General features: G+C 42.7%; 1 protein-coding gene across 1 annotated transcript; it reads right to left on the reverse strand.

Annotated features, from left to right (window-relative positions):
- Positions 1-17,871: 17,871 nt before the first annotated feature.
- DAPL1 (death associated protein like 1) lies at positions 17,872-38,953 on the reverse strand. Its single transcript, XM_079783271.1, has 4 exons — positions 38,852-38,953; positions 29,007-29,094; positions 26,691-26,751; positions 17,872-18,018 (listed from the first exon to the last, which is right to left on the reverse strand). The coding sequence occupies exons 1-4, from the start codon at positions 38,907-38,909 to the stop codon at positions 17,902-17,904; spliced, it is 324 nt and encodes a 107-aa protein (XP_079639397.1). The 5' UTR covers positions 38,910-38,953; the 3' UTR covers positions 17,872-17,901.
- Between the last annotated feature and the right edge of the window lie 33,136 nt (positions 38,954-72,089).

Raw genomic sequence — 72,089 nt, forward strand, 5'->3', positions numbered from 1 at the left:
TTTGCTGAAGCCCCCTCCTCCCCTTCCCACATTCGCCACATGGCCCAGCTCCTGAGGGCATGTGTAACCCCCATCCCTGACAGCACTCTTCAGTGAACCTCGGGGTCCTTCCTCATCATACCTCTTAGAAGTTATTCCAGACTTCTGCCCCTTCCTAAACTCCCGCCTCCCCAACACCCATTCCCCTGCACTCTCACCAGATGACCTATTTTATTGAGAAAATTGAGGCCCCAGCTACTGACTCTTTTATCTACTGTCCAACCACAAAGTTTCCTGGATCTGTACAGACCTTGCCTCCACTCTCAGAGGATCAACAGTCCTTCTTTTGGTCAACCTCTTTCAGTTATGCAATTTAAACAAACAATGCTTTTTATAATTATAGAAATGATACATCCTCAAAGCTACTCAACCAAAGTTAAAAACAGAAGTAATCCCCTCTACAAACCCACAATGATACCACTTCCCCAAAGTAAATGCTATTAAATTACTGCTAAGTATTTGGCAGATACCCTTCTAGTTTGCACACACGCACACACGCACACACACTCATAGACAGAGACACTCACATATACAGGGTGTCCCCAAAAAGGTATACACACTTTGGCTGCCATTATTAATTCCAAAGGGTTAAATCTGAAAAGAAAGAAACATCAGTTGTGCTATCAGCTGTTAAAGTGCGTATACATTTTTGGGGACACTCAGCATACATATGAATACACATAATTTTATTGTATTTTTTCAAAACCTCGGTTGTATATTGTTGTACAATTTGTTTTTTTCTACTTAATAGAGATTGTGAATGCCTTTATGTGTTAGTAGACGCAAACCTACCTCTAATGACTCTATCATGTTCCATTGTTTGAGCATGTCATACTTATTAAACCTTGTTAAAAATTACAAAAGTAGTATATGCTGACTAAAAAGAACCCAAATTATATAGAAGTATAAAAAGTAAAACATTCTTCCCTTTCCATACTCCCTCACTCCCATTCTCCAAGGGTAACTATTATTAACAGTTAACTAGGAATCTTTATGAATTTTTCAAATAATAGGGTAAATTTGATATATTGAAGTAAAATTCACATACAATTCACAAACTTACCCTTTGTAATGTACAAATGCATATAGTGTGGAACCAATATCACAATTGAGATTTGTAACATTTCTATTGTCACGAAACACCTCATTTGCGCTTTTTTTATGGTGACCTTTTTCTGACCCCAGCCCTGGCCACCTGTTTTCTGTTCCTATAGCTTCGATTTTTCCAGGGGCTCAGATAAATGGAACCACACAGTATGCAGCCTATTGAGTGTGGCTCCTTTCACTTAATACAATGCCTCTGAGATTCATCCACGTTGATGTGTGTTTTACTGAATCCCTCTTTTGTCTAGTTCGTAGAAATAGTGTTTGTTTCCCAAAATGGGATTATGCTATACCTGGAATTTAAATGTATGTGTTTTTTGTTTACTTAAATATTATAAACCTACATTATATAATTTATTATATTTAGATCTAATTCTTTTTAATAGCTCCCCAGCATTCCATTATATACTTGCTACATAAGGTATCTAACTGCTCTTCTCTTAATGGACATTCAGCTCATGTCCAGGCAAGTATAACAGTACAATCTGGTAAAAGTAAACATTTATTCCTATTTTTTGTATATGTACAGAAAGATTCTTAGAAGTGGAATTGCCGAGTCAAAAGACAGGTACATTTAAAATGTTGATAGATACTTCCAAATTGCTCTCTAAAACTGTTATATATATTTAAATTCCACCAACCATGTTTGAGAGTATCTTTTTCTTCATAATCTTACCAACAGATATTAATCTTTCTAATTTTTGTTGATCTTATAGGTAAGATAATGGTATCTTATTGCATATCTCTCATCCCTAATGAGATTGATCATTAAAAATATTTTTATTAGCTATGGCATATGATTTTTTGTCTCCTACGAATGGCTCAGTTTTATAGATTTTGTCCATTTTTTTCTGCTTGGTTGTCATTTAAAAATAAATTTGAAGTAATTCTTTATATATTAGACCCGAAATGTATTTTTTTTAGTCTTTACTTGTTTATGGGGTCTTAAGAAGCTGTCTGCTTTGTTATCAATTCTGTAACACCTTCTTTTATGATGTCTGGAAATCATATATATATAGGGAAACCTTTCCACTCCAAGATTTAAAAGCTTTCTCAACTCCAAAGTTTAATTAATCCTTTGCTGATAAACATGTCAGCTGTTTCAAATTTACCCTATTATAAGCAACACTGCCTTGAACATTCTTGTACACATCTCTTTGCCTTTCAAGAATCTTGTACATTTTTTCTCTTATGTGAGCATTTTTAAGGATTTTTTTTGGGGGGGTGGTAAGATTTTTTTTTTTACAAGATAAGTTCCTAGAAGCTGGATCAAAGGATAGGCCTATTTCAATTTTTGTTTATCTTTGCTCCTGAAATTCACATCCATCAGCCTATTTGGGGACCTGATTCTATTAGGTATTCCCTCTCCTCCACAAATTTTTAGCTTCTCCCCTCTGTGGGCTCTTTCTTTCTTTCAGCAGTCTATTTATTTTATTTTATTTATTTTTTATTTAGAGAGAGAGGAAGATAGAGGAAGAGAGAGCAACACATTGATGTGAGAGTAAAACATTGATTAGCTGCCTCTTACACACTCCCTATCAGGGATCAAGCCCACAACTCGGGCACATGCTCTAACTGGGAACCAAACTGGCAACTTTTCAGTACACGGGACGACGCCCAACCAAATGAGCTGCACGGGCTAGGGCTGTGGGCTCTTTCTTGACTGCCTACAAGTATGCCAAAGACTCACACCTTCTTAGAAACCAAGCAGAATAAAACTAACTTCCCATCTGTCTGCATTTTTTTCTAGTTGCCAGCACATCTCTTTTCTTCTCTTCTTAGCCAACTTGTTGAAAGGGGGTCCACCCTTCCTCATGGCCCAGTACTGCTACTCACTGCCATGTGGGTTCTACCTCTGGTACTTCACTGATGCTGCCATGGAAACGATGACCAGGACCTCTGGATGGTGTACCCGACTTCATCTGTTGACCAGTTCCTCCTCTCTGTTACTCTCTGCTCCCCACCTCTGTGACACCAGCTCTTTCCTGACACGCCCCTTCCTGTCAGACTTCCTTCTCCATCTCCTTTGGGTTCCTTCTTCCATTGCTCACTCCCTTCACTCCCTTAACGTTGGTGTTCCCGGCCCTCTGTTCTTCATCTAATGCTCTCCTCACCATAGACGTGCACCCCTTTGATTGCATTTACTCTAACATTATGCAAACAACAAATGTAGTGGGCTGAATAACGGCCCCCATATGTATTCAGGTCCTAATCTTTGGAACCTGTGAGTGCTACCTTATTTGACTTGGCAGATGTGTTTAAGTTAAGCCTCTTGAGATGGGGAGATTATTCTGGGTTACCCATGTGAATCCCGTGTAATCACGTGTCCTTATAAAAGGGAGGAAGGAGTCGACAATGCTGGCTTTGAAGATGGAGGAAGAGCCAAGGAATAGAGGTGGGCTCCAGAAGCAGGAAAAGGTAAGGAAAGGGTTCTTCCCGGAAGCCTCTAGAAGGAACAGCCCTGCTGTCACCTTGATTTTTAGCTCTGTGAGATGGATTTCAGACCTGTGACCTCAAGAACTGGAAGAGAATAAATTTGTGTGTTTTTAAGCTACTTTTGGGCAGCGGGGGTGCGGGGTGGTGGTGGTGGTAATTTATTATAGTAGCCTCAGGAAACAAATACAACGTCCAAATCTACATCTCTAATACCAGGACTCTCCTCTGGTCATCAGAGTCCTAGCTGCCTCTGCCTGCTAGCCTCAAGCTCCACATGACCCAGCCAGAACTCATCACTGCCTCCCATCTTCTCCGTTTCCCTGTTTCATTTAGTGGAGCCACATTCCAGAGTCACACCAGTTAGAAACTCAGGGTCTTCCTGATCTTCTCCCACCCACAGCCCATCATCATCAAACCCTGTACTCTAAAAACTTTTAAAAATGTGCCTCCTCCTCTCCATTCCTATGGCTCTCTGCTTATGATCTCTTTCTCAAATCCATCCATCACATCTAAACCTAGATAAGCCTTCTCACACGCAAACCTGCCCAAGCTCCTTCCTTTAACAACTGCCCAGGGTCAAGTCCCAGCTCCTTGGCAGGCCATGCAAAGGCTACCCTTTTCCAGTCACAACTTCTGCTGTTTACCGCCTGGAACTCTAATGACACTGAGCTATTTGCCATCCCCCCTGCTACACTGGGTACTTCACGTCTTCATGAAACGTCATGGCCTTCCCCTCTGCTGCCCCATCCTCCCATTTCTCATCAGCTTTTACTCATGTCTACAGTTTAGATCATTTTCTCTCATGAGGCAGGGCTCGGTGTCCTTTTGAGCTCTGCAGTGTGTACAGTGCCTGTCTATACAGTGTAGCAATCTGCACATGAAAGAGACATTAGAGTCGTACACGGCATAATGATGTTCCAGTCAATCACGGACCACACAGATGACGGTGGTCCCATAGGTTATAATGGAGCTAAAAATGTTCTATGGCCTAGTGACATTGTGGCCATCCTAACCTCGCAGCACAACGCATTGCTCCCGCGTTTGTGGTGATGCTGGTGTGAACAAACCTGCGTTGCCCATTGTATAAAAGTATAGCACACACAACTATGTTCAATACGTAATGCTTGATAGTGATAATAAACAACTATGTTACTGGTTTATGTATTTACTACATTATACTTTTTATCGTTATTTTAGAGTATGCTCTTTTTACTTATTAAAAAAAGTTTGCTGTAAAAGAGTATCCCATGTTATGCTGGCAGCAGCCTTGTGCATCTCTTCTTTACCGTGTCTCCTGATTGCATGGTCTTCTCTTGTGCTTGACTTTATTGTTTATAAGTTTATTGTAGCCTAAGTGTGCATTGTTTATAAAGTCTATAGTTGTGTACAGTAATTCCACAGGCCGTATTCAAGCTTTTTCATCTCATGGCACATATATACTAATTCTGGGGCACACCAAAAAGTATGTATTTTTCCCATCTGACAAAAAACGGGTATAATTTTGATTCATTCACACTGGATGGCTATTGTTGTGTTCAGCTGTTGTCATTTTTTTATTTGATAATCTAAGGAAAAAGGGTTCAGTGCCCTTGACTAAACAGTCATGAATTGCATGTTTTAACAATGCTTGCAGCACACTAGTTGAAAATTGCTGCCCTAGGCCTTCACATTCACTCACCACACACTGACTCACTCAGAGCAATTTCTAGTCCTGTAGGTTCCATTCATGGCAAGTGCCCTATACAGGTGTACCAATTTTTTAAAAAAATATTTTTTTACTGATTTCAGAGAAGAAGGAAAGGAAAGGAGAGAGAGAGGAGAGAGAGAGAGAGAGAGAGAGAGAGAGAGAGAGAGAGAGAGAGAGAGAGAGAGAGAGAGAGATTGAAACATCATTGATGAGAGAGAATCATTGATTTGGCTGCCTCCTGCATGCCCCCTACTGGGGAACCAGCCCATTGCACAGCCTGCAACCCAGGCATGTGCCCTGATCAGGAATTGAATCATGACCTCCTGGTTCATAGGTTGATGCTCAACCACTGAGCCACACCTGCTGGGCCCATTTTTATCTTTTACTAGTATACCATATTTTTATTGTACCTTTTCAATGATTAGATATGTTTAAATATACGGATACTTACATTGTGTTAAAATTACCTATAGTATTTAATACAGTAACATGTTGTACAGCTTGTAGCCCAGGAGCAACAGGCTACCCCATACAGCCTAGGTGTGTAGTAGGCTATACCATCTAGGTTTGTGTAGGTACACTCTCTGATGTTCACACAACAGAATTGCCTAAGGACACATTTCTGAGAACACGTTCCTGTTGTTAAGTGGCCCCTGGCTGTACTTGTAAGCATCTTGAGGCCAGGACCAATTTTTTAAAAAATTTAATTTAATTAAAAAATTTTTTCAGGACCAATTTCTTATCCATCTTTAAAAGTTCAGTGGTTTGTCCAAGGCCAAGTGTCTATTGAACTGAATTGAATTGCATTGCAGATAGAAAAGAAGTACTTCATTTGGTCATAATATTTCAAATATTTCAGAGCTTTTTTTTTTTACAAACATAATTCCCCCTCACAGTTCTGTGCTGCAGCCATGTAGAGTACAGAACAGAAAACAAATATAGTCCGAAAACTCCCAGAATGAGGCATTTAAAAGGAAACCATGAAAATGTCAGTAACTCTGTGGTCAACCCATCTATCCTCTCAGTGTCCTTTCAAGAAAATATTTGAGGTTTTATTGTTCCTTCATATTCAAAACTGGTCAGAATATGGAAGAAAGTGTCTAAGCATTTTGAATTTGACCTATGACATCCTTAAAAGTTGACTTTTCTAGTTATTTGTAAAGCGTAAATTCAAAGTACATTTAATTTAACCCCTGGCCAAGCAGTATGTTGGGCGCACATTCTGTATAACTAAAGGAAGTGGTTATTATATCCATTTCTTTACAAATAGAGAGAGCATCCTACAGTGATATCAGAATGGAGAGATTTACATGACACACTGCTGTGTGAGCAAAGCAAATCACAGGTTGGTGTGCACAGCATACCCCATTTAGTGTGAGAAAGAGGGGATAATATAGACTCCTATTTGCATGCACAATCACTGGAAAGGTAAATCAGAAACTAATAAATGTGGTTACCTGCAGGGAGTGAGAGATAACTGAATTGGTGGGAGTGGGGCAGAGTGACAATTCTCAGTATCTGCCTTTTTATAGTGCTCAGATTTTTCAATCATATTAATATATAATCAATTTAAAGCAATTATGGAAAAATAAAGTAATATCAGATGTGGGCCCGTTATATTCTGGGTGTGTTAACATTTGAGAAGCAACAGTGTATTCTTAGTCTCTGGCCTAGAGTCTTTTTTATTTTTAATCCTTGATTTAGAAATGATTTAAAACTTTTAAAAAATTATAAAAATAAAAATAGCACAAAGAAGATATTTGTGCCCTTTATCAGATTGATCTATTGTTAATCTTTTATTCTATATGAACTCGCCATCTCTATCATCCATCTATATCTATCTATCTATCTATCTATCTATCTATCTATCTATCTATCTAACATTTTGTTTCTGAACCATCTGAGGTTCATGACCCTCTACCTCTAAATATTTCAGTATATATTTCCTAAGAATATAACCATAGTACAGTTTCAAGTTCATTGTGATTTTATGGTGATATGATATGAACTAGAAAGTCTTCTTATGGAAACAAATGTTTCCTAAACATAAGACTCATCTTAACTTTTATATTGTGCAAAATGGTCATTGGACAATCTACTGTTACAGGTGAGGAAGGCAAATCAATGTGTCACTGTGGAGCTCATCAAACACTCCAAATAGTGCTCATCAGTCAGTGTCAGAAGATTTTTTTTTTCTTCTTCCCTTTGGTAGAAATCAAGCCATTCATTTCTAAACGCCTGCCACTTCCCCAAAGTCCTAAATAAAACAGTTGTACTTGCTCCCATTATAGTTCAGTAATGGACTTGGAAAAAGGAAGATTCCTCAATGACATTTTGTCTAAAGTAATTTAAAAAATATAAATGGTACCTTGTTTCAAATCTATTTGTTTGTTTCCATCTGCATCAGTGGTAAAGGTGGTCAGGTTACAGACCTTTCTCTTTTGTTCCTGACTCCAAGCTGGGCCTGCTCCTGTTGGAGAAAGAGAAATATGGATGCGGGGTAAGCCTGAGAGGTCTAAGGAAAGAAAGGGGGCTGGCCTAGCACCCCACACTCCTCAGCATGGCTTTGTCAAAGACCTAGAGTCTCACACAGCTACCTCAACCTACTTGGATATATCAATTTAAAGCCCAAGATCTAGGTAATTAAAATAAAATATTTCAAAAGCATTCCAGAAACACCTTAATTACTCTGAAAAGAAACCCATATACTTTAGCTGCCACCCCCAAGTCTCTCCTTCCCACCCAGCCCTGGGCAACCTCTAATCTATCTTCTGTGTCCAGATTTGCCTCTTTTGGACATTTCATATGAATGGTCCTTTGTGACTGGCTTCTTTCACTTAATGTTTTCAAGATTCATCCATGCAGTCAAGCAGTCACCCTTTATCCATGGGAGTTATGTTCCTAGACCCTCTAGATAATGTTTTCTCCTATAATACATAGCTCTGATCAAATTTAACTTAAAAGTTAGGCACAGTAAGAGATTAAGAACAATAGCTTACAATAAAATGGAACAATTATAACAATATACTGTGATAAAACTTATGTGAAAATGGCATTATTAAATAAAATAAGGATTACTTGAACAATACGATTACAGTGGATCTGATAACTGAGAGGCCTACTATATGGCTAACAGGAGGGGACTGCATACAGTGTGGATACACTGGATAAAGAGATGATTCACGTCCTAGGTTGGATGAAGTGAGATAGAAAGGTTTTATCATGTTGCTCAGAACAGCAATGTAAAACTTACGATATATTTCTGAAGTTTTCCATTTAATATTTTTGGACTGTGGTTGACTGTAGGTAACTGAAACTGTGAAAAGTGGGACTGCAGATAATGGGGGCTACTGTACTTCATTTGCTGAATAATATCTAGGCATTCAAGATATTCATGACTGGGGAAAGATTGCCATGTCAAATGAAAAACATAAAGGCAGGCCCTGGGACAGGGGTGCTTTGGGTTTAACCCCTTTGGACAACCCATTCAGCATCTGTAAAATGGGTTGTTATAGATATTAGAGATGTCATATAATGGAAGGCCCCTGATACACAGTATATTCTCAATAAACGGTAGCTACTATTCTATCCTCTCCGAACCTTGAAGAAAAAAAATCCTACAGGCCTACCTTCTTTATTTGTCTACTAGAGGCCCGGTGCATGAAATTCGTGCATAGCTAGGGTCCCTAGGCCTGGCTGGCAATCAGGGCCGATTGGGGCCTTCCAGCTGCCGGCCGGGGCCTTCCTTCCTTCCTTGCCACACCCCTGGTGGTCAGCGCATGTCATAGTGAGCGATTGAACTCCCACTCTCCCGGTTGAACTCCCGAGAGGACACTTTGCATATTAGCCTTTTATATATAGATAGATACATCGATATTATTGGATTTTCCTGTGTTGTTTTGAATAACCTTATATTTTACTAGAGGCCTGGTGCATGAAATTCGTGCATTGGGGGGGGGGGGGTCCCTCAGCCCAGCCTGCATCCTCTCCAATCTGGGACTCCTCAAGGGATGTCCGACTGCTCGTTTAGGCCCGATCCCGGTAGGATTGGGCCTAAACGGGCAGTCGGACATCCCTCTCACAATCCAGGACTGCTGGCTTCCAACTGCTCGCCTGCCTGCCTTCCTGATTGCCCCTAACCGCTTCTGCCTGCCAGCCTGATCACCCCTAACCACTCCCCTGCCAGCCTGATTGAGGCCTAACTGCTCCCCTTACAGCCTGTTTGGCCCTAACTGCCCTCCCCTGCAGGCCTGGTCACCCCTAACTGCCCTCCCCTGCAGGCCTGGTCACCCCTAACTGCCCCCCCCCCTGCAGGCCTGGGTCACCCCCAACTGCCCTTCCCGCAGGCCCGGTAGCCTCCAAATTCCCTCCTCTGCCAGCCTGGTCACACCTAACTGCCCTCCCCTGCAGGCTTGATCACCCCCAACTGCCCTCCCTTACAGGCCTGGTCCTTCCCAACTGCCCTCCCCTGCTGGCCTGATTGCCCACAACTGCCCTCCCCTGCAGGCCTGATCCCTCCCAACTGCTCTCCCATTGCTGGCCATCTTGTGGTGGCCATCTTGTGTCCACATGGAGGCAGCCATCTTTGACCACATGGGAGAAGCCATCTTGTGTGTTGGAGTGATGGTCAATTTGCATATTACTCTTTTATTAGATAGGATAGAGACCTGGTGCATGGGTGGGGGCCAGCTGGTTTGCCCTGAAGGGTGTCCCAGATCAGGGTGGGGTTCCCTTGGGGCATGGGGCAGCCTGGGCAAGGGGTCTGTGGTGGTTTGCAGGCCAGCCATGCCCCCTGGTGACCCAAGCGGAGGTCCTGGTATCTGGGATTTATTTATCTTCTATAATTGAAACTTTGTAGCCTTGAGCCGAGGCCAAGGCAGGCCAGGGTGTGCGGAAAGCTTGGCTTCCTCCATCACCAGGGGCAACTCAAGCCTCCTGCTCTCTCTAACTCCATGGCTGCCGCCATTTTTGTTGGGATTTATTTATCTTCTATAATTAAAACTTTGTAGCCTGGAGTGGAGGCCTGGGCTGGCCAGGGTGTGTGGAAAGCTTGGCTTCCTCCATCGCCGGGGAAACCCAAGCCTCCCTCCTGCTCTCTCCGTGGCCTCAGCCATCTTGGTTGGGTTAATTTGCATACTCGCTCCTGATTGGCTGGTGGGTGTGGCTTGTGGGTGTAGCAGAGTGATGGTTAATTTGCATATTACTCTTTTGTTAGATAGGATTTCATCAGTGACTGCCAGAATGCTACCACCTGCAGAAACCAAAGCTGAGCTCCACCTGAAGTAAGCCATTCCCTTTTCTTCTCTGTCTCCCACTTCCAGCTGGATTCTCCTTGTTGTTAACTTCTTCCCCCCATCCCCACACCCCCCCCCCACACACACATGCTGCAAGCCCTACTCTTATACCCCTCAGGTCATCAGGATCTTCACATCCTTGTGCAGACCCAAGGTGAAAACTCACCTTATATAAAATGGTGGTCATGGTCAAACCCAACCCATAGCCTGAAATTGTTTGGTCTACACAGCACACAGTAAAAAAAAAAAAAAAAAATTGAACCAATATATAAAACCAAGGAGATTTCACAGAAAACTACATTCAGATTGCTTTGGAAAAAAAATCAGATGTTGTGCCAATACTGGGCCTTTATTTGGGCATGATAAAAATAGACTGATATCTCCTACCCCAGGGTCTCTCTTTGGTGTGTTTCAGGGCTACAGTGGAGGGAGCTCCCATTGTCATTTATCCCTGCTAAGCCCCTGGTAGGTCTTGTGATTTCATAACATTCCAACTTTTTTTTTCTTTGTTGAGTATTCTGTTGTCTCCTACTCCATGCTTATATAGTTCTCGACATCTACCCTCTTTCCTTTAAAAAATGTTATCACAAGCTCCTTTCTCATTGCACAGGTCTCTTCACCTTCTTCTGAAGTGCCTGCCGTTGAAAACAGCGGTTTGCTCAGTTCTTAAAAGCCTGATAGAACTAAGCGGCACGTCTGTCAGACCTGCAGTGCCTCCTCGCTTCAAAGCCCGGCTCGCTTTGAACCCCTTGACCCAGGATGTCTGCTGTCAGATCGCTTGTTTCTTCGTCAGCCCACAGCCACGCTCATTGCTTCATCTTTCCTTGCACTTGATACATTTGGTTAAACCCTGCCATTGTCTCTAGGCTCTTTTTTTCCTGCCCTGTTCTGCCCATTTTAATCTTGCAACAATCCTCTCTCTTCTCACAGACCTTAGATTTCTGACGGCAGTGTTTTTATTCTTGCGTGACCTTTTTCTGCTCTCACTGCCTCTCTTTCTATTTCATCTGTTCTTGATTTTGCTATTTCTGCCCCGGTGTGTTCACCTTGGTTTTCTCTCTCTGTGCTCTCCCTTAAATGCTTCTGTGGCAATATCTATGTTATTTTTGAAAGTCTTTGGCTGTATTTCTTTGGAAAGCTGTCTTCGTGTCATTTTAAAACATGTTTTATTATGCTAAAATCTTTTCTTCTTCTTCTTTTTAAATATATTTTATTGATTTTCCACAGAGAGGAAGGGAGAGGGACAGAGAGTTAGAAACATCGATGAGAGAGAAACATCGACCAGCTGCCTCCCCTTTCAGTCCGCAGACCGACGCTCTATCCACTGAGCCAAACCGGTTTCGGCAATTATTATGCTAAAATCTTTAGGGAGCACAACTTCGGTTCTTCACTTCTTTACCCACTTCCCTATGTCTTAAGAAATTAATTTCAATCTCTACCATTGCATAAATAGAAATGATAAAACCTTTTTACTTTACATTTTATGACCTCTAGCATTTTTGCTAATGATATTCTTAATCCTACTATATTCAAATGGCTAGCATCGGCAGCTGAATAAATCCCTATCTTCAGTCTAATGATACTTAAACTAATAATTGATAGACAGCAGAAACAAAAATAAAAAGACTCTTCTGCACCCAAACTGTTGACCTAAATTACTTTACTCATAATAAGTTGTTGTTTTAATATAGATATGGCTTTGTATAATTTGGGCAATTTCTTGACTTTAGCAAGCCTATGATGACTCGATTATCTCACATTGTGTATTCCTTTGAAACTATCCTGCAACTTTTTTTTTTTCATGAAGAACATTTGTGTGTTGAGTCTTCCTATTCTCTTTTCTCACAGATATTTGATAATTTTATGATTGACACCAGTGGGGTTAGAAACACCAGTGCAAAGTTGGGCCTGAGGTCCTGTGGCATGCCTGCTCATAAGATAGGCATACAAGTCACTCAAAATATGCCTTTGCATTTATTTAGGCTGGTCTGGAAAGCCCGTGTAGAAAAATCCACACCTCTGTTACCACATCTTACATCTGATAATACTTCACGGTAGAGGCCACCTTTTGTTTTTCTACTGCTCTCGCTGCTTTCCCAAGGTGCACTTGACATCTTCCCTAGCCTCATGCCTTCGGCTGTACACAGGAAGACATCCTTTGAGCATTTTCCTTTTTTTAGCTTTCATTTTTCTTTTGAGAATTTATATATATAAATTGTACCTTTGCCCCCAACCTGGCTCACTGTCATGATTTTTCAAACTTCCATATTGTCTCTTTTAAACAAAAATCTGAAAATCTGAACTTAAATGATTCTTCCTGTATTGAGGAATTGGATTAATCCCAAACCAGTCCTTTCACACACAGGTTTCTCTCTTCAAATTTAGCCCTATCTCTTAAGTGAAAATTACACCCAGGTCCTCTCATTTTGGAGATTTCCAAGATCTAGCTTTAGCCTGTGTTCTCATGGGGTAATAGAGACAGCTCTGGATTTGGGATTAAAAGATTACTAGGGGTGTCCAGCCGGTGGTGCTCAGTGGTTGGGCATCGACCCAAGAACCAGGAGGTTACAGTTTGATTCCCCATGTCAGGGTACATGTCCAAGTTACTTCTGGGCTTGATCCCAGTAAGGGATGTGCAGGAGACAGCCTATCGATGATTTTCTCTCATCATATCTCTCTCTCCCTCTCTGAAATCAATAAAAAACAAACAAAAAACATTTTTTAAAATTCCCATAGAAGTTTCTCCTTTTAATAAGCTGTAAAACCTTGGGAACCTCTTAACTTCTCTGAGGTTCATTTTTCTCATCTGTAAAATGGCATAATGATAGCTACCACCTTGCATGATTCATGTGAAGATTTCATGAAATACTGTATGCAAAATCATGTTCACAATTCTATATGTTTATGTATTTTTAGTTGAAGCCCTGTTCACCCTAATTTTGTGTCTGTGTTTTTCTTTCAGTCCTTCAACATTTCCTATGAAAGCTCTCTTTTTTAAAGATATTTTTATTGATTTCAGAGAGGAAGAGGGAGAGAGATATAGACACATCAATGATGAGAGAGAATCATTGATTGGCTGCCTTCTGCAAGCCCCACTCTGGAGATCGAGCTGGCACCCCGGTTATGTGCCCTGACCAGGAATGAACCGTGACTTCCTGGTTCATAGGTCAACGCTCAATCACTGAGCCATGCTGGCTAAGCTAAAGTTCTCTCTTTTCCTTTGTCTCCTCGTTTTTCTTGGTTTGGGTTCTCTGTCACTTTTCTCCTTTTAATTAATCAATCAACTAATCATTCATCCATTCTATCCTATTTGGATGAAAATGTTGACATCCTGACAGCTGAAGTTTGACTTGCTAGATTCAGGGATACTATTTTGGGATAAGGTGACTCCCTGAGGATGTGGTTTTCTGGGAGTCAAGACAACCCAAGAAATACTAATTGTTAATTTGGAATTGAACAGGTATTAGGAGGAAGAGGAGTGGAGAAAAGTGAGGAAAGGGTAAGTAGTAGGAGGAAAGCATCCAACAAGATGATGTGAGGAATAGGGGAGTGATGGCCAGGGATGCTCATAATCCTGGTTTGGGGGGGAATGGGAAGTAATGGAATAAGGACATACATATAAAATCAAGGATATTTAATATCCTATTATAAGTTGTCTGGTTACTATGATGTAAACACTCTACTAAAATCTGTGGAGTAGACATTTGGGGAAATCATGTAAAAGGGCTAAATCCTAACTCCAGATCAGGATGGTGGGACACAGGGACAACAATTAATGAATGAATTTGTTGGAAATCAGAGGTGACCATAACAATGTAACCCTCTTGGAGATTCACAGACATTGGAGGAGGCCTTTGAACATCCACTAGGGAAGGATGGTAGTTTGAGCTTATCTTACCTATTTGAAAGGGATGGTAACTCCAGCTGACATCTAGACATTCAGATTAAAACATAATATGTAACAAATGCCAGCCTTATCTTCCTTGGTTTTGGGTTTCTAAAGAAAACCCATCACACAAGAGGAACCTGATAAATGTTTGTTGAATAAATCAATTTTAGTTTTTCCTGCCATTAATTTATCTCTTTTTGTTCCTATCTTACCCCATGTTTTGTCTGAGTGGTTTCATAAATAACTATTTTTAAATATTCTCTATATCAGTTTTCTCAGTAAAAGCTGGTTTTCCCTAGTGTATTCTTCCTGTACCTCTTGTTTACTTCCAATAGCTTTGTTTACCTTTTTCTTTCATTCAACTTGAAAGCATCTTCATTTTCTAACTCCCCTGCTTTCTCAAATTTCCCGGCAGTCATTTCTGTGGGTGTTACTGGCTCAGCTGTGTGTGTGTTATGTTGTTTTGTTTTGTGTTTTTTTTTTTTTTTTTGGTTTTGTTTTGTTTTTGGCTCTTGTGGCTAGCATAGCAATGCCCATCTCCCTTTTATGGTGAAAGATTCTTGGATGGTTTACATAAATACTCCCTTTTTCTCCACAATATTTATAAAATTCAGTTTAGAGAGAGAGAGAGAAAGAGATAGAATGTGCACTCACAAGTGCTTACCTCTTGGAGCTCACATACTGAAGTGTTTCTATGATGTTTGGGATTTGCTCTCAAGTAATCCAGAGGGGAGAGGAACAAGGAAGAGGAAGTGGGAGGCTGGACACCATAGATATAACAAGATTGTCCACATTTTTGAAGCTCTGTGATGGGCACCTGAAGGTTCAGTATAATTTTCAGTCAACTTTTGTGTATGTTTTAAAATTTCCATTAAAAGCTTAATTAAAATATGTTTATTAAGAGCTGCATGTGGGTTATTGATTGCTATAGCCACTTTTTTTTGGACTCTACATGAACCTTGGTTGGTTTCATGACCCTCTTCCCCAGCATGTTCCCCACCCACCCAACCACCAACTCATTCCTAAACTTCCTCCTGTATTGATTTGTTGGCATGCCTACTTCCCTTTGGTCTAAGAGCTCCTGGTGGGCAGGAACAGTGTCTTCCTCCTCTTTGTGTCCCAGTGCCTAGCACAGTCTCTCGAACCGAAATGAAATGAGCTAAAGAAGAGGATCTGCCAGCGAATCTGTAGCCATGCCCCTCCTGACATCCCCTCTCCCAATGCCATGGCTTTTCTGGGCCTGTGAACACATCGCAGGGGGCTTCTCATTGAGTGGAACCATGGCACATGCAGGGCTTATTCCTCAGGAGAGAGAGGGAATGGCCCCTTTGGCTTTCTACATATGCAGTCATGTTACCAGAAAGTTCTCTTATCAGCCTATTCCTTTTTCTCCTGATAAATTCTCCAAGATAATTCCAGTTTCCATTCATATATGTTCACACTCAACTTCTTACTTTCCATGATTTGGTGACTTAAATGACTAAAATTGTAGACCTCAATTAATGCTGGGGTCCTCACGGCACAGGCTCCCTTCAAGCAGCCTCTCTTCCCCTACAATGCATCTTCCATCTCTGACAGAGAGAATGGTGCTTTCTTCTCTTTTTCACTTCCTTTGGGTGGTTGGACGAATCTTACCCTCAGGAAAGTGGAATGAAGCAGTGCTGCCACCTTTGCTTCCCATTTCCCCTACCTTCCTCCCCAGTTTCCTTCCTGCTTCTGTCTAGCCAAATCTTTAGCTTTCCCTTGAATTTCCTATTCTAGGCTCAGCCACCCTATACTATCTCTTCTAGTTCTACTACTATAATCCTGTCCGCTTGTAGAGCAGCCATCCTGGTACCACCTTGCTCTCACTACTCTTTAAATGACTTATTGCAAATCTCAATAAGCTTATTGCAAATCCCAATAAGCCATTTAAAGAGTAGTCTTCTTCTTGTCTTCTCAGTATGCCACTGGAAGGTTAAACTGGAGGTCAGATGTTGTTATCCTTGTTTGACCAGGATGAGAAAGGTTGAGTGGCTTAAGGTTGACAACCTAGGAAGGGTCAGAAGCTGAACCCCCGTCTCCTAATCTCAGTTCAGTGGTCCAGCTAGCATCCACCGTCAGGCGTATACTTTGCTACTGTGGGGAAGTGGTGGCTGACTTTGAACTTCTGTGCATTTATTTGCCTTGCAACACTTACCATTCTAGAATATTCCTAACCACAGTCCCAGAAGACTGAGAACTAAGATAAGCAAAAGTGGGAGGTGGTTAGGACTGTCTTATTGATTAATGCTGGCACTGACTGAGGCTTGATATTGTCTCAAACAACTCTTTTACTCCTGAAAAAGATCCAAACAACACAGGGGAGGAGGTGGGATACATCATTATGACAATTGGGCCTTAGCCAGGTGCCTTTGGATTTCCAGGAATCAGAAACAGGCTTGGCACCAGGTCATACTCTAAGGGTTGTCAACCTGTAAAATAATGGACTAGAGTGCTGACCCTGTCCTTGGGTAAAGAGAAGTGCTGAATCATGGATAGCGTTATTAATTAGAGGTTTAGAATGGTGGGATTGTGAGTGGCAGCTAACCTCTGTAGAAACCCTTGAGGATGCCCTTGGCTATTTGATGTGAGTATATGAAGTTCTCTCTCTCTCTCTCTCTCTCTCTCTCTCTCTCTCTCTCTCTGTGTGTGTGTGTGTGTGTGTGTGTGTTGTGGAAGATAGGAGAGCTAGAGCAGGTTTAGGTGTGGCAACACTTCCCCTCTTAGCCCCACCTCCAATTAAAATCAACTTCTATACCCCAACCACAATACCCTGCAGTATCATAATCCATTTCTTTTTAGAGCATGAACCTTCTGAGAGACCCTGATCAAATCTCCTATTGAAACTATAGTTCAACTTCCCATCCTTGATTGCTTCACAGAAGAGAATGTTTGTAATGAATCTAATTTTTTCATCCCCCCCCCCCCCGGCACTAAGCCATGTATTTATGTGTGAAATGGAAAGACATTTCTTCTCAAGTGAAAACTTGAACATCTGGAGACAAACCCACGGAGAAGAATAACTCCTGATGTTTGCACAGAATATTGGTCTTCGCCAAGCTCAGTGTACACTTCTTTAACCTTTGCCTTAGGGAACTCACTGTGGGTGGAACAACTCAGAGTCAGCATCAAGGATAAGAGAGCTTGTCCAAGGAGGTAGAGTGGAGGAGTCAAGTCTTCCGGATTCTCCACTTATTCTTCAGAATTCTTCTGTAACTATCAATGGGATCTTGTCCTGGACCAAAATGAGGCCCCAGAATGCATTGCATTCACAATTTGGGATGCTTTATTATCTAACATCCAAAGAGAAGATACAAAGGCTATTTTATTTACCAAGCAAGTGCACTAAGCCTAAGGAAAGTTTTAGTCCTTTAGCTAAGCTGTCAGATGTTGAAGGCAGTTGGGCAGACGGCTGTGTTTTACGTCCCAGGTTAACATTTTCGAGGCTGTTGAATAATGTAGATCCTTCTCATTGGAGTGACCTTCTCCAGAGCAGGTCTGGGTTTTTGATGTGCCATGTGCACTATTGCTGGAAATTTATGGCTGAGCTAAATGTGAGAAGGAAAGAAAAAAATAAGCATATTGGATCTTTTTGACCATGAAGTATTAAAGTAGTAGAAAGCAATACAGTTGGTCATGGAAATTTCACAATTTTGTTTACTTCTTTGATAGTATTGCTTTTTTTTCCATACCACTTCCAGCTCTGGGTCCATAGTATGTTAACTTGGGGTTTCACTCATTGGTTTATCTCTAATTTGTAAAACTATAACATGTGTTATATTAAAATAATATACATAATACATATGTTATGTCTGTGTTTTGAAGTGACATTTTTACAGGTAGAAATGGTTCATTATTTCTGCATCAGTCTTCTAATATTAGCGATTATTTTGGCACCAGTATGCATATATGAATCACTATATTCTAAGAAGGCTACGGGAACATTTGAGAAAGTCCTGAAGGGAAAGAACCGCTCAGTTGTCAAAAGATCAAAAGTAGAGAACCTCTGTAAGAAGTTAGAAAGAGTTAGGGTTATTTATTAGATTGAAACATGTAAAACTTCTATTTTAAGAGGTCAAAAATGGTGTAATATTGGCTGTTTCATATGGTTCAATCTAAACAGTCTGATGAAAAGAAAGCTGAGGAATGACTTACTAGCTTCAGGTACCAAAAGTTCTCATTAGTCATCTCCACAGAAGACATATATGAGGAAACAGTCTTAAGTAGATTTAAGTTAACACAGACTGAGACTATTTGACAATAAGATAAATTTCATATGGAACCGAAAGACCTTATGAAATTTACATTAAGGATGGCTTAAACTCAAAAGGATGCCCAATGCTGCAAGGACTTCAGATATAATTTTCCTAGGAGGAGAGTTTGGACCCAGTGACCTTTTGGGTCTACGCTGGTTCCTACTTTTCAAGCCATTGATACAAACGTAAAGGCACCTACAGATACCTTCCTTAGCAAGCAAAAAAGGAATGCCTCAGCTCACTAGGAATTTAACTTAATCACCATTGGACGTAGATGCCCTTGCCTTGACACTCAAATTAACTAAAAGGGGAGATAAACTGATCATGACCCCAAGCATCACATTGTTTATGGTTTGTTTGGACTCTCCTAAGCCAGGAAAACATAGGTGCCTTATATCTCTTCTCAAATGTCCCTGAGCTCTAGGCACACAGCATTCCCTTTCATGTGAAACTTGACACTAGAAAGTCCTTTATTCTTAGTCTTAAAAAATTAAACACACTGGAGGAATATAACCTGAAGTGTTAACAATGGTTATCTCTGAGGGATAGAATTATGGGCAATTCCTAGTCTTTTTTCCTTATGTTGCCTATCAGTTTTTTTCTAAAATTTTTCTTTTACAATAATTAAACCCGAGGGTGGTTGATGCTAGCATTCCGGCAGAAAGGAAGAAAAATCCTTTTTCAAAAGCACTGAAGCCTTTATTTTGGTCAGACCAGTTATCATCAGGCCACATGACATGCATTTTATAGTGTGGTAAAGGCAGAGTGCTTTGGTTTGTTTTTCTTTAAACATTAGAACCAGAAGGAAACTTAAGAGGTCACTGACTTCAGTGATTTTCTTCCAGACTGGGTATCTTTAGCATCAATTAAAACAGATGGATTATTTCAGGTTAGCTCTAAATCACATTCAAGAGATTATAGGTAGGAAGAACAACCTGGCAAGTTACTTCAAGTCAAATGTAAATGTACGGTAAAGGGGTGGGGGGTGGTGAGAAAGGAAATGAACAAGTAATTATGATATAACAGAAACCTGGGCAATTAGCCAAGGTGAGATGGCCCATGATGACAAGTTGAGACTGAGGAGAGGAAGCCACAATGTTGATTGTTGTTTTTAAGGTGCGAGGGTGATGATGGGTGGAGATGGGAAAGCAAAGCGGAAAGAAGAGAGTTTGCCGGAACACACGTATTGCTTAATGTGGCATTAATTCATCTCCAGGGTTATTTCCACAATTTAGGGCTTACATTTTTCTCTGTAAAATACACCCAACATAAAATTCTGACCATTTTTAAGTGTATAGTTTAGTAGCATTAAATACATTTACCTTGTTGTGCAACCGTCACTACATCCATCTCTAGAAATTTTCATTATACCACATTGAAACCGAGTACCCCTTGAACAATAAATCCTCATTCCTTCCTTCCCTAGCCGCTGGCAACCACTATTGTCCATAGTGGATGGCACCATTTTCCATTCTTATCAGTAATGCACAGGGTTGGGGGTCACATTTAACCAAGGCGTTTAACTGAGGTTCTAAAAGCTCTGCTCAGCTGCTTCTCTGGAGGGGATTTCCCCAGGTCAGAAGGAGGGAGAGACTGCCTCTGGGGCTCATTGGCTATCTATATCTGGTTTGGGAAAGTTTAGGAGAAAAAAAATCAACAATAGGATTGAGAAGGAAGTGGAAATTAATTCAAGCAAAGATAATCGTCTTAGAGAAACTGCCCATAATTATTAAATTACAAATGTACAGGGTTTGGGGGTGGGGGTGGGGCAGTACAGGCTTCTCTAGCACCACTTATACAGGGTGGGGCAAAAGTAGGTTCACAGTTGTGAGTACATGAAACAGTTTATGTATTGTTATTTATTAATTATTGTATTATTTTCCATACGAACAACTGTAAACCTCCTTTTGCCACACCCTGTAAATACAGCAAGAGTCAAGTTCGCCGTCTCTGATACCCACCGCTCCAGCAGGAACATCCTAATGTAGAAGGACTTGGGGGGTCTACAAAGAGTCCTCCACTAGAATGGAAACTGTAAATAAAATAGTCTGCCCTTCAATGTCCTAATTCTGAGGTTTAGGTTCTATATCAGTGGAGAGAGATTTTATTTTCAAGTCTGAACTAGAAATAAGTAGGGATAGCTCCACAGAGTGCAGCCTCCAGCCCGCTGTGACTTCAGTCTGGCATCTTCACTGAGGGAAGCCTGGGATTCTTCATCGTTCGTCTCTGTAAACCGACCGGGTTTGTAGAATGAAAGGTGTTTCCTGTCTGATTCATGAGGGTAAGGGAATCGAGGGTAACTGCACAAGAGAGAGAATTCAAGGCTGGCATAGGTGTGAGGACTCTGTCCTGCCGTGGCTCCATCACATAAGGGCCAACACATGGAACTTAAAAAGCAGATCCGTAGAAACACCCACATTGAGAATTTACCTTCATCTTGGGTAGCGGTGACCTCAGAACCTATATTTTTTGGTTTCAGAGAAAAAGCAAAAGAAGTCTGTTACAAGTCTTTAGGATTGGAGCTGTGAGAGAAATCCCAGCTGCAGGAAAGCAGCGGCAGGTTTCGTGTTAGAGCCTGAAGTTAGGTAGTATTGCAGACGGGCGGCTCCTCCATTCATCTTTCCCGGCTGTTAACTTCCAGCGTGGCACTTAGATTTCCACACCCCGTTAGGTAAAGTGCTTAAAACAAGACATTCAGTTTGAGTCGATGAAATTCAAGGCTACTCCTACGGCGACGTTCATCCACGGAACAGAGAAGCCTTTCTAGATCTGCAGGTGCCTTTGATCGTCTCCTCTCCCCCAGGACCCCACTGCACATCCATCTCACTCACTTGGGCATGGGTGACGCATCTGGCAACTTGAAAAGTGGCCCCAACTTTAACTGGGCTTCAACATTCCACCCCCCTCCACACCATAGCGCAACCCTGTTCTGATGTTTCAACTGGATACTTTCATGTTGAGAGGCTTCACAACGAATGCCAAATTTAACTTCCATAACCATCCGGAGAAGCATTATACTTGGCAGTACCATTCTCTCTCAATCCCTGCCCTTAAAAAATTAAGTAAATGAGCAAACGTAAGTCTCAGAGCAGCTATGGGACTTCTAAGGGGTTAAACAATCTCTAAGGAGTAGGTGGAATTTGGTCTCAGACCAGGTCTCCCTGCTTTTTAGCCTAGAGTTTTCAAGCTTACATAACTCCTTCTTCTGCCAGGAATACCATGTTATGTGGTCTGTCACTGGGCAACAGGAATCCTGTTATTATCTAGGGCTGGAGAGGTGGGGAGGGAAGGGGAGAGGTAGTGGGGACAGAGGTCTGTGTGCAGGGAGGAGTGGGGAAGATAGTGGGAGGGGAAATTCCACTGAGATTTGTAGTTTTTTCAATCTCCCAAATCTTAAACCCTCGGTTGGTTTTGAAGTAGGGTATCCTGAGATAAACAGCATATGGAAAGGAATGTCCTACCATGATTGAATGGTTGATGAGATCCTATGAGTCGGGCTGTACTTTTACAGTCTTAGACTCTAAGTTCTTAAGTTGATCTGAGAATTAACATGGGTTCTTGGAACTAGACAGAATTGTAGCAGAGGGCATGAATGAATGTTAATAAATGCAGGTGTTTCTTCTAACCAATTGCATATTGTTAGGTCTTTGTGACAATATATTTTGCGGAAGGGATCATTATAATACAGGTGAAAATTTATCAGCCGATGCCAATATCTTTATCGTGATTTTTATGCCTTTTAATTTTTTGGTATAAGGCATATAGTTTATACATATTTATTTTATTTAATATATTTTTGTTATTGATTTTCAGAGAGGAAGGGAGAGGGAGGGAGAGATAGAAACATCAATGATAAGAGAGAATCATTGATTGGCTGCCTTCTGCATGCCCCACACTGGGGGTCGAGACTACAACCCAGGCATGTGCCCTTGACCGGAATCGAACCGGGAACCCTTCAGTCCTCAGGCTGATGCTCCAACCATGGAGCAAAACCAGCCAGGGCATACATATTTATTATTAAAAAATTAAGGTGTAGCCCTGGCCGGTATAACTCAGTGGTTGGAATGTTGGCCCATGCACTGAAGGGTCATAGGTTTGATTTCCGGTCAAGGGCACTTACCTGGGTTGCATGTTCGATCCACAGCCCTGGTCAGGGCATGTGTGGGATGCAAGCAATTGATGTGTCTCTTTCACATCGACGTTTCTCTCTCTCTTTCTCTCTCTCTCCTCCCTCATTCCCTCTCTCCTTTCCACTCTCTCTAAAAATCAATGGAAAAATATCCTCATGTGAGGACTAACAACAAAAAGAAAAAATCAAGGTAGAATTTTTCTATAGTAAAATATACCCCTTTTCAGTGCACAGTTTTATAAGTACATACAGGTGTGTGGGGGGCAATGGTAAGATATGTACACATATAATACCTTAATAAAAATGAAAAAATAAAATATTCACTCACCCCCCTAAAAAAAAAAAAAGTACATACAGTCTGTGACTATCATCACACTCAAAATATAGAACCATTCCATCACTCCCCCACCTCAAAAAAACTCCCTATCTCTTTGTGGTCAACCACTCCTCTCACTGAAGCTCCTGACAACCACTGATTGCAGCAGATCTATCTTTTAAAAGGCATTGGTCTTTTTACCCCAGTTGACCTTTATTATGAAATCCTATTACACGTCAGGTTGAATTATGGGTTCAGGGAGGATTTTTCTTAGCTGTAAGGAAATACGTGGATCCAATTAACTCCCATATTCAAGGTAGTCACTATGGCAATCTTGGGACTTGATTTTCTAGCCTCTTATCCTTTGCCCAGGAATCCAAATGGCGCCCTGTAGGATATCTGCCTGGGACTAGGAGCTCACACTTACTGAGGGCTAGTTGTGTCTGGCTCTGTGCTAAGTACTTTGCAGGGGTTATATAACTTCCTTTTATTCTCACAATATCACTTTGACGTGGATACTATTAATCACAATCCCATTTACAGGTGAGGAAACAGAGGCATAGAAAGTGAAGAAACTTGCCCGAGGACACACAGCTAGCGAGTGATAGAGCCGGCATAAGACACGGGCATCTGATGTCTGATGCCAGAGCCTGTTTTAGCCAGTAATCTATACGGTGTTGGCCACATTCCCACCCCAGTAAACACTGAGCAACATGTTAAAGTTTTTCTTTTTACATGTATAGTTGCTGTTAAACATATTTCTAACAGTACACCATCTCACTATTGTCTTATTTTTCCAAACACAATTATTATTGTTGTTGTTACTTGACTCTCCTTTTTATCTTTGAAATAGAGAATTGGTATTTTAACTGAAAGTGGAAGAACCCTTTTATGTCACAGACATATGCATATCCTATCTAATAAAAGAGTAATATGCAAATTAACCATCACTCCACCACATCCATAAGCCATGCCCACCAGCCAATCAGGAGTGAGTATGCAAATTAACCCCAACCAAGATGGCTGCAGCCACGAAGCAAGCAGGAGGCTTGGGTTTCCCCGGCAATGGAGGAAGCCAAGCTTTCCACACACCCTGGCGGGCCCAGGCCTCCACTCAAGATTACAAAGTTTCAATTATAGAAGATAAATAAATCCCAACAAAAATGGCTGCGGCCATGGAGCGAGCAGAAGGCTTGGCTCCACTCCAGGCTACAAAGTTTCAATTATAGAAGATAAATAAATCCCAGATACCAGGGCCTCCGCTTGGGTCACCAGAGGGCGTGGCCAGCCTGCAAACCACCACAGGCCCCTCACCCAGGCTGCCCCACGCCCCAAGGGAACCCCCACCCTGATCTGGGACACCCTTCAGGGCAAACCAGCTGGCCCCCACCTGTGCACCAGGCCTCTATCCTATCTAATAAAAGAGTAATATGCAAATTGACTGTCACTCCAACACACAAGATGGCTGCCCCTATGTGGTCAAAGATCCTGCCCCCATGTGGACACAAGATGGCCACCACAAGATGGCCAGCAGGGGAGGGCAGTTGGGAGGGACCAGGCCTGCAAGGGAGGGCAGTTGGGGGCAATCAAGCCTGCAGGGGAGGGCAGTTAGGGGTGACCAGGCTGGCAGAGGAGGGAAGTTGGGGGCGACTGGGCCTGCAGGGAAGGGCAGTTGGGAGGGGGGACCCAGGCCTGCAGGGGAGGGCAATTAGGGGCAAATAGGCTGGCAGGGGAGCAGTTAGGCATCAATCAGGCTGGCAGGGGAGTGGTTAGGGGGTGATCAGGCTGGCAGGCAGAAGCGGTTAGGGGCAATTAGGAAGGCAGGCAGGCGAGGAGTTGGGAGCCAGCAGTCCTGGATTGTGAGAGGGATGTCCGACTGCCTGTTTAGGCCCGATCCTAGTAGGATCGGGCCTAAACAGGCAGTCGGACATCCCTCAAGGGGTCCCAGATTGGAGAGGGTGCAGGCTGGGCTGAGGGACACACCACACACCCTCCCCCCTCCCCCCCCCCCCCCCGGTGCACGAATTTCATGCACCGGGCCTCTAGTAGGTCTATAAAAAAACAATATGAACCCTGGCATCATACCTACACACAGTGTAAACCTTTATTGACCACTGTCCTTAAACATTTCATTTTGGGTTAACATATATTCTTGAGGAACGTGCCATCCGGTTTCACCAACAACTGTGGCATCCTCTTGCCCCCGAGGAAGAGGCGTTTAGTGGGCAGGTGCAAGAGAAGGTGGGACGCAGGAGCGGGCAGCTGGTGTTGCCCTGGCAGGGCATCCTCCACCCCTGCCCTTGCTGTAAAGCCAGCAAGGCAAAGAGGTACTTACGACCTCACCTCAAATCTATTTGATGGGAGAAGCAGGCCCCCCACATGAGAAGGCTCTGTAGCTATCGTCTATAATCAAGATCTTGTCTTGTATTCTCTGCTTTGTAACATCCCAGGGACTTCAGATGTACCTTTTTTATCTCTGCCATGAAACCATGCTACTCCCCGGAGCACAGTGCAATCTGGTGACTGTGCCAGGCACCGTTCTGAGAGCTAACCTGTGTGAACTCATTTATTCCACACAATGAAACGGTGAAGTGTATTTTCTTTCTTATCTCCATTTTACAAACAAGAAATCTGAGGCACAGAATAAGTAACCTGCTCAAGGTCATACAGCTGGTAAGTGGAAGAGCTAGTGCCAGATGGGGACTCAGAGGCCTATCACAGTTTCTTCTCTCATCTCTTTCAGATCCCTAATGTTGGCAGTAATGACAAGTCTCCCTTCTATAAAGGATGCTCAGTCCTGTCCCTTCAGCAAACGTGGGAGCAGCTGAAAGAGTGGCTCTTCCTTGCCTTACATGCAATGTATCTGTCCTCCAGAAATAAAAATAAGGCTCTCACTCAGCTCACCTACATAGATGAAAAAACTCTTGAATACAAAACCAAACCACCGTCTTTCTGGTAAGTTTTCTTAGTTTGTTGAGCTACTTAGAAGAAATTCGTGATATAGAAATAACAATAGCAGTACTCAACCACTTATTTAAACAGACTTTTCTGGACAAAGCCAGCCAGCGCCCAGCCTTCTTCCAGCCCAAAACTGTGCAACCCTCCACCACCCACATTCGCCTCCAGTCAAATACTGCCTCACCGGAATGCAGTGCTGGGGAGGAAGGGCAAAACTGTAGAATTCCCAATACATGGGCTGCCTTTTTATAAAACCATGCCAATGTGTCTGAGAAATATTTGGGATGGCAAGGTAAAGTCCTGCCAATTTGGTGTCACGATTCTTGCTTTATTTTCTATCTTATTTTGGAGATGATTTACTGAATGGACACTAGGAATTTGGGAGAAACAATTTTTCTCGCCAAGACCTCTTTGTGTTCTTGGGACTGAGAGCAGATTCTTTCAAAAGGACATTGATCCTCTGAGCTGGAAAACACCTCAGTGGTCATTCACCCACGCAGGCTGATGGTTGGGGGAGTACTGTCTGGGAGTACCCCATGATGCATCTCACCCACAGCTCACCTTCTCCAGTGTGTCATTCAGGGCATCCATCGTCTGTATTTTGGCAACATTCACAATAGCACTGAAAAGATGAAAAGAAACTTCATATAGGACCTGAAAACTTAACCACTGAAGAGGTTAAATGATTTATACAGAAGCAGGTTTACTTGGCCTTTAAGCGTCATTCTGCTTGGCTACATCTGAAAGACAAACAATCCTGCCTCCTTGTGCCCACATGCCACAACAAGCCTTCTAGGCCAACTTATTATTACTTTTGCTTTTGAACTTTTCATTGAAGTATATTACATACGCAGGAAAGTGCACCTATTACCAGTTCACGGCTTAGCACATATTCAGATACTTAAAACACTAGTCTAACCAGCTGCCCCTAAGGATAACCACTACCCTGACTTATAGCCCCATCAATTCGTTTTGACGGCTTGTGAACTTCATAACATGAATGATATAGCATACGCTCTATTGTGTCTGGCTTCTTCCGAGGTCAGGTTATTTTGTAGGAGGGTTTCAATCAGGGACGAGCCTGCAGTACAATTTCTTGACAGAAACTCTGCGCTCGACATAGTTTCTTTTTCTGGATGGTTTCTGTTGGTTGGTACACGTTATTAGGAAACAGACATAGATTGATGATGCCTAGAAACTTATTTGCCAGAGTCTATTTTTTTCAAAAGCTATTCTCCAAGAAGATGTGAGGGGACTGTTTGTCCATGAAGACGAGGCACTCCTATCCCGTGCACACACTCCTGGAGCAGAGGTGAGGGCAGGGGCGAACTGATGGTGCAGCTGGTGAAGCTGCGGTTGCACCGCCACTCACTGCACAGGGAGGGAGGGCCCTGGCCATTTCACATTGGTAATTCTTTTATTATCTTTTAAAAATGGCACGCAAGTTCCATAAGCTTTAGGTCCTACCTACTCATATCTACCCCTGACAAATGGGGAGAGAGGTTGATTTCTTGCTGTTTACGTTCTGTAGTAGTCCAATTCCCATCTTTTAATGACTATTACAAAGAAACTGCATTTTTAAGAGAGGGGTCCAGTCACCACTGTTGGAATTAACAGTAAGTCCCCTTTTTCTGAGATGCAGAGAAATAGGACTTGTCCACTGGCTGCCAACTAGAAGGTCATTTCCAAGCTATGACTCCAGTCGCTGAGCCCCTGACCCAGGTGTGTTACATAAACAGGGCTTATGCTTAAGTCAGAAAGAGTCCACTTTCCAAATCAATCAGCTTGTGATTCAACAACCGTGTGTTATCATCCACAGAGTGCTCTCTGTGTTCTAGGAGCTGGCCTCCATGCTGGGTCGCCAGAGAGGACTCACAGCTTTCCTTATGTGATGGCTATTTTCTGGATTCGGGAGAAACAAACACTGCTAAAGGGGCTAGTGAGTGTTTTATTTTAATGTAGAAAAGATCCTCAAAGAATCTCCTCCACAGAAATCCGAAAGAAAACTTTAAAAGTGATCAAAAAATGTGTTATACGAAAGAGGCAGAGACAGTCCATCGTCTATGTCCCTCCGTATTCTCCTTCTGAGACTGTTGCCATTTTACCTCTTAAGGAGGTACCTTGAGCATCTAATCAACTCCTTTCAAATACTCACCAACTCACCTATGGACACCACCTTGAAATAGTCTCTGAAGCACCATCATTACACTACTTGGACAAGCCAGTTCCACATGTTTTCCTCAACTAAGGCATAGAGTGACTGGGCCATGTGCGTGTCTGCTCCAGCCACAGCTTTCTGCTTAGCTCTGGGAATAGTGCAGCGTGTCAAGGTTACGGTGGAACGGGCAGGGAGAAACCAGCCTCAGTATCTATAGGCCCTCCTGCTATGCCAAATATAGAAGCCATGAATAGTTTCTAAATAATTGAGTGATGAATTCAAAACAACAACTAAAAAGCGTTTGTTTTTAATTCAGGAGATTTGCTTCAGCAGAAAGCATACTATGAAAATAGGGCAGCCTAGGCACACTGTTTTAAAGGCTAATGTGAAGATAGGGTAAAGGGATGTGCGTCAGGTTTGAATGCATTGAGGATTGTGTCATTTAAGTGCAAGACAGCTGGGCTGGACTCAGCGAGCGGGAGAATGAATGGGTGGGGTTAGTGATGGGGGCCCAGAAAGAGTCCTCCAGAAGGTAGCCACCTTTCACCTCCAGTCTGCATCACCACTGATCCTGACCCCCACCACACTCCACCTTGGCGGCTGTCTGTAACCCTGCTTAGCAAAAGCCTAGGGGGACTGGGAGGCCTCTGACTTCTGGAAGAAGAGTCACTGAAAACTCCTCGAGGTGACACAGGAAAAGAAATCAAGCAGCCCCCTACCTTGTTTTCTCAGGTCCTGTTTTTTTGGTGTGTCGCTCCAAGATGCCAATTTCTTGTTTTTTGGAAATTCGCTTCCCTCCAGCTTTTACTATAAACAAATAAACATCAATATGGGAGTCAGGGTTAGAACAGCAAGAGAAGGCATGCTTTGTTATTCAAGGTATGCATTTAGATTTGGGGAAAAATTTAGAATTATTTTTTAGTTTATTTAAAAAATATTTTTATTGATTTCAGAGGAAGGGAGAGGGATAGAAACATCAATGATGAAAGAGAATCATTGATCGGCTGCCTCCTGCACGCCCCCTATGGGGATTGAGCACTAAACCCGGGTATGTGTCCTGACCTGAATCAAACTGTGACCTCTTGGTTCATAGGTCGATGCTCAACCACTGAGCACACCAGTCAGGCTAGAACTTATTTTTTAAAGATCTAAACTTTCATCTAAAGCAGAGCAATAAAAAAGTTACCCTGGAACTGCATAAAGATAAGAAAAAAAGATGTTTCGTGCAAACAAGATGGGGAGAAGAAGTGCTGAGATCTGCTTGTTTATGTTCAGGGAGCTTTCCAAGGCAGCAGGTACATCTTCCATTTGGGGAGATGAATAACAACATACTCCCTTAGGCATTTCACTGAAAAACATTTTTTCTTGTTATCAAACCAATTACACTCTTCATGATAGCAAATGACAATTACAATGTGACCCTCCTGTTCTCCCACAAGATTAAAGTTTGTGCAAGGCTTGCATTTTTCTTTTTTCAACCAAAAGCCAGATTCTGAGAATGAGTCAAATGTGAGGGCGGTAGTGATAACAGGCATTTAATTCAACAGAGATGCTTCTGATCCCACCATATACCCACCTTTCATCTCAGACCCCGAACCTGGGATGTTGGCCAAGCTCAGATTTTGTAGTGAGCAACTAAAATGCATTAGTAATCCTGCCATTCAATAGATCAACTAGTGTTAATCAGGCTACAGATGACCTAACAGCCGTTCAAGTGTTTAACAATGTCAGATGAAATCAACTTTTTAAAGGAATGACCCATTTCAGAATGCAAGTCAAAGCAAATACTTTTTTCTGTTCCCAGGAAATTTGCTCATCTGAAATCTGACAAGCTCAAATGAGAAAAAGCTTAAACAGACATTGATTCGTTTGAACCTATTAATTCCTTTTATGGGAATGTCAAATGGACAGTTTTCTAAAACTAGCTCCAATAAAGTGAAAAATAAGGAAAATTGTTTCTCCATGCCTTTGTGAATTGACTTAGTCTTTGCTCTTTTAAAATGATTGCTTAATTTATTGCTTTGATTCTAATATATACATAAAGCACACAATTCAAAGAGCATGAAAAGGTCTGCGGTCTCCCTCCTACCATTATTTCCCAGCCCCCTGGTTCATCTCCCTAAGTGCTGCTATGTTACAAGTTTCCCATGTATTCATCCACAAGTATTCTATATGTCTACTTACATGTTATTATTTTTTAAATGGTAGCATAAGATAAACATTGGTCTGCACCTTATCTGTTTATATATTTCTTCAATTATATGTTTTGGAATAAGTTCTATTTCAATACACATATAGAAATGTATCTTCCTATATGAACATTCTGTGTTTACTTAGCCAATTCCCAAATGTTAAAGCATTTCAGATGTTTCTAATCCATTGCTATTACAAACAATGCTGCAATGAATATCCTTTCATATATACAGAATTTTGCACAAGTACAAGGTCAATGGGGAAAAAAAGGAGACATATGTACTACTACTTGTAATACTTTAAACAATAAAATAAAATTTTAAAAAAAATGCAAGTATATCCATGGGGTAAATTCCTACAAGTGATCTTGTTAGTTCTCAAGAATATACATTTGGAATTTGGTTAAATCTTGCCAAATTGCCCTTCCCAGAACTTGCACCAGTGTACAATCTCACCAGCTACAATGTTAGCAATTGTCTTCCCAAGTCCCTTGCAACCATGTGAACTAGAAAACGTTTGATTTTGTCAATCAATAAGTCTTTTTAAAATTTTTTTCTCATTGTTTTATTTGCATTTCTTATATTTTATTAAAGGTTGAGTTTGTTTCTGTGATTAAAAGCCATTTATATTTTCTTTTTATGAGCTGTTAAAATTCTTTTTTCTAATGCTTTTATTGATTCACTAGATGCCCAGTGCACGAATTCGTGCACCAGTGGGGTCCCTCAGCCTGGCCTGTGGGATCAGGCCAAAACCGGCTCCCCGACACCCTCCGAGGGGTTCCGGATTGTGAGAGGGCACAGGCCAGGCCGAGGGACCCCACTGGTGTATGATCAGGGCTAGGGAGAGACGCAGGAGGTTGGCCAGCCAGGGAAGGACCACAGGAGGGCTCCAGGATGTGTCCAGCCCATCTCGCTCAGTCCTGATTGGCCAGACCCCAGCAGCAAGCTAACCTACCAGTTGGAGCATCTGCCCCCTGGTGGCCAGTGCACATCATAGCGAGCAGTTGAGCAGCCTTAGCATATCATTAGCATATTATGCTTTGATTGGTTGAACAGATGACTAGATGACCGGATACTTAGCATATTGTGCTTTTATTACATAGGACAGGAGCTGTTTATCTATGAGATGTATCACAAGTATAAAATATTTTGGCAGTTACTGCCTTTTTTGTTGATGTTTTTGCAGTCAGCAATTTTCTGTTTTTGTCAACCCCTTATGAGTTTTGTATCACTAAGGAATTCCTGATGTTTTATAAATATTATTTCATATTTTCTTCTAGAACTTTTATGGTTTCATTTTGCAAAACCAATCTTTGATGCTATATTTAAATCCTTGACCCTTCTAGAATGTATTTTGTGTAAGGCATGTGGAGGCATAATAGTTTTTTTTTAGATTATCCTAATAATATTTTAAAAATTCATCTTTTACCTATTAATTTGAAATGCCATCTTTATCATATACTAAGTACTCATGTATATGTGTGTATATATTACATGTGTATACATATGTACACACGTGTGTATACATACATGTGTATACATGCACACATGTGTATACATGCATACACACATATTACAGTGGCTATATCTGGACTTCTGTTCCATTAATCTCTCTGTCCATTCATATGCCATTATAACTCTATTTAAATTATTGTAGTATACTTTAATATCTGACAGAGTTAGTCCTCCTTTGTTACATTTCCTTTGAAAAATATTACTAGCTATTCTTATTTATTTTTCCATATGAACTTTAGAACCAGCTTAATAATTTCCTATAAAAAATCCTATTGGTATTTTTAAAGATCTTGCTTTAAATTTATAGATTTTTAAAAAGAAAAACTTTGTACCTTTATATTCCTGGTAGCTCCCTGTTAAAAAATATGGTTGTTTTTTTTTTATTGTTTATATCTTCCTTTGAGTCCCTCAGCAATTTGTTCACATAATCTCACACATTTATTATTAGATTTATTCCCTAAGTATTTTATCTTCATTATTGCTGTTGCTATTATAAATGAGGTCTAGTCTTCTGTTATAACTCTAACAGACTGTTGTTCTTATATTACTATTATTGATTTTTATATCTAAATCTTATTAAATTCTCTTATTGTTTATTATAGTTTTAAATCGATTCTTAGGCTTTCCAGGTTTAAAAATGATTAACATAAAAAGAATTATTTTAGTTCCTCCAAAATAATGTTTAATAGTGGTGATAGTGGACATCTTTGTCACCCTAATTTTTAAAGAATTGCTTTTAGTGTTTTCCTATTAAGCATAATGTGCACTTAGAAGGCTATATACATGAGAAGTAAATACATATATTTTCATAAATATATTATTTCATCATGTTAAGGAAATATCCTTCTAGTGCTGTTTCATTGCATTTAAAAATTACAAATACATATTGAATTTTATCAAATGCCTTTTTAGCATAAACAGACATCATGATTTTTCTGCTTATTGTTAACTAGAGGCCCAATGCACGAAATTTGTGCAAGAGTAGGCCTTCCTTCCCCCGACTGCTGACACTGGCTTCCCTCTGGCACCCGGACCCGGGCTTCCCTTGCAGCCTCGGCTTCATCCAGAGGGTTGTCCGGAAGGACATCCAGTCTAGTTAGCATATTATGCTTTTATTATTATAGATTGTATTAATTATATGAATAAATATTTTATGTGAAACCATTCTTGTATTCATGGAATAAACTCTATTTGGTCATTTTGAGTCACCAACTTGGTTTTTTTAATTGATTATAAAAGCTTCTCACTAGAATTTTGTAATGTTAGATGCAGTCTAGTGCAAATTGTTATTGTAAAATAAACAACAATTAAAAATGTGAACTTTAAAATGCTGAGTTTTGTGCCACTCAATTGAAAGGACACTGACAAACCAGAGACTGTCCAGAGGAGAGTGACCAGAGTGGAGAAGGGAGCAGGTCACAGGAGGACTAGGGAACTGGGAGAGGTCACTTCTGAAGGAGCAACGACTCGGAGCGCAGGGGCCTCTTCAAAGATCTCAGGGGTTGTCATGTGGGACGAGGAAAGGTTTCTTGGTGAGGAAATGTTATATGGGGTCAAAGAGCTCTACACTTCCTGAACTCTGTGGCCTTGAGCAAGATGCTAAACCCCTCTGGGGCTCAGTTTCTGCATCCTTCAAAAGGGAATAGTACCGATTGTTCAGGTTGTCCTAGAGAATAGAAGTGACATAAGCACCTGGTACATGGTAGGGACAGCATAATGCGTAGTTATTATTATTTGTACTTATTTTATGTTTTTCCAGAGGAGAGAATGAAGACCAAAGAATGGAAATTCCAGAAAGGCAGAGTCTGGCTACATATAGCAGTTTGTGTTATTTGGAGTCACGTAGCATGCCTCGTATGTCCTTTGCCCCTCCTGCTCAGTGTGTTAAAGGAAAGAAGTCTACCTGCCATGAATATCTGAGGAGGACTTTGGTGAATTTGGTAGAAGTTTAACTAGATGATCCTTATTATGAAGTCCTTACTATAATTCTAACGCTTCTCACCTATTTACAAAAGAAAACCTATCACTTCCCTCCCTTCTGGAAGAATATAAGGCACTTAACGGAAAAACAAATACCAAAAGAAATTTTTAAAAATGCAAACATGGGAGTCCTTCATTCTTAAGAACAATAAACTAGAGACATTTGAGGGTAAATTAAACACTCCCCCCCCCGCCGAAGATTTCTACTTCCATGCAGGAGTCTTTGAATCCTCTCTGGTGTAGGGCTGTGGGCTTTAAATGAGTGATTTCAAGAAGTGAACCACAGCTTGAATGTCCAGAGCACAGTTCTTGTTCTGGTAGGTAATCCCACTTGGTCAGCCATGTACAGCAGAAAGAAGCAGAAGACAATAGTCCCATACAATAGTGGATACATGGAGGTATACACAGATTAAGTCTCTCTACATTGAGGCGACTGGACCAGATGGAACCAGTTTGTGGGAGGGTCATCTTCAAAGTGCTGCCGGGAGCACTGCTTACCCTGGTCTCCTGGGATCTAGCAAACCATCCTATATAATAAAAGGCTAATAGGCAAATTGACTGAACGGTGGAACAACCGGTCGCTATGATGCACACTGACCACCAGGGGGCAGGCGTTCAATGCAGGGGGAGCGCCGCTCAGCCAGAAGCCTCCGCAGCTGCGCTAAGGATGCTGATTGTGGGAAGCAGGTCAGTCAGACATCCCCCGAGGGTTCCCGGACTGTGAGAGGCCGCAGGCCAGGCTGAGGGACCCCCTCAAGTGCATGAAATATCTGCACTGGGCCTCTAGTTGTAAAGAAACATCTACAACCCAACCTAGTCGAGTCTTGTTCATTTTACTTATGGCAGATAGGTCTGACTCCTGGGACCTCTTCAAAGTCTCACTGTAACTAAATTAGTTCATTTAAATTTGTAACATTTACATAATTCTGTGTTTGGGACTCTATTGACTTTTGAACCTTCGTAGAAGGATGAACTGGAATTGGGTGAAGTGAAATGTGAACTGATTTAACATTTTAACCCTTTGCACTCGCTTGCTTTTTTCTCGATTCCTGCTACCGATGCTGTGTCCAGTCACACTCGACATCCGAGTGCAAAAGGTTAACAGGCCTTTGAATATGAATACATAGGGTAAAACTTTAGGTCCTTTCAATAAGCACAATAAACTAGAGAGAAAACAAGTAAAAGAGAGAGACACTCTTTTGGATAGTTTCATTAGAAAATAAAATTTATGTGGGGAAAATGAAACTTTGCCCGTCTCTGAGAAAGAGTTATATTCTTGTGGCTTCTTTTGTAGTTTACAATGCCAGAAATAGACCCTTGAATTTAGAATGCTACATAATACTTTTGCAGTTAAGATCTCCCAGACATTTTGCAGTTTTTTGTAGAAGGCAGTCAAGATAAAGAAAGAAAAGCCTGCCAGAAAAATTAAGCTTTTCCCCTTCACTAACTGGTAGAAAATGTATGTGAAAAAACTGACCACCACAAAGGTTTGTGCAAACTCCGCCTTGTGACTTATAATTTTTATGTGAAGATCTTAATTCAAAGGTTCAATGCTTGCAAAATGCCTCCTTTGCACTTACATTTGATTTTTCAGCAAATTTTAAGCTGCCAATCAAAACCTAGAAGACCCCCATCCGAAGAAGGTGGGGAGCAAGGAGAGAAGGCTTTAGAGCAAGAGCACATGGCATGGGCTCCACTTTATTCCCAAACCTCAGCCCCACTGCCCTTCAGGTGTGCAGCCTCAGACAAGTCCCGCAACCCCGCTGACCTCAGTTTGCTCCTCTGTCGGGGAGGATGATGGTTCATAGTCCGTCTGCAGGGGTGTTGCCCTGTCTAGCGGTTCTGTGCACAGTCAGTGTGGGGTGAATGTGGTTATTCTTGTCCTTGTGGTCATCAAACCCCATCCCCGTGATGCCTGGGAAAGTGGGTCTCCCAGTGTCTCTCTCAAACCTCACAGATCAAACCCCGTAAGTTGACTTGAGCAGACTGAAGTTGAGAGAATTAAGCCTTTGCCACCCCACCCCCCTTTTTTTTGTTGTTGTTGTTAATGGTGCTGGCCCTTATGCAGCTATGGCTTCCCCCACTTTCTGCATTAGTTTCACACTTGGGGATCTGCTTCCCAAACTTCGTTTTCTCTCTCTTAATATATTTTTATTGATTTCAGAGAGGAAGGGAGAGGGAGAGAGACAGAAACATCAATGATGAGAGAATCATTGATCGGCTGCCTCCTTGCACGCCCCACATTGGGGATCGAGCCTACAACCCAGGCATGTGTCCTGATCGGGAATTGAACCATGACCTCCTGGTTTATAGGTCGACACTCAACCACTGAGCCACACTGGCTGGGCCGTTCTCTCTTTAATGAGCAAGAAAACGGATTCTCTCTGGGGGTTCTGTGGTACCTTCTCTGATGGCTCTGATTCATTTGACTAAAACTGAATTAAAAAGTGCAGGAAATATACAGAAAAACTCATGAACTCCTGCTCTTTCTAGTTCATTACATATGTACTTGGCTTCCTCGATCACCTTCTACACACACATTTTTGGCTGTTCACGGTGATGAGGTTCTTATAAAACTGAGAGTGAGGCATATAAAAAGCAAAAATCCAAAGCTAAGCTTACTAGGGCCCAGGCCAGCTCATGTTTAATGTAGTCTTGTGTCACAGCATAAATTTATAGCCATGGCTAATGGAGTTGCAATATATTATATTAATATACATGAAAGAAAAACTGCTAAGCACTCGACATGAAGGTGGGAAAGAGTTACCGCTGGCTGACTTTCGAGTGGTTTCATTTTTAACTGTGATGGGGCGGGCATGTGTATATTTTCTATGCATTTTCCTTATTCTGCCTACTGCAATAGTATCTAGTACAGCAGCCCTCAGACATCCGATGACTTGCGATTGGGGAGGGTAATTTCTCCTGATGGCTATGTGTTTTATGAGGCCTGCATTTGATGGGGATTAACATTCATGTGCTGGGTACCTTACAGAGGTTATCGCCTTTCATCATCATCACAACCTTATAATATCCACGTTAGTTATTATTCCCTGTTTTAGAGGCGAGAAAACTGATGCTCAGAGATGTGGAACGAAAGCAGGGTTTAAACCCACATCTGTCCAATTCCGAAGGCCATGTCAAATCCTTCCCGTCATATCATGCCTGCTTCCCACTTTCCGGGATCTGTAAATTGCTTATTAAAAATCAGGTGAAGATTTGATGGAATTCTGGTGATGAATTATTGTCATTCCGTAAATAAAATTGTGCACCATCGCAAACCGGTTTGGACTTAAAATAGGTAGCAAGAGCAGAGGAAGGAGGAGGCTTCCTTGTCCCCTTGCTCTCAGTGGGGAGGCAAAAGTCTGCCTTCATCTCCATTCTAATTACCCCAAACCTCTTATCTGTAGTGTCACAGTTCGTAATAATTAATTGTCATGCTAGAGGCATTGTGACATGCTTGATGGATTCCTGGTGTGCTATGTACACAGAGTAATTAGCAGTCATTAGTGGTGAGGACAGGAACTTCTTGGTGGCTTCATTCGAATGCTCATTTGGTTAGGTTTATCTCTGCGTCCTTTGTGCATGAACGTAGTTCAGTAAATCTGGTTTTGGCTTAACTGTTTGATGAAGGATTGGGGTGGAAGTGGTGAGAAGAGAATGGTGTCTTTTTTTTTTTTTTTGGTCATCATCTGTGCGATGACTTCTCTTCTAATAATTAGCATTTATCGTTCCTGACCATTAGGTAGCAACGTTAACTTTAAATAGAGATAGTGTTAAACACTGCTAAATCCAACTCAATATAAAGTGTCAGGAATCTGCCACAGGAGAACAGGGCATGGAGCCCAGAACTGGAAACGAGTGAAAATTTCGACTCTCTCAGCAAGGCTGCTCACCAGAAAACCACTGATCTGATCCTCTGTGTCAGTGTATCAGCTTGGCAGAGGACATTCCCGCCATCCTCTGCAGCACAGATGACTGAAATAACCTTGGCTTAGAGGTGCCAAGTTAGACCAATAAGTACATTTTGCAAACGGGGAAAGGAAAAGAGAAGGCAGGCAGTTGAAAGAACATAAAACTGGCTATAAATAGGCCTACATGCCTCAGTCAATCTAGATGAACATACGGTTAAGTACAATAGAACTAATTTCCATATTCCAGAGAGTTGATATCAGTAGCATACATTTAAAATGGGAGGGGGGAAATGAGGGAGGGAAAGAGGAAGAGAGAGGGAGAGGGAGAGAGAGAGAGAGAGAGAGAGAGAGAGAGAGAGAGAGAGAGAGAGAGAGAACGAACTGTGGATACTTTGCAAAGCACCTTGATACGCCACGATTTCCAGGCAGCCCCCTCCAGTGTCTGAGTCCTTTTAGAAAGTGCTCCTCAGCGTGTTGACAGGCAAATACATCACCGATCCCCCCGCCCAACCCAAATGCCTGAGGAGGAAGAGAGACTGGCGGTTGCCGTCCTTGCTGTGGAAGCTGGTTTGCCGGGCCATGAAGTCAGATGACGTACAGTATCTTGCGGAGCCTGAGTCTTAGAGCTGGAACCTCTAGGGGGGAGGTTTCCATGGCAGTAAATCACCTTCCAGGGAGGAAAGGGCCAACCTTGCTACCTATCTCTCCCCACAAGCACCCAATCCCTTGTCCTCTCATACATAATCAGGTTGTAATTGATGTGGGGCCTGACAAATCCCCAGGTGGTTTACACACAAGCCTAGAGAGATCAAAGGCACAGGAGGAAGTCAGGCTGCATGAAGTGAGTAACAATGGGAGGCCGAGAACCTCTGCTCTGCTGGGCACCTCGGTTGAAGGCGTAGAGGGCAGGGCAGCAGCACTGAGGCCCTTGCTACCTACAGGACAGAGGGCAGGTGGGCAGCCTACCTGCGGGAGGATGGCCCCCTTTCAGCGGGGAGGGCAGGACTTGCACTTCATTTGCCATAGCGCGTGCCAGTGCCAGTGCGGGTGCGGGTGCCGGTGCTCCAGAGGCCCTGCCAGCTGTGGCTGCCCACTGCACCCCGGCTTTATACAGGCTGGGGGCGGGGCCCCTTCAGGGCGTTGCTGAGCAGCAACAGGGCTTGTCACCTCGCTCTCTGGGAACCTGCATCTCCTTGGCAAGCTTTCTCCTAGAAGGAAACTTCCTTCTTATTTCCTCCATCTGAGAGGGCAGGGTAGATGGCTAAGGGAACTCTAATTTTCTTTCACAAAAGGGAGAAGAGAGGACGAAGTTCAATGGAAAACTTTTTCTCTCTAACTATCCATCCATCAAGGAGATATGGAGAAGCTACAGCGTGACAGGCTGTTTGTCACATACTGGCATGACAAGGAGGGGAAGACTAGATCTTTGCCTCAAGACATCTGTAATCTCTTTGAAGACACAATTATAAAACAAAGTGCTATGCTTTAGTCCCAGGCTTTGCAACTGTAAGCATTTGTACTAAGAAAATGATTGGAGATGTAAACAACGATGTAAATAAGAATGGTAATCATATGTTTCTTATTTTAATTTTCATTGGAATCAACATAAGCATCCCCAAATAGAGATAGTTAAATAAAATATAGCCAGCCATGAGAGTACACAATTACAAGTCATGCTTTAAAATACTATGTAATGATGTGAAAAAATATTTATAATAAGATAGTGGAAAAGCAGGCTAGAAACCAATAGGTGCCAATTTTGTTGAAAAGATAAAGTATGAACGTAAGCATTATGGTATCTCCTGTGCTGCTCAACATTTAGCAAATGGCGGGTACTTAGAGATATCTCTTTGTTCTTGAATATAATTAAGAAGTTCTGCTCTTCAAAAAACATTGTTACAAAAATGAAGACCAGATGCAAACTGGGAGAAAATATTTATAAAACACATTTCTGATAATAACAACCAAATTTAAAAATAAGCAAAATGGTGCCCAGGCCGGTGTGGCTCATTTGGTTGAGCATCATCCCATGCACTAAAAGGTCATTGGTTCAACTCCCGGTCACATGCCTACATTGTGGGTTTGATCCCTGGCCAGTGTGCTGTGCCAATCTCTCTATCTCTATCTCTATCTCTATCTCTATCTCTATCTCTATCTCTATCTCTATCTCTATCTCTCTCTGCCCCTTCTGTCTCTCCCTTACCCCTCTCTAAAAAATCAATAAAAATAAGCAAAATATTTTTAAACCTCCATAGAGATATTGACAACAAGTAAGCACATACAGAGATTCTCTGCATCATTAATCAATGGGAAAATGCAAATTAAATGCACACTGAAATATATTAGAATGGCTCAACAACGAAAAAGGAAACTACAACATGTTGGTGGGAATGTAAACTGGTAAAAACCATTTTGTAAGTCAGTTTCTTATCAAATTAAACATATACTTGCTATATGACTAACAATCTAATTCCTAGGAATTCTCCCAAGAGAAATGAAAACATATGCAAACATAAACACCTATATACACATGTTTATAACAGGTATGTTCATAATTGCCAAGAGTTAGAAACAACCCAAAACAAGTATAGAATGAATAAACAGACTGTGGTACATCCATACCATAGAATAGTAATCAGCAATAAAAAGGAATGAACAGACACATGCAACAACATGGTGAATCTCAAAAGCATTATACTAAACTAGTAGCCCTGCGCACGAATACGTGCGCCAGTAGCTCTCTGCGGGGCCTGGCCACTCTGTGCCCACTGCCCAGAAGCTCTCCGCGGCCCAGAGGCCCATCTGCCGCCGGGCTCGGAACACTTGCCTCGTTGCCGGGGTGACGACCCCCTTCCCGGCTGCTCCATGCCCGCTGCCCAGAGGCACGACTACTCTCAGCGGCCGCCCCCCCAGGATTGGGGGATTCCAGCAGGGCTGAGAGGACTGGGCGCTGCCATCTTGTGGCTATGGGCGCCACCATCTTTGTGACGGAGTGATGCTTAATTTGCTTATTACCCTTTTATTAGATAGGATGAAAGTGAGACTAAAACACTACTTACTGCATAACTCCATTTATGTGGCATTCTTGAAAAGTCAAAACTACAGGAACAGAACCAGATCAGTGGCTGCCAAAGGAGGGGCTGGGGAGAGTGGTTTGACCACAAAGAAGCAGGAGGGGACTTTTAGGGGCTGACAGAAATGTTCTGTATCTTGATTGCGGTGGTGTTTACATTCACCATACATCATACAAAAATGGTGAATTTTACTATAGCAAATTATACCTCAGTACATACCTCATATTATACCTCACTATACAATAAAATATCTATTTGTTAAATTAATGGGTGAAAATACTTTAAAATGTTAAGTGTGGCTATTTATATGTGGGAGTATTACCTGTTGATTTTTATTATTTTTCTCAGTTTTTTTCTGTATTACTTTTTAAATCAGTAAAAGTCAATGAGACACCAAAAGCAAAGACAACAAAAGCAAAAATAAACAAGTGGGACTACATCAAACTAAAAAGCTTTCATACAGCAAAAGAAATCATTAACAAAATGAAAAGGAAGCCTAATGAATGGGAGAAAATATTTGCAAACCATGTATCTGATAAACTGTTAATATCCAAATTACATAAGGAACTCATATGACTCAATAGCCCAAAACAAACAAAGTGATTTAAAAAAAATGGGCAGGAGCCCTAACCAGTTTGGCTCAGTGGACAGATCGTCAGCCTGTGGACTGAAGGGTTCCAGGTTCGATTCCGGTCAAGGGCATGTATAGGATAACAGGCAGTGTCTGTTACTTTTTTAAGAAAAAATATTGAGCCTTAACTGGTTTGACTCAATGGATAGAGTGTCGGCCTGCGGAGTGAAGGGTCCCAGGTTCAATTCCGGTCAAGGGCATGTACCTTGGTTGCGGGCACATCCCCAGTAGGGGGTGTGCAGGAGGCAGCTGATCAATGTTTCTCTGTCATTGATGTTTCTAACTCTCTATCCTCTCCCTTCCTCTCTGTAAAAAATCAATAAAATATATATTTTTTTAAATGGGCAGGGGATCTGAATAGACGTTTATCCAAAGAAGACATACAGATGATCAATAGGTGCATTCGTGAAAAGGTGTACAATATCACTTAAATCAGAGAAATGCAAATCAAAACTACAATGAAATATCACCTGTTAGAATGACTATTTTATAAAAAAGACAAGAAATACCCTTCTCTTTCCTAAGCTCCAAGGCCCCTTCTTTTGCCTCTATAACTTGTTTCCTGAGTTCATTTCTTCTACTGCTCAATTCTTCTACCTCTGTTACTTTCTAAATAAACTTTCTCTTAGAAATAAGAGTTGTTGGAAATAAAAGGAGGTGGAGAAAAAGAAACCTTTGTGCACTGTTGGGGGAAATGTACACTAACAGGAAAAGATATATGCCCCCATGTGCATTGCAGCATTATTTACAACTAGAGGCCCAATGCATGAAATTCGTGCAGGAATAGGCCTTCCTTCCCCTGGCTGCCGGCACCAGCTTCCCTCTGACACCCAGGACCCAGGCTGGCTTCCCTCTGGCTGCCGGCAGGCACCCGGGACCCATGCTTTCCTTGCAGAACGGGCTTTGTCTGGAAGAACTTCCTGTCTAATTAGCATATTACACTTTTATTATTATAGATAGCCAAAATATGGAAGTAACTTAAGTATCCATTAATGGATGAATGGATAAAGAAATTGTGGTATATATACACAATGGAATATTATATAGCCATAAAAAGAAAAAATCGTGCCATTTATGACAACATGGATGGACCTTGAGAACATTATGCTAAGTGAAGTAAGTCAGGCAGAGAAAGACAAATACCATATAATCTCCTTTAAATATATGGAATGTACAAAAACCCCTCATATATACAGAGAACAGAGAGGTGGTTGCCAGAGGCAGGGGCTGGGGAGTGGGCAAAATGGGTGAAGGTAGTCAAAAGGTACAAACTCCTGGTTATAAAATAAGCCACGGGGATGTAACACCCAGCATGGTAACTCTAGTCAATAATACTGTGTTGTCTAGTTGAAAGTTTCTAAAGGAGTAGATCATAAAAGTTCTCATCACCAGAAAATATTTTAAAATTATGTGTGATAATTCTATTAACTAGACTTACTGTGATGATCATTTCACACTATATACAAATATGAAATCATTACATTGTACACCTAAAACGAATGTGATGTTATATATCAATTATATCTCAATTAAAACAATAAAAACTTTTTTTTTTGGGGGGGGGGAAATGTATCAAAGTGCTATGATCAAGATAAGTAGCTACTATGGGAGCAAAGAGAAAGAATAATCATATCATTTGTATGTTTGCATAGCCCTGGACTAGGAGCTGGGGTTAGAGGTGACACAAAACACCATTCCTGCTTTCAGCAAATCTCACAGTCTCATAGGGGATGTTGAGGGTGACATGAGAAGGATAAGAGGATACCTTCTATGATTAACAAGGTTTATAATAATGGTGATCCACAGGAATTTCTGTGATGATGAAACGTTTTGTGTCTGCCCTGACCAATTTGGTAGCCACAAGCCACATGTGATCTGAGCATTGCAATGTGGCTGGTGCAACCAAGGAACTGAGTTTTTAATTGCAATTAAGTTAAATATAATAGCTACACCTGGTCTGTGGCTACTGTATTGACAACACGTGTCTGTAGCATAAAACCTAGTCATGTGATGGTTTGTTGCCCAGATCTCATTGATTACCCTCTATATCTGCCATTGCAGAAGGCGAGGAGGGCATCCAAGGGCAAACCACCCCTTAGGAGAAATACGGAGGGTACAAATCATTAGAATCCACAGGGCATCCCCTCTCTATTCCACTCCTCCCAACCCTACATATTTAACATGAGCTTTACATACACAGCATGTTCGCTTTTGCTTTTCTAATTATCTCAAAATGGAAAATGTCTACACGGTAATAACATAACTGTAAATCTACACTAATAAAAGAGAAACATGCTAATTGACCATACCTTCTCGACACCCACCAGCCAATCAGGAGTGAGTATGCAAATTAACCTGACAAAGATGGTGACGGCCCCGCCCCCCAGCCACTCCAGTCCTCCGGGCAGCACGCATACAGGTTCGAAGGGGCCTGGTGGGGCAGGACGCCTGCTATGAGGGGGAGGGAGGGGGCAGAGGAAGCTATAGGAGTGGCGCTCCGCCCAGAGCGAAGACTGAAGGTGGCGGCCAGATCGAAGGCCTGGGTCCCGGGTGCCGGAGGAAAACCGGTGCCGGCAGCCAGGGGACGAAAGGCCTATTGCACGAATATCTTGGTGCAACGGGCCTCTCGTAGGGATATAATAAAAGAATGGCATAATTTACAAAGAGACAAAGAGCCCGCTTAACTGTAGGAATGTGAGTAGACGATGGGGAACAGGGAACACGAGGCCTATGTGTTTTTCTTCTGGTGGCCTCTTCCCCACTCTGCTTCCACAGGAGTAGGAGGACCAAGTCTCCACCCTGACTTCTTTGGTGCATGTGCTCCACCACAAGGCAGCCCCTGGGGTGGGGGGAGTGGGGGCAGGTGGGGTCTTCTATACCCTGCCTCACGTGAGTCATTAAAAGCCCTGGCCTGCTGTGTGCACTGCGAGGTGAGTGGAGCCTGGGTTATTTATTCTGAGGATGTACGATAGCCTCCATCAGGATGAAAGTCTCAACCAAGGGAGGCAACATGTTATTACCCTTTAAGTGGGCTTATAAAGCTCATTTTAAGAGAGTCGTTTGTCTAGTTAACTGCAGTGGGAGAGTCGTTCGTGCTAGGACCAAAGTAAGTGGAATTGTGCTGAGTAATGCTAAAAGCCTAGTAAAATGGCTTCTCACAACACTGAGCTTGCCAGATGGCCTTTTGTTTTTTAAATGAAAGGACAATATAACATGAAAGACATTAATAACATTTCAAAGTCATACAACACTTTCATTAAAGTACTCTCTTCTTTTAGTTTGTGTGTGGGGGCCATTATTACCTCACTCATGCACTCATAGTTTTGTCTGTGTGTTTCATTTTTATATTTCAGTTTTTTCTCTTAACATAAGTTTGATGCTGCATCTAATGACCAGTTCTGAAAGTATGAGAAATCTGTGTTAGATCGGCAAGCAAGCTAACAGGAGGATAATGGCTTTCATGTGGTAGGGTGCTTGAGGGGGACACTCCCTTCAAGGGGCCCTGCCCTGTTTTGTAAGAGTTCTCTGAGCTTCCAGTGCCTGCCTGGGTTCACCAGCTTCCTTTGTTTGTTTATAAGATGGACTGTGCCTTCCTCTCCCCCATTTCTTCAAAATATTCACATTTTCCTTTTCTCCAGGGACATTTGAAATTCCTGGTGTACTTTAGCAGCAAACTTGTGCTGTCTTCTCTCTCTGTTGCACCCAAAACAAAGGTTCTATTAATAATTCAGAGAGGTATGTAGGGATATCTGAGTTATCACGCAGACACATACCTGTGCAGATGGGGGATTTCCCCAGCAACAAAACAAGTCTCGATTCTGTGAGCAGGATGGCAGATGGGCATCGTGTTGAAGTTAGTCAGCCTTGAAAACGATGTAAACAGTGAAGAGTATACTGTCTCTTGCCTGGGGCCTTGAAGTTTTGGAGGTGGGTGCTAGAGCAAAAAGGCAAGTTGTCTGCCTTAGAAGATAACAGTCACTTGTTTGTAGAAGTACATTGAGACTATTAGTGAAAACACTAATTTCTACAACCTCTGTCTCCCCTACTCAGTGGTTGGCAAACTGCGGCTCGCGAGCCACATGCGGCTCTTTGGCCCCTTGAGTGTGGCTCTTCCACAAAATACCACGGCCTGGGCGAGTATATTTTGAAGAAGTGGCGTTAGAAGAAGATTAAGTTTAAAAAATTTGGCTCTCAAAAGAAATTTCAATCATTGTACTGTGATATTTGGCTCTGTTGACTAATGAGTTTGCCGACCACTGCCCTACCTCCTTATAAAATAAAATCTTATTTACCCCATTTTACAGATGAGAAAAGGCCATAAAAGGAGATAAAGAGAGGCAAATGAGCTGATAAACATTGTACAATGGCAGAGAAATGATTGGAAGCTGCCATTGATCCATGCTGAACCAATCTTCAGCATCTGAGAAATCATGCTGGAAATCTGTTTAACACACTAGTAAGAAAACCGCGTTCTCTCTAAGCAGCAGATGCTAATATTATGTTGTACGTAACAAGGTTAACTGCCCCCTCCATGTGTTAGAACGTTTCAGGTACCAGAGATTCTAAAAGGAGTTCCAACTGCAGCCAGACTGAGCCACCGGAAGATGCGAAAGGTTGCCAGCTACCAGACTTTATGGGCCAGTTTGACTGTATTTGCTCTGTTGATGGCTTCCCTCTTCTACTTCCCAAGGTCACCGCCCCCCTTTCCTATTAAAAGAAAAAGTAGAACTGAAAACTCATAGTGGACATTTTTGCTATAATTTTTTCTTTAGCCTGTATCCGTTTATGTTGGTGCTTTGTTTTCTCTCTATTGACACCAGTCTTGGAGATTTTTTTGAATTTGATACCAAAGGCAAAGGCAACAAAAGCAAAAATAAACAAGTGAGACTACATCAAACTAAAAAGCTTTTGTACAGAAAAAAAAAAAAAAACCATCAACAAAATTAAAGGCAACATACCAAATGGGACAAAATATTTGCAAATCATATATCTGGTGAGTGGTTAATATCCAAAATATATAAATAACTCATAGAAATCAAAAGCAAAAAAACAAACAACCCGATTTAAAAATGGGCAGACGATATCAACAGACATTTTTCCAAGGAAGACATACAGATTGCCAATAGGTACATGAAAAGATGTTCGGTATCGCTAATCATCAGGGAAATGCAAATCAAAACCACAATGAGATATCACCTCACACCTCCATTTCTCTTAATATGAGTGAGGTTGAACATAATGCTTAAGATTCATTTATATATCCTTTGCTGTAAATTATTTATTCACAAATTATGTTGATTCTTCTATTGGTTTATTAGTATTTTGGTCATTTTTGTTATTACTTTTTAGAATCTTTTTATGCACTGTTATCTGTGTAATGATTTTCTTGTGTAAATTAGAAAATACATAGAAATTAGTGATGTGTAGGTCAAAAGTCTTCTCTAGAGAAAATTTTGTTATTTTTTATGTTGTTACATATTCATTAAACAAAAACTTATTATTGATATTTTCAAACATACAGAAGTAGAGAGAATGGTATAACATACTGCCATGCACCCCTTACCCAGTCAACACATGGCCAGTCTTATTTCATCTACAACCTTCTCCTGCTGCCCCAACCCCCACAGCTTTCCCTACCCCTTGGACTACTTAGATGCAAAGTCTGTGGTATTATATAATTCCACCATAGTTATTGCTATTGCTTTACAATCTTCTCTAATAAAATGGTAATATGCAAATTAACCATCACTCCGCTACATAAGCCACGCCCACCAGCCAATCAGGGCGAGTATGCAAATTAACCCAAACCAAGATGGCTACAGCCACAGACAGCAAGGTTTCCTAGGTAACAGAGGAAGCCAAGCTTTCCATAGCCGTTGCAGGCCTAAGCCTCCACTCAAGCTACAAAGTTTCAATTATAGAAGGTAAACAAATTCAAACAAATGGCGGCAGAATGGAGCTTGAGAGAGCAGGCCAGGGTTGCCGGCGGCAACAGGGGAAGCAAAGCTTTCCTCACACTCTGGCCGGACCCACCCGCTTAAGGCTACAAAGTTTCAATTGTAGAAGGTGAATTAACTGCCACAGAAATGGCTGCCGCCCCGGAGGGAACAGCAGGCTTGGCTCTGCTCCAGGCTACAAAGTTTCAATTGTAGAAGGAAAATAAATCCCAGATACCAGGGCCTCTGCTTGGGTTGCCAGGGGGCGTGGCTGGCCTGCAAACCACCACAGGCCCCTCACTCAGGCCGCCCCACGCCCCAAGGGAACCCCACCCTGATCCGGGACACCCTTCAGGGCAAACCAGCTGGCCCCCACCCGTGCACCAGGCCTCTATCTTATCTAATAAAAGAGTAATATGCAGATTGATCATCACTGCAACACACAATATAGCTGCCCCCATGTGGTCAAAGATTCTGCCCCCATGTGGACACAAGATGGCCACTACAAGATGGCCAGCAGGGGAGGGCAGTTGGGAGGCACCCGGCCTGCAAGGGAGGACAGTTGAGAGGGACCAGGCTTGCAAGGGAGGGCAGTTGGAGGTGATCAACCCTGCAGGAGAGGGCAGTTAGGGGTGACCGGGCCGGCAGAGGAGGGCAGTTGGAGGTGATCAACCCTGCAGGAGAGGGCAGTTAGGGGTGACCAGGCTGGCAGAGGAGGGAAGTTGGGGGCAAACAGGCTGGCAGGGGAGCAGTTAAGCATCAACCAGGCTGGCAGTGGAGTGGTTAGGGAGTGATCAGGCTGGCAAGCAGAAGCGGTTAGGGGCAATCAGGAAGGCAGGCAGGCAAGCAGTTAGGAGCCAGCAGTCCTGGATTGTGAGAGGGATGTCCGACTGCCCGTTTAGGCCCAATCCCACCAGGATCGGGCCTAAACAGGCAGTCGGATATCCCTCCAGGAGTCCCAGATTGGAGAGGGTACAGGCTGGGCTGAGGGACAACCCCCCGCCATGCACGAATTTCGTGCACCGGGCTTCTAGTATTACTATAATGTCTTCTAGGGCAAAATTAACAGTCATTCTTTATATCATTAAATATTTAGTCAGTATTCAAATTTGCCTAATTTTCTCATAAATTTTTGTTATAGTTTGTTCACATCAGAATCTAAATTAATGTACACAGTGCATTTGGTTACTATGTCTGCTAAGTCTGTAGGTAAGCTAAGATTTGGAAACAGCCCATGTGCCCATCAGTAGATCAATGGATAAAAAAGCTATAGGATATTTACACTATGGAATACTATGTAGCTGTTAAAAAGAGGAATTCTTCCCTTTGGAACAGCATGGATGGACCTGGAAAATATTATGCTAAGTGAAATAAGCCAAACTGAGCTAAACACCAAGACAAATATCACATAATCTCACTTATTTGTGGAATCTAATGAATAAAATGAATTGGCCAACAAAATAAGACCCATAGAGGCATGGAACAGACTGACATACCTCAATGTGGGGTTGTGGAGGATGAGAAGAGATAAACAAAAGAACTTATATACTTACTAGAGGCCCGGTGCACGAATTCATGCAACAGTGGGTTCCCTCGGCCTGGCCTGCGGGATGGGGCTGAAACCGGCTCTCCAACATCCCCTGAGGGGTCCTGGATTGCAAGAGGGCACAGGCCATGCCAAGGGACCCCACCAGTGCACAATCGGGGCTGGGGAGGGACACGGGAGGTTGGCCAGCCGGGGAGGGACCTTGGGAGGGCTCCAGCGTGTGTCCAGCCTGTTTCACTCAGTGCTAATCAGTCAGACCCCAACAGCAAGCTAACCTACCAGTTGGAGCATCTGCCCCCTGGTGGTCAGTGCATGTCATAGCGAGCAGTTGAGCGGCCTTAGCATATTATTAGCATATTATGCTTTGATTGGTTGAACTGACCAGACACTTAGCATATTAGGCTTTTATTATATAGGATATGCATAGCCCATGGACACAGGCAATAGGGTAGTGAAGACCTGGCAGGGAGGGGGGTGAGGGAGGTAGGACTGGGGGGGGGGAGGAGTGGGACACATTTGCAATACTATCAACAATAAAAAATATATATTTTAAAAATCTGTAGGTTTCCTTCCCTTCTTTTTTTCTTGCAATTATTTACTGAAGAAGCTGTGTCTGTAATCCTATGGAACTTGTCACATTCTGGATTTCCTTGGATTTGATATATTGCTATTTTTTTTCCTGGTCTTTGTATTTCTTACAAACTGGTGTTTAGCTCTAGAGGCGTTATCTGATTCAGGTTGGATTTATTTATCTTGGGCAAGTAGACTTCAGGAGTATTAATGTGCACTTTCTATTGAATCATGTCAAGAGGCACATAAAGTCTGTTGTCTCTCTCTCTCTGTGATGTGAGGTTGATCTGTCAGCTTAGATACGGATCAAGAATGCTATTAGGTACAGAAAACAAACTTGTCTCTCTGTAGAACATGTAGTGCCAAAGCAGAAACCCACAACTTCACTTTGGGAGGAGAGAATACGCAGTGTGGGAGGCTGACTCTCTTATTGAAGACAGTGAAAGGCTCAGATCAAAACTCATCTTTTGGTTCAAGTCCCCTTTAGCCCCCGTTCAGGTATTTGTGGGACATATACGCTGGTTTACAGTGTCAAAATACATTGAAATTCAGTCATTTTTTTACCTTCTTTTCCTTTCATTTACTTGGAACAAAAATTTCACCTTGCTTATTATATCTCACTTTTAAAAATTTCACCTTGCTTATTATATGTCAGCTGCGTGTAAAATATTAGTGAAAGTTTAGGGGGCTTAGAAAATGTCTCCCCAGGAGGTTTTGATAGCTGTAGTCTCAGCTGTGCTCACATAGGCTCTCAGTCTCTAAGTAACTATTGCTCCGTCTTCCCACCTCTGAAGTCTTCTCACCACTTTCCTCTTCTCCTACACTCGGTGCTCTGGTCAACTCCCAGGCTTCCAGGACCCCATGTCTATGAGATGCTCCTGCAATCATCTTACTCTCCCCATTCTTAATACTTTGTGGGGTTGATGAATGAGACTTCATACTATCCCAAATCTGAACCAACTCACATGTCCTCAGAAGTACATGATTAAAGGAAACCAAGTTTCTTAATTTGTGCTTTTAAAACTGCATTTCTTCAAAGAAAAGTAGCCCACATGGTTTCTCAACGGAAAATGACTTTTCCCAAAGTCTTTCTACAATAACCACGATGTTGCTAGTGCTTACATGTGTAGGTGAAGTGAATGGTCATCTTGGGTAAGAGGTAATTCTGTTATTCAAATAAAGAAATAAAAACAGCACTGGCCGGTGTTCTCAGTGGTTACAGTGTCGCCCCATGCACCCCAAGATCAAGGACACATACCTGGGTTGCAGGTTCGATCCCTGGCCCTGATCAGGGCATATATGTGGGACGCAACCAATCTCTCTCTCTCTCTCTCTCTCTCTCTCTCTCTCTCTCTCTCTCTCTCTCTCTTTCCCCTTCCTTCTTCCCTTCCACTCTCTCTAAAAATCAATGGAAAAAATATCCTTGGGTGAGGATTAAAAAAATAAAAGAAATAGAAATACAATAGTGAAAATCTTATTTATTTTGAATGGTTTTTAAATTCTCTCAATCCTATTAGTTAATCCTATTTTAACCATAAAAATCACTTTTCTAAACATAAGATAATCCTGTTATAAAACCTGAAAGTAATAAACTTTTGAAATTATAAGCAAAGTCTCTTTCTTTGAAAGGTTTCTACAGATGCCCCTACTCTGGGCCTTTCCTTTCCTGTGGGTATGAAAGAAACAGCAATGGTCTGTGCTTGTGTGGGTTGAGGAGTGGGTGGCCTTGGGAAAGAGGCACCGGTGCTCTGTTCCATCTTGGATATTGTGCTGTGGGTGTATGTGTTGAGTGATGCGTTTTAGAAATTGAAAAATTAATGAAAAGCTAAAGACACCAACAGGTTTTGTAGAAATTGATTTCAATTGTTGCTGAAAGGGAGTTGTGAGAGGACACCCACTTTCCAAAAATAACCTGCTCTTTAATAGCATTGGTTGGAAGTTTTTAGAAAAATGACAAATGTATATATGAACATTTTAATAGTATATTTTGAATAGATTGAGTGCATTACATTACCCAAGAATCTGGTTTCTGAATAAAAAACATTTTCATGGCAGATAATATTAAAACAATTCTTCTTTCCTGTATGACCACAACTACTAGTAAATAGAGATGTAAAAAATAGTCCCTTCTTTTTATTTGCTTTGTGCTCTTTGAAACCCCATAACTGTGTGTAGGTGTGGGAAATAGAAAGCCCATGGATATTAAGATGCAGAATAGCTAGGACAAGAACCTTGACTTGTCCCTTCAGTGTTGCAACATCAGCATTTTAATCTTGGCCTGTGCTTGCTGGGGGGTGGATTAGGAGAGTGGAATCTGTTTGTTATTCAGATCACATGGCATGTGGTTGGCACAGAACGCATGTTATTGATGCTGCGAATCCTGGGTAGGACAGTGGGGAGAGGTGTGGTACCTCTCTTAACAGCGCGGTACCAATAACAGTCAGCAGGAAAGTTGGCTGCTCCAACTTCTAGAATTCCACTTCAGAAACAGAGGGCCACCAATCCAACTCACCAGACAATCTTACTGATGCTCCCTGGAAGTCAAAATGACTAACAGTCATTTAAGTTTCTCCTCTGTAACCCGTGCGTATTCCATGAAAACAGAAGCGACAAGAAAAGAATCTTCAGCCTGCGAACTGTGGCAAAGGTCAGAAAATAGCTATGGTGTCAGGCAAAGAATGGAAATGTCAAAAATTAAGCAGGAGAGAGAAAAACATCCTATATAATAAAAGGCTAATATGCAAATTGTCCCCTCGACCGGGAGTTCAATTCAGTGTTCAACCAGGGGGCGGGGCTGGCCAGCCAAATGCCTGCGGCCCCTCCCCCTGCCAGCCCGGCCCTGATCAGCCCTGATCAGGGCGGGTCAGCTGGACCCCACCCGTGCACAAATTTGTGCACCAGGCCTCTAGTAAAAAATAAAAAGGATGCAAAGAATAGCTTGTATAAAGTGAAAGTTAAGTGATAGAATCCAGGTATCAAGCAGGTAGGGGAGCTGATTTCAAGAGCAGTAGCTCAGTGGTTGAGTGTCAACCTATGAACCAGGAGGTCAGGGTTCGATCCCCAGTCAAGGCACATGGCCAAGAGGCAGCCGATCAATGATTCTCTCTCATCATTGATGTTTCTATCTCTCTCTCCCTCACCCTTCTTCTCCCTCTGAAATATATATATATTTTAATCCTCACCCATGGACATTTTTCCATTGATTTTTAGAGGGAGTGGGAGAGAGAGGAAAAGACAGAGAGAAATATCGATGAGAGAGAAGCACATCAATTGGTTGCCTTCTTCAGGAGTCCCGACCAGGGCCTGGACCAGGGAGAAGTCTGCAACCGAGGTACATGCCCTTGACCAGAATTGAACCCGGGACCCTTCGGTCCGCAGGCTGATGCTCTGTCCACTGAGCCAAACCAGTTAGGGCTGTATATATTTTTAAAGAAGAGCAAAGACATATAAGAATCGGACCCTACCTAAATGCCAGCAGGAAATGCTTCAGAAAAGCAGTAGCAGACCTTGCCAAAGCCCGTCAGTTTAGGAGTGGAAATGCCAATAAGGCTGTGTCTTTCTTTCCAAGCAGGACACCAGCACACTTTATGTTGGGGAGTAGAAAGTAGAGCCCTCAGATCTTAAAAAATTATGCCTTTTAGAAATGAGAAGATTTATTTTCTTGCACAATTAAAATGCACTCTAGTTTTTTTCCTGGCACGCCATCCTGATTCATTTGGAGAGAAAAACAATTCCATCCTAAGCACCCCTCTCATTGTTTTCTATCCAATGGACTCCATGTTCTGAAAGATTTTGTCAGCCACACTGCGTTTGATCAGCAAGTTCTATTGCTACTTTTCTTCCTCAAATGTATAGACCGAAGCTTTGTATGGGCACTTTCTCACTGGTAGTAGAATTCCAGTAACTAGTCTGTGTTTGAGCTAGCCTGGGAGGCAGAGTTGCAATGTGGCCCTCTGACTGTCCAAATGAACTCAGTCTATTTGGGCAGTTTTGTTCATATTGAATTTGAATATTTTTAGGCAGGATGAGTGCTCTCTAATCTGCCCAGGGCGATGCCATTCCCTATGGTTTTACTTTTGGGGTTTTTTGCATTTAAATGGGAGGCCTGGCTCCTGAAGGCCCCTACCAGGAGAGTATGTCTGTTCCCCTCACTGATAAGACTTCTGGATCCAAGTGCCAGTCTTTACCATCCCGGAGCAGTGCCGCGAGCCCAGAATGGGGACCACAGTTGTTCCTACAAGGTAAGCCAGGTGGCTTCTGGATGGTGTGATCATGTCCTAGGGCATCTTAATCACCCCTCTAAAGAATAGGCTGTTTTAATCCACTTTTTCATATTTTGCTTAACTTTTGTGCACCCATTTGGACACAATGTCCTCGTGTCTAACCATCACTCAGGCAATATAGAAACTCTCTTATGACAGGTCTTTTGTTCTCTGTTTGCTTTTTGGTTCTTCTTTCATCTTCCTTTGATCTTTAGAGAGCAATAGAGGAAAGAGCCAGCTCTACCCAGAACGGAAACCAAAATAACTTTTAACAACATACAGTGGTACCCTCCCCTGCTAGTATCTTAGTTTAAAATAAATAAATAGGACCTTTGATCTGAATATTAGAAAAAAAATTAAACTTTGTCTAAAAATGTCACACCTATTTGGTGCTGTGGTTACTATGGTACAATGAATGAAAATCAGTAAAAAAAAAAAGTGATAAAAGCAAGTTCCTAAGCTATATACTTAATTGCTTTTTAAAAAATGGAACTTGTTTGCTAATTATTCTGGTTTGAAAATATATACCCCAGGTTAGCTGAAATTTTCCCTGTATTCAGAATGAGGCAGAGTAATATTAATTATATATAAAGTATTTATCACAAGAGGAAAGAAAATAGCAAGTACTAATAATATGGAAGGAGAATCATAGACTCTCAAGGAAGGAAGAACACTTACAAGTCCACTAAGTTAACTCAACTTTATTTTTGGATTACAGTGTCATTTCCGCATATCTCCAAAATTCTATTCTGTAAGTTCTTTCAACAATGAAAATACCATATTTTAAAAACATATGACTAAGAGTTCAAAGAATCAGCTAAAAGAAAAGTTGACCCTCTTTGGCTTTAACTCTATAAATCTAAGCATAATTTAAGAGGGAGGATATCTTATGGTTTTGACATCTGAAGGATCTGGATTTGAATACTGTCTTCACTTAATAGCTGTGGGAGTTGGGAGATAGTTTGCTATGAGTCTCTTTCATTCCTGCATTTGTGAAAGCTTTTGTATCAGATAATCTTTTCTAGGATGTTTGCACAATGGACAGTCTTAGAAGATACACTGTCTTCCTCCAGGGCACTGGGCAGATTTGTTTACTATCTAAGATAATATAATCTTGCCCCGGCCAGTGTGGCTCAGTTGGTTGAGCATTCATTGTCCCATGAACCAAGGGGTCACTGGTCTGATTCCAGGTCAGGGCACATGCTCAGGTTGTGGGCTCGATCCCCAGTAGGGGGCATGCAGGAGACAGCTGATCCATATTTCTCTCTCCCCCCCTCCTCTCCCTTCCTCTCTCTCTAAAATCAATAAAAACATATTTAAAACAAAATTATGTCTCTTTTGAGGGCAAAAGTTGGTCAAGTTTACTAACAGCTTCCTTATAAGATTGGGGGTTTCCTAAGCTTAGGGTTTCTCAGCTGTGAATCAGACCTACTGTGTGAGCACCACATCTGGGCTTCTCCCCACTGCCTTTGTAGAGCTTGGGGGACAAGGGGAACTAGAGCAACCAACCGTCTTGGTTTGTTTGGGACATTTAATGCTAAAACTGCCCTGGCAAACTGAGATGGTTACATGAAGTCATGTTGTCTGCTGTGCCAGGAAAATAAAGTCCTTTGTCTCTGACCCAGGAATTTTGTGTTTTCTGCCAGCATGCAGGACACAGTGCCAAGCTGACTCATTAGATAACAAGCAGGGTAAAATCTCAGACCCTTCGTAGTTCTTGACAGTGGGATGTTGGGCAAGTACTTCCCTAAGCCTCAGTTTTCTTAACTGTAAAATGGAGATGAAAGCATCTGCCTCAAAGAGCTGTAAGAATAAAGGAAATGGCGTAGGTAAAGCCCGAGCACCCAGCCCAGGACAAAGTAGGTTCTTAACAGGTATTAACAGTTGCCACTGCATTAGTATAATTCCTATTAGATAAACTTGTTTTAATCCAGTCATTTCATTTCACTGGCTTTTGTGTATGGTGTGTGTGTGTGTGTCTGTGTGTGTGTGTGTGTGTGTGTGTGTGTGTGTGTGTCTTCCTCTCAGTGCCTTCACACAGTAGGACATGGATTTAAAAATGCTCAATTAAGTATTTTTTATTATTTTTTATTACCAAGATCAGATTGATTTATGGCTTATTAAAATGCCTCCATCTGGATGACTCAGTGACCCTATACAGTTATTGCACTTTTTGCAAAACTCATTTTAATCTGGTAAAACCATATCTAATGGAATTTAACAAATAACCTTTGACCTCCTCCCTTAAAGATCTCCAGGAGACAATCAAATTAAAATTCCAAAGAACACGCTTCAGTTATTATTTGCTCAGCATCACATGGAAGCATTTCATCTGTCATACAATATAAGGTAAATGCCATATACAAACCCATTCATCTCAGCTGCTATGGCAGACAAAGTTGAAAATAGCATTTTCATTATTATTTGTATTTCCAAAGATTTTATAGGGTGTGTGTGTGTGTGTGTGTGTGTGTGTGTGTGTGTGTGTAATGTATTTATGGTCCTTTCTTCTACAAGTCAGAGACCGTTTTCTTTAGAAGAAAAAGATTCCCAGGTTTTCTTTGATTTGGAGGATTCAGAATGCCAAGCATCTGGGCAGTCTTTTGCTTGTCTGGAGACGTGGAGATGTTCATATTGTGCGGCAGAGGAATGTAGCATTCCTTCCATGGGTTACAAGGAAAGCACATTTAAACGGAGTGTGGTTTTGAGATGGTTTGAAACTGTCTAGGAAAATAGATCCATTTGGGACACTATGATTATACCTCAGTTATCGGGTTCATTTATGTGTGGGTAAGACAAGAATGACAAACAGAAACGAAAACCCAGTCGGTGCCTTTGCCTCTACTCAGCTGTGATCAGGAGTGGATAGAGCTCATGCATTATTCTATTTTTGTTCTGAAACGCTGATTTCCATTTCACTTGCAGGCTCAGTTCAGTTCTTGTTGTTTTGCAAATGTAACATGAGACTCAGTAAATTCACTTAGGTCATCAGGCGTTATCTTTTCTGAACTGGCAACTGCCTTGGTATTTCCCTCGGATCAAACATGAGATTTATGGCTTGATGTTTATCTGTAGGAAATAGAAAACATTCAGAAATGTTGCCTGATTGAGCCAATTGAGTTCTTGATGTGATATAAGACATGGGGAATCCCTCTCTGGCCAGAGATGAAAATCCTTCAATAGCCTCAAATGTTCTGTTGGTTTCTGTACATAGTAAGGAAACTAGACCCACCAATAATGACCACTAATATACACATTTTACTTTTGTATCTTATTTATTTAATTTTATGGAGGTAAAATTGACATATCAAACACATTTTTATTTTTGAAGAACCTTCTGTTGCTGGTTTTTTTTTTAAGGAACAGTTTCCTTTTTTAAAAAAAATGTATATTTTTATTGATTTCAGAGAGGAAGGAAGAGGAAGAGAGAGATAGAAACATCAATGGTGAGAGAGAATCATTGATTGGTTGCCTCCTACATGACCCACACTGGGAATTGAGCCCACAACCAGGGCATGTGCCCTGATCAGGAATGAAACATGACCTCCTGATTCATAGGCCGTGTTGCAGATGGGAGCAGGGGGAGGCACCTTACCGCTCAAGGGCAAGGCAGTAGCCTCTACCAGGAGACCCTTCCTGTGCTGTGATTTTGTGTATCGGCCCAAATGCTCAGCCTCTGAGCATGGTTCTCCAGCTTTCTTGGCAATGTTAGATGAGCACCCCCAACTCTTTTAATAAATTCCATTTCTGTTTAAATAAGCTGGGGTTAGTTTCTGTTGTTTGTAGCGTAGGAACCCTACTGATCTGGGCTCTCTGGTGGGGAAGCCAGAACTTGTATCCAGACTGTCGGACCACAGAGCACAGAGCCCACACTCTTAAGCACTCCAGGCACCGCCTCTACCGGGGCCAGTAGTTGTGCTAGAAACCAGACTGTAAGGACCTCACCCAGGGTCACCAGATAGATTATTACAAAAAAAAAAAAAAAAACTGAACATTTTTGAGACTGAAAAGAACTTCCATTTAAAATTATGCCAGGACTGTCCTGGGAAAATGAAATGGTCTGTAGATCTACCTATATGTCCTACTAAGGAATTATGCCTTTTTTCCTTATGCTATTAAGGCTAATGGGATATGCTGGAAATTATATGTTTAGTGTAAAACCAAGAACTATGGTCAGAATCACTTGATTGTATTTTCAATTTCACAAGGTCAAGTCAGTAATCAAGTCCATTTCTGCTAAATGTCCATTTAGTGTTTCTTTTAAATCAGCAAATATTAAAACCCAAGAGGAAGCATTTTTCTAGAAGAATAATGTTGACCTGACTTTAAGTGCATGTGCAAAACGGTTCTAGAATCTAGATCATGCTCACCATGAACAGTAATTTTAAGAAAAAGTAAAGTAAAAGGGAAAGCACTGATTCTTTTCAATGAGCCCATAGAATTAACAAACTATAAAATAAATTGGTAATTGAGGATACACCTGAGACAAGGTTAGTGGTTCCATAGAAATCTACATGGCAGAAGCGTATAGAGGTACTTTATTCTCTCAGCTGCTGGTGGACTTTCCCTTGAGAAGGGCATGGTATTTGGAAGAGATACTCACTAGCTGTGAACGAAGGTGAGGCCCCAAGGGGCAAAGTCAGGCAACCAGAGAGAATGGGGAAACTGTCTTCCAGAGAGGGTTTCCGTCAGCTGACAGGCCTTTGTTTGAGAAAGCTCCTTGGAGAAGGTAAGTCTGCAGGGATGCGCTATGTGAAAATGGGTTCCAAGTGTGAGCAGGGCTCAAATGCTCTGCAGAGAAAGGAGTAGGGAGCAGGGAGGGAGAGTAAAGGAGGGAGAACCAGAGGGGCTCAGAGCCCTATAGGGAAAAGCCTTGGAGAGAAACTGCTCTGATACCAATGCCCCTGGGTATCAGGGAGGGCCTTTAGGAGAAAAGAACTGTCTAAGGTGCTGCCTGATCTGACCTCTCTCTGTGACCCACAAAGCTTCAATCAAGATCAGGAAAATGAGATCAAAGTGCTTGGAGAAAAGGGATTTCTGTGATAATCAGTGACAGCTCTGTGTTCTGCCTCCAAGTTGACATGGGAACAAGATGTAATTATACACTTGGATGAAGGGATTGCTGAGCATTTTTTTTTTTTAAATAAAAATGTGCTTCTTTTGCATTTTAGCAGAGAGCCAGGAGAGGCGAGGGCTGAAACTGATGGAAACTGATGAAATGAGGAACAATGAAGCGGAAGATAAAAAGGGTCAGAATTCTAGAGGGAATTGGGGCAAGGAGCTCTGTCAAGATTCTAGCTCAAGTACAGACAGGGAGTGACAAAGGCTGGTGCAGAAAGGAGCAAGTAAAACAGATATCCCTGTATCACTCAAGACTCAAAGAGCTCGCACCACGAGTCCTAGAGAAACTAGCCCCAGCTACACAAACAACTTGGAATTCCTGGGCACAAATCTCGGCGATGTTGTTGATTACCCTACTGAGCTTGGGTGAGGCCATAGGTGATTTTCCTTCATCTGCTTTTGTTTTTCTTTCTCCAACATGCCAAGTAGATTAGCCACGTGGATGTGGGAAGTGGGAAAAGGCAAGCTTGTGACTGGTCTTCTATTCCTACTTCTTCCTCTATTCCCTTTCAACTTCTGTCCAACCTCCAGAGCAGAGTGTCCCAGTATTTTTGAGAATAAAGGTTATTTAACATCAAAAATCTCCAGAAAACTGCAATATCAGTTGTTTCCACTAATTAAAAAATGAATATTGTTAAAAATATTGCTAATACAATAACTTTTTAATAATTCTTTATTGTTGAAAGTATTACATGTGTCCCCCTTTCCCCCCCCCATTGACCCTCCCAAACCCCTCCGCCCCCAGCCTTCAGCACAATAACATTTTAATTATATATTTATCTTATTAACTTTAATGGCATCTAAATACAATTTAAAAATAGTAACATATATTTGTTAGGATTTGATTTATGTGTAACAGAGATCTGGAAAACAGTGGCTTAAACAATACAGAAATTTCTTTTTCTACCACATAAAAGTCTGGTGTGGGGGATCCTCAGTCACTGGCAACCTTGGCCCTCACAGGTTTTGATGTCACAGTCACTAGGGCAGGGTCCTCAAACTTTTTAAACAGGGGCCCAGTTCACTGTCCCTCAGGCCGTTGGAGGGGAGTCGGAGAGTGCGGTGCACATTCCACACATGCGCACTGAGGGCCCGGGGCGCGTCGGCTGCTAAACAGGACAGGCGGGCCGGATAAAGGTCCTCGGCGGGCCGCATGTGGCCCGCGGGCCGTAGTTTGAGGACCCCTGCACTAGAGTGTGGCTCTTGACATCATGGTCCAATATAGAATTCCATGTAACATTTCACAACCCTAGAAGTAGGGTGACAGAAGGTAGGAGAGAAAAAGCAAAGGGCACAGTCTCAGTTGTCTCTTAAGGAAATTTCTGGAAACTTCCATATAGTTGTTGTTCCTTTTATGTCCCATTCGCCAGAACTTAGTCACATGGCTACATCTAGCTGCAAAGAAGGCTGGGAAATGAAGTCTTTGTTCCTGGCTGTCACATGCTCAGATAAACTGTGGACACCCTAGAAGGGTGAGTGTATATTGGGATAATTAGCATTTCCTGCTCCAACAGATGTGTGTGATTTGCCCATAGCTACATAGCAAGTTAGTGCAGAGTTATGACTAGATAGAATTCAGTTCTCCCAGGTTTCCTGTTATTGTTGTCTGGTATCATTTATATTCTAGCTCTTTATCTTGCCCACTGAACAGTATACATCTTTCTATCGCGGGCAGATGCTTCTCTGGTGACTTATGAGGTTTTCTTGAATGCCATTTTCCTTTGTGTGTGTGACATTCTGGTAATGTACGCGATGCTGTGTGTGAGTCCTCTTGCTACCCTAATGCCCCATGGCAGAATATTCTCATGTCATGACAGATGAGGCATTTGGGGCTTAGCATGGTCTCTTGGGCACCTAAGAAAGTGTAGAGAAAGCAAGAAAGCAGACAAGAATTGTTTTCGGCTCATAGAGGAGTTCACGAGATAATCAGGAGAAGCTGCATTTGGCAGAGACTGAGACGAGACACTGGGGGCTATGTAAGTGGGTGAAATATGTGAATAATAAAGGAAGTCAGTGCTTGGGAGATCTCTTGTGTAATATACTTCCAGAAGGTGCAAAAAATATTTATGGTGACTATGTTGTTGCTCTACACAGCTCAAGACTAAAGATAGGAACCATTTAAACCATGTATAAAACTATGGCTTCCAATATCCTTTTCCTTTCCATGACTGTGAACTCGCAGGTAAGGCTGGGGCCTTTTAAAAAAGGATGTCCCCGGTGCTATCTTTGAAGTCCAAAAAGGACAATTTAAAACTAATAACTTCTTACCCATTTTACCAGGCCAGGTCTTCATTTTAAATCACAAGAAAGGGGATTTACATAGAATATTGTCTCCTATGGGTTATCTTTATTTCTCTGGGAATTGTTCATAGGTCCTGAGTTTTACTCTGTACACATTTCTGCAGGAATGAGAAGAGTGGAGCCAACTCTGAACTCTGCTGTGAAATCTCATTGGCTGGTTTACTGCTTCCAACATGGCGAGGCAAGGGACTCAGGGAAGCAGGACCACTGGAAGTATGACGGAGGAAGGAATCCGTTGTACAACTATGGGAGAAGCTGGGGCAGTAAATGCCGGAAAGGAAAAGTTGGGGGAATCAGAGAAAAGTCATTCATCTGCTCCCCAAAGAGCTGGCATGGTGGGCAGCGTGGAACTTGCAGGGGAATCTGTCTGGGAATCCTGCTCTATCCAGTTGCCAGAGCAGGATCGTGAAGGAGAGCTAGTGAAGGATGTGATTTCTGCAAAACTTGCTTCTGACGGTCTGCAGACAAGCATTTGGTGGAGGGCCCGGCATGCTCTGGGGCAGCAGTGCTGGCAGATGGGAAGGGCTGGACGCAAGGCAGGAGAGAGCGAGGATAAGCTGGACTTGTCTGCACCGCGGTGCCTGTCACCTTTGGAGAATAGTGACTACTGCTTTATTCCAATCGTATTCAAATTCCTTTTCTTTTCTTTTTTCTTTTTTTTTTTTGCCAACTCTATTGCAGAACCATAAGGGGATTGTAGGAAGCATAGTTTCAGGTAACCCAAGTTCTCACAGCACACATCCCCACAGCAAAAGAGCCAAAAAAGGGTAAATCATAGTTTGTGCATTTCAAGAAAAATTCTTGAAATTCTGATATTAAATAAGTTTAATAGCAATGAGTCCCCAGTCCAACTGGTTCATATATTTACAAGTACAGAAATGAGAAAGTCACAGAAAATCTGCCAGTTACAAAACAACATATAATATATACATTTTATAAGTGTGGGACAACTATAAAATGTTGCCCTTCACCTTCCCATTATAGGTATGGTTTTGTTTTTCAGTAGCTACAGCGGAACGTGTCCAGGAGAATTAGTTGGAATGCTTTCCTGGGTTTGACAGAGCATCAAGAACAAGGGCCGTACTCTGTGGACCACCAAGTCCCCCACACCATTTAAAAAGACAGTTTTATCCCAGTTCCAATCCCCCTAATAGCTTCACCCTTGGTGCTTATTAATGCTCATTACAGATGATTTCCCTCAGCTCCATTAAGCTTTACTCTCAGCTGTTTTCTGGCACATGAACAAGATGGCAGACCACCAAAGGAAAGCTGGTCCCAGACTTCATGTCATGTACAAAGTGATTTGGCCAGTGAATTGGATGGACTGGAAAACGAGAGCAGGGTCCCACTCCACGCCGAAGGGTCCAAGGGGCTGTGCATCCCAGGTGTGGACAGCCCCGTTCTCTGTACAGAGTAGAGGCTTCAGAGGAGTGTTAGGTTGGGAGCCTCCAAGAGGCCTCTTTAGTCCTGGGAATTCACATGACGTGGGAGAGGATACTGACGCATTTCGGCTCTGCACTCCATCTGTTCTCTCGCAGGTGGAGGCGAGGTGGGGAGGCACCGCGAGGTGGTGGCCCTTTCTTCTTGAGCTATGCTCAGGGCTCTTCCAGGGCAAACCTGGAGGCGGCCACTCCCTCTCTGGTGCCTCTCCTTCCATTCTCTTTTGCCTTAGATATCTCCTCCCCTGATGCGAGGTGTCCTCATTAAACCTTTGGTTGCCCAAGGTTACTCAAAGTGGTTTACTCCTTAGGTCAGCTTTGACTGGACAATGCTTGATGCTTCAGACGTTCAATTTTCTCTGCCCCCACAAAATGTGCCTTTCCAGTGTCCCTCTGAGACCTTCCCTAGCTAATATTGCAATACTGTGAAAGGCTCCAGAAATACTCAGTCACCAAGAGTCTCTTTCGTGGCAGCAATTGGGTGTGTCTGGCTTTCCAGATTTCCCTGCAAATTTCACATTGGGCAATATGACAAAGATAATTTGGGCAAGCCTTTGGCAGTTTCCATTGGGCACCTACTCTACCTACATGTAGGGTAAATCACAGACATAAATATCTGTTTGGTTAATTATAAATGTAATTGACGGTTACTGATTGCTCAAGCTCAAGGTCCTAAATGTTTTGCATCTATTACATATTTAATAAGTGCTTGTTGACTGAAGTGACCTGTGAATAGTTTGTGCAAGGATTTTACTTTCTTAAATTACAGGCACAGGTGGGGCACCAATATTCCAGGAAAGAGTGAAGAAGATGGCAAGGCTGGCAGGTGGGGAGGGCAGCAGAATCCATAGCAAGGACATCTGAGGTTGCCTCCCACACATCCCCCACTGGGGACTGGGCCCACAACCAGGGCATATGCTCTGACCCAAAATCACACCGTGACCTCCTGGTTCATAGGTTGGCACTGGCCAGCCATGCTATAACTAATTTTTCGAGGAATCACATAATGACGGAATGCATCATTTTACATTCCCACCAGCAATGCACAAGGGTTCCCATTTCTCCATGTCCTCTATAACGGTCTTTTATTGATGCATCTTAAAAAACGTGACATGGGTTAGTGTAGCCGCTGGCTTACCAACAGCAGTGATACCATTTTGACTGCACATTTATCTTACAAAGATTTTGTAATTTTCCCTGGAGTGCAGATATTTGAACTGTGATATCTGTACGTAACCTGGGATATCCCCTGGAACACGGCTGATCTTGTTTTGGGTGGTGTGTACCCCCTTCTCTTGGTGATATCTGTGAATGGCAGCCAGACATCACTCAGTCCTGCTCCCCGAGAAAGGAGCATCTTCACGTAGGGGTCAGAGTTCCTAACCTCTCTTTAGAAAGATATTATTTGCAGCTGACCTTGGATCTAGACAGCATAAACCACCCACAAAGCCCTTCTGAGACCAGAACCTGGCCCAGAAATTTGCTGATGTTAAACAAATATGTACCCAAAAGTGAAATAATAAAAACGTGGAGGGTGAGGACACCGTAGATAGAGGGTTAGTGGTGGGGGTAGCAGGACTTGCGCTCTGATGGGGGTGGTAGAGGAGGGAGGAGATGGGAGGCTTCTCGGGCTCCCTCCCTAACAGTCTGCCCCACCCACAGCCGTGGAGTCCTTGGGCAGGGGCAGCCGGCAGAGGCACAGGACGCAAGGGAACTACCTTTCCTGTCTGGCTGCCTATCACTGACGCTGCCATGTTTCCTGATATTTAAAGAGCATAAAAAATGTAATAGAGAGTATACTGTTTTCCAAATTAAATTTTATGTTTTTTTCAATTTTACTTAATTTCTTAATTAAATTCCCCAAATGGGACTTCATTATCTCTGCCCTTGTGAAATGGTTTCGGAGCCAGTTAGGCCTAAGTCGTTTGATTTTTCTGAGGAGGCTCTTGGGATTTATGCTCGGGATGGCCTAGCCCCAGGCTGGCAGCCAGGGCACCTCCACCAGTCGGAATCCAGCTCTCACTAAGGGAGAACAGCCCAGAAGACGCATCACTTGCCTTCAACACAGGAACAAGCCAGCTTTAGACGTGACCATTGCTCTGGTTATGAATTTCACGCTAATTTTCATGGGGTGTGATAAACCTGGGTTAGTCTGGGCGAGTGTCAAGTTCCCTATGAACTTGTAAGTAATCCAGTGCTTGATCTTGTTTCACAAGAGTTTTTGTAGCCAGTGACTCTCATATTTACCACTGCGGTAACTCCCTTCTCCTACACACATTCTCAGGGCAAGTTCTCACCTGACCCTGGAGGCATTGCAGGAGGAGGGAGGGAGGCTGAGAGAGAGGGACCTTAGACAGAAGGCCGCCTTCTGGTGTAGTCAGTCATCAGAAACTTGTACTGACTTGATTAAGAGCATCTGTTTGAAACCACGATGTTTGGGGATGCAGGTTCACACACAGGCCTTGGAAATCTATTAAATAATGGGCTGTCCTTCTGATTGATTAACATGTTCAATGCTTTTTGAAGAAAGTTTTATTTGAAAATTGACAAGTGCTTTTTTGTTTTTTTTTTTAAATAAACCAAAATATATGAAAGGGCAAAGAGTAAAAATTCCCCACCCCACCCCCTTTCCTCATCCCAGCTTCCCAGTGTTGGGCGGGATCCTTTCAGTTATATGCTAACAAGAGAAAAATTCTGAGATGTCCTAAATTCAATCACAGAAGGCCGGAGGGTGGGAGAGAGAAGGGAAGTTAATCAGGTTACAGCCATGGCAGAAACCAACAAGAGACTGCGCACATTCCTGAATGAATGCGGAAATTTAGAATCAATGGCAGCTATCTCAGCTGGTTCTCTAGAAAGGCGAGCCTGCCCCCAAGACGCCACCGCATCCTGCTCACGCGTGAACATTTCACAGTTGCCTACAACCAATCCAGAAGCATCAAGTATTTCTTCCTGACGAACTATTCACCTGCACCTCAACTTTCCCTGCTTCACCTTTTCCCGATCCCCTTACCTGTAGCCAGTGCCAATTCTTCCAACACAACTTACATCTTTCTCCTCCAAACTCATTGTGCTAAGGAGCCCCATGCACCCCGGCGGGCGGACATCCCTCTTCATCTGGCCCTGCTGCAAATCCCAGGACCGGCTCCTTTTCCTGCGAGCATATGTCTCAATCAACCCTTTCTTTTAGGACAATTAAAAGGTTTTCCTAAAACCTTTTGGCTCCAAAGGTTTTTGTTTCTCATACACACACACACACTTTACAAAACCTCAAATAGCCCATATTATCATACTGCTCTACAGTATGCTTCTGTCACTTATAGTAGAAATATAATTCTATTTTTAAAGAAAAGTTATCTGCTTTCTGATAGGTTCACGAACCTCAGCTGCACCAGAGCATGTGGCTGAGCTTCAGTGGTACAACTGGCCCTGGGAGGTTGGCTCCCTGGCCACTGCGGCCTACCCCCTCCGCTCATGTGTGTGCCCACCACAAGGACCGTGGCGTCTTACCAGGTGCCCGTGGAGGAGCAGGCAGGGACTCCTGGCAAGGGAGAGCGAGCACGTGGCCAGTTTGGCAGGAAAATGAAAGACTGGAAGGCCTCCTGGCTCCGTGTTTACCCTGGGGTTGGCGGACCTACTTCCAACGTGGTCTGGTTCAGCGGATGCTGATGCTGTTTCTCCCTCGGCAGAGTCCAACATCAGCTGCCAGCCAAACCTCCACAGCCTGTAGTGTGTGTGGCCCAGGCATGCCTGGGGTCAGACCGCTGGAGTCTTGGTTGTTTTATCCCCGCCTTTGTCTAATGGTAGTGCAGAGGCATTTTGGAAGTTGGTTTGGGGGCATGAGGGTGTGCGGGGCAAGGGGGCGTACTCTTGTTCTATGTAATGATTAGGAAGGAACTGGAGTATGACATGCTCCTTCGAAGAATCATAATTTGAACAATTTCTGGCATTTCTAGAGTGAATTCCCGCCACTAACACTCTCTGAAGTGCACCTCTGTGGCCGTGGCTTCTGGGACCTCCTTTCTTTTGCTCGACCTCTTTTTTGAGCTCTGCTGTCTGCTGGGCCTACAGTCCACGCTGGTTCCAGGCCCTTCGCATCTGATTGCTCAACGTGAGGCCAATATCTTTAGCTGAAAACCTGCACCCATTTCTGATTTCCCCCCATCTGGTCACTTTAGAGAGAAATCGCTAAGTCATTCTTAATTCTTTCCTCTCTCATTGTTTCATAAGTTCTATTGATTCGGGCTCAAACATGTCTTTCAAAATTTTTCCCTTTTTCTCTAGTCTCCTCCATCGAGACTGTCACTGTCTCTCGAGTCAATAAATATTTATTAAATACCACCATGTACCAGAGACATTTCTGCCATCTGGGGCGTTGTAGTTCACTGATCCCATTCAGCCTCCGGAGGCATCTCACCAAATGACAAATCTGCTCATAATTCTTCTTGGCTCACAAACCCACATTAGCTCCTTGCTGCCTAAAGATCCAACCCAACTCCTTGGCTGGATAAGTTCCTCTCTATCTTCCTGTTCTCTCCTCTCACCACACCCTCATCCAGCCCCTCTGTAGACAAGTCCCAGCGCACCCACCAGGCCACAGATGTTGTATTTCATAGATCCCTGTTTTTGCACATGCTAATCCCCCAGCGTGGAACACCATTCCCCATATCAAACTCCTGGGAAATCCCTACTTTTTAGGATTCTGCTCAAATGCTAGCTCATTTGTCAATTCTTCACATGGAGCTCAGAGCTCCATGGCAGCACTTAGCATCTTTATTGCGTGATTTGCTCACATCTTTGACTCTCCACTAGCCCCAGCTCCCAGGCTGTCAGCAACTTGAAGGCAGGGACTGTGCCTTCTTCAGAGTCCCTGGCCCTCAGCTTGATGCCTGGTACATGATACGAAAATATGTAGGTACTAGACTGATCAAACTCTGGACTGAATATACTAGTAGCCTTACAGCAAACAGGGTTTGTGAGAAGAACCATATTAATACCTGAAAATATTGGTCACATCTCAAACTAGTGCAAGCACGAATTGGCTTATGGAATTGGTAAATCCAAGGGTGCAGCTGGATTGGGGACAGGGGCGGGGGGGGGTGGGGTGGGGAAGATAAACCATGCTGTCAGGTCTCTCTTTTTCATTGGTCATCTCTGGTTTTCCTTGCAGGTTAGTCTCATTTTTTTTTACAGCTGGAACCTGGCAGCTGTAAACTTATATTCTTACATAAGTTAATGAAGAGAGAGACCTTCTCTCTATTAGCATCCATTTATCAAATTTCAAAGGAGTCTGCTTGGACCTGTTTGGTCATGTGCTTTTACAGATCACAGGGGACAGGCAGATGGGGTAGCATGATTGGCTAGGCCTGGATCATGGGTCCACCCCACAGACAGGTGGTTGATGTGGATGACTAGCCCTGTGGAAACTACATAGGGTAGACCAGTTCTCCAACAGGAAGGGTAGTGCTGGACAGACAAAAGCACCAGATGTCTACTCAGTTACATCTAACTTGTTTTGTCTGTTAGCTCTCAGTAGAGCTGAGGTTCTTGAGAGGCCCATTTTACTCTAACAAAAGCATCACTGAGTTTTAAGGCAGTAGGTATTCCTAAGTAGTGCTTCTCACACTACAATGCACACATGAATGGACCTGTTCAAATGGAGGTTTTTCACTCAGTAGGCCTGGGGTGGAACCTGGGATTCGGCATTTCTTATAAGCTTATATTCTCTGCTTGGACTGCCATAAAATACTATGGACTGAGTGACTTAAACAACAGAAATTTATTTTCCCAGAGCTCTGGAGGCTGGAAGTCCAAGATTAAGGTTGGTAAGAGCTCTATTCCTGGCTTGCAGACGGCTGCCTTCTCACTGTGACCTCATAGGGCCTTTCTTCTGTGCACATGTGAAGAGAGCGAGCGAGCGAGCCCTGGTATCTCTTCCTCTTCTTATAAGGACACCAGTCCTATTAAATTAGGGTCCTGCTCTCATGACCTCATTTAACCTGAATTATCTCCTTAAGGACTTTATCTCCAAATATGGTCGCATTGGGGGTTAGGCCTTCAACATATGGAGTTTTACAGCAACACGATTCCCTCCTCCACAATGAAACTTAAAGATGAACCTGAGCACGGCAGCGCACCCGCCTCAGCAGTGCTGAAGACGTCAGTCTGAGGAGGGCCAAGCACCGCAAGGCAGCAAGAACCAGCGGAGTGGGAAGCCCACACACTGGGGATTCAGAAGGACCCAACATGGCATGGTTGATTCCCTTAAATTCTCTGGGTTTGCTCACTGAGTAGGTCTCCAGTAAATAATAAGACCAAACGTGTCTCTAATTTGGTGATTAGTAGTTGTTCAGTTATTTTCAAATTGGTCTGGATGTTTTATAAGAGCCTTTCCTCAATTTTGAGAAAGTGTGACTGTACAATGTTCTCCAGGTATCCCTCTAGCTCTAGCTCTGCTGGGGAGAAGTCTGCAAAGGGAGAAGGGCCCGTGCCCAGGGTTTTTCAGCCTCAGTTTACCAGACTGTATATTTATCATGATGCCTAAATGGCAGCAAAAGGAGTAGGAGCAGAAGAGAAAATGCAAAACCATTACATTGCCTCAGGGCACCAGCTACTCTGCTCAATGAATTGTTTCAGACTTTTTATGGTCCGAATTGTGTGTCCTAAAAAACCCTATGTCAAAGCCCTGACCCACAGTACCTCAGAAAGTGGAGAAAGATCTATAAAGATTCAGATGAAAGTGATTAAGTTAAAATGAAGCTGTTGGCATGAACTCTAATCTGATAGGACCAGTGCCTCTAGAAGGAGTAGTAGAGATCCCAGGATGCACCTGCACAGAGGAAAAAACGCGAGGGCACAGCGAGAAGGCGGCCCACTGTCTGCAGGCCCAGAGACCTCAGGAGAAGCCAACCTGCTGGCACCTATAGTAGAAATATAGGCCTTTGGCCTCCAGAACCATGGGAAAATAAACGCCTGTGTGCTGAAGCCACTGAGTCTGTGGTATTTTATTATGGCAGCCTGAGCAGACTCACACAAGACCGAAACAGCCAGATTCCAGTATTTAGTCAGTATTAATTTGTCCTTCAAATTTTAATTCACTCCACTCAGCTCTTCTGGTGCTGAGGCTAAACTTGAATAATAAGACACAGTCTTTGTCCTCACCTGGTGGTGGAGACAGACCCCGGAAGGGCCAGAGCAGCACAGGAGGCTCTGGAGGGTCTGGGAAGCTCAGAGTCCAGGGGCCAGTCCTGCCGTGTGGACAAGGAAGGGTGGGGGGAATGACTAATGGTGAGCCTGGGAGGGAGGTCGTCAGAGCCAGGTCACATCGGGCCTTGGAGATCAAGTTGAATAGTGCTGGTGTTTAAGCAGAGAGCATAGAAGTATCACAGGGAAGAAAAGGGAGTTGAGGATAACTGAGGGGACATAGAGTAAGGCACATATGTAATAGCCATTCCTTCTAGGTGCCCACTTACTCACTGCAGGGAATGGGATTCTTTAAAGTAGGGGGTGGACTGGCATTATGGTCGTTAGAGTGGAATGAGAGGCACACTGCACTGAGCTGGGCCTTCTCCTTCCTCTACCATGTGCCTGATAAGAGCAGGCTCTGGGGAGTGTTTTCTACATACGTTCTCCCCATAAACACACACATGCATGCATGCATGCATACACACACACACACACACACACACACACACACACACACACACACAGCTGCTTGAGCAAAGCTGTCATTATAGAAAACCTGCTCAGTTGGTTGTCCACAAACCTCTTTGAGCAGAACTTGCTCAACCAGTTCTACAGAGAGAAACCTGCACACACCTCAACACTCCCAGCCACCTAAGCAGGTGGGAAGCCTACGTGCCTCCTGGACGTCTCCCTCCTGCTGACCATGCCCTTTGACACCCCCTCCCAGAGCCCTCCTGTCCACCCCTCCTGCTACTGCTTTCCTCAGATGCTCACATCTCCCCTTGCCCGTCTCCGCCCTTGTTGAGAACAGACCTGAGCCAAGTTGGCAGTGCACAATTTTTCAATTGTTTTTGTTAGACACGAGTGACAATCATTGTGTGGGATGAAAGTGTTAGCTACTGCCCCACAACCTCCCTTCTGGTTGTAATGCCCGGGTCCTTAAGCTGGGATCTGTGAAATACATCTTTATTTTTACTCGCTTCCCCTGGAAACAGCATTTCTTTCTATCAGGAACAGAGGCAACAGCCACCATAGTGTTAGCAGCTCCCGTGGCTTTTCAGCAGAAGTCATGGGTATTTTTATATCGCGTTACGCTTGTTGCAGCTATCTCAGAAGATTGTTTACACAGAATATCACTTATCACTACAGCACGATTATTAGAACCACCACTAGGTCATGTTACTTCACAGTTTGTTGGTGAAGAAACACTCGGGGTCTAAGGCAGTATAAAGTTGAGAACCTCGGCCTGGGAGTATAACTTAAAGGCTTGAGAAGGTTCCCAGCAAAGATGACTCCAGGCCCGCCGTATGGAATAGAAATCTAGATCCATGACTGGTCATCTGTCCAAGAGGTGGTTAGAGACAGACCTAGACTGGCAGTTTCTGAGAAAATCTTAGTCCTGGTCCCAGAGGCCTGGTCTGCTCTGTGTAGTGCTGGAAACTCCCCCTGGTTGGGCCCACTCCTGCCCCCTTGGTCAGCTGTCTAAATACTGGAATTGCCTGCAACAGGACACACAGACTTAATAAAAATACATCTATGACCTATTTGCCATCTACTTATCTACTCCTTGGAAGAGCCCTCTCCAACCCTAACTCCTGTAGACCCCCACCCAGCACGCGAGACTACGCCCAGCAGCCCAGACCACCGCCACACTGCGCTCTGTGCTGCTTTCCTCTTGCACACGCTGCTCTCTCTGACGCAAAAGTCCTCCTCCAGCCCATCTGTCAAGATGCTGCTGTCCCCGTTGCCAGCGGCCTCTTGGCTCCAGCTTTACTTAAAAAAGTGATTGAGGTGAAATTCACATAGCATAAAGTTAATGCTTATAAAGTAAACAATTTCATGGTATCTATGACCGTCACAACGTTAGGTAGCTATCTAGTCATTTCAAAAGAAAGCCTCACACTCCTTAAGCACCGAGTCCCCATTCAACCCTCTCCCTAGCCCCTGAGAACCACCGATCTGCATTCTGTCTCTAAGGATGTGCACACACTGGGCATTTCATAGAAATGGAATCATACAACATGAAACCATTTGTTTCTAGCTTCTTCCACTAACCACAATGTTTTCTAGGTTCATCGAAGTTGTAGTATGTACCAGTACTTCAGTCTCTCTGATGGCTGAATAGATATACCACAATTG

Source organism: Cnephaeus nilssonii (assembly GCF_951640355.1).
Source record: "Cnephaeus nilssonii genome assembly, chromosome: 10".
NCBI lineage: Eukaryota > Metazoa > Chordata > Mammalia > Chiroptera > Vespertilionidae > Cnephaeus > Cnephaeus nilssonii.

Excerpts from the sequence above, each read along its gene's own strand:
- DAPL1 (XM_079783271.1), bottom strand. The coding sequence starts at position 38,909 with ATGGCAAATGAAGTGCAAGTCCTGCCCTCCCCGCTGAAAGGGGGCCAT. Across the intron at positions 29,095-38,851 it reads AGGGGGCCATCCTCCCGCAG|TAAAAGCTGGAGGGAAGCGA; the intron begins GTAGGCTGCCCA and ends ATTTGTTTATAG. Across the intron at positions 18,019-26,690 it reads TGAATGACACACTGGAGAAG|CTCAGCCATAAATTTCCAGC; the intron begins GTGAGCTGTGGG and ends TCTCACATTTAG.